The following is a 72,089-nucleotide window of genomic DNA, read 5'->3' as shown; positions in this document are numbered from 1 at the left end:
CCCAACTATCCAAACCACTCTACAAGAGTTAATATAGTGAAAAACACAACACAAGAACAACACCAAAGAGAGAGGGAACAAGATGTTTATATATTCATCAGATAATCAGCATACATGCCTAGTTGTAAGGCCTTCTAGGTTATGACCAATTACAAAAATACAACTTTCAAATTCATGATCTTACTTCAAGTTCGCACTTCTAGACACATATTGCTTCCTTCCCATCCTCCTTGTTCCTAGTTCTACCAATCTACCTAAAACTTAATCCTAGACTTCCTTAAATACTTGTGTGGCCATAGGTTGCCCCATCACAAAATTAAATCTTACATTAAATCTATGCGCAACCACAACTCGGCTTATATCAAATATTAACTACCTATAATGGAATTAAATGCATGCAAGGTCGGCCCAAATTGGAACTAGACACAACCAATTGGGCAAATGAAGGCTCCACAAAACACTAACACTCGAGATCCAAACCAACACTTGACAACCACACAAAATTAGCAACCAAAGGATTACTCAACAACCACATGAACTCGGCAACCAAAGGATCACTCGACAACCAAAGATCACTCAACAACCAAAGGACCACTCGACAACCACACGAACTCGGCAACCAAAGGATCACTCAGCAACCAAAGGCCACTCGGCAACCAAAGGATCACTCAGCAACCAAAGATCACTTGACAACTACTATGAACTCGACATCCACAAAATGTTCGACATCCACTGGGAAATTGACATGAGTAGAAAATTGGTGCTCATAAATAATCGAAACTCGGTAGCAATTGATAGAAAGGACAAAAGTGTAGGATTTTAAAGAAACCCAGGATTCTCCTGCATCAATAAAAGACCTGAAATTGCATTAGTAGTTGGTATTGTTGCAAGATTTTCTACTAATCCTAAGGTGAATCACTTGATGGATGTGAAAGGGATATTGAGATATATGAAAGGTACAAAAGACTATGGTTTATGGTATAAGAAGAATGACAAGTTTGTACTGAGAGTGTACACAGGTGTTGATTGGAATTGAAACATTGATGATGGAAAGAGTACAAGTGGAGGCACTTTCTTTCTAAGAAAGAAGATGATTTCATGGACAAGCAAAAAACCAAAATTATATATTTTCAATCTGCAATAGAGGTTGAATATGTTGCAGCAACAAATAATTTTTCAATCATCATGTCGATCAAGAAATTGTTGAAAGGTACAAAGTAAGAGATTTCTTAACTTGCAATGATATATTGTGATAACACAAGTGCTATAAACATATCTAAGAATCATGTGGTGCATACAAAGACCAAACATATTTCAAATAAGTATCACTACTTGAGGGAATCAATGCAAGAGAAAGAAGTGAGACTGGAATATGTAAATATAAAGGAGTAGATAGTAGATATATTAACCAAGGCATTGCCTTAGTATGCATTTTTGTATCTAAGAGGTAAGTCAGGGGTCATTCCCCTATCTGTGAAAAAATGAGAAGAGATGTAGCATTGCATCAATTATTATGATCAGAATATCTTATAGATTGATGGTCACACTTTAGGAGCTGCCTAAATATATGAAAAGACGGACAATTGTATGAGTAGATAGAGCTACAAGTTAAAGATGAAACATGGAGTCATGTTTTCAAGATCAGTTAGAATAGTGATCGCGAGGATGATGTGTATGAAGTGAATGATGTCTTTGGCACTATTGTCAAAGAGGGAGATGAAGTGTGAGAAATGTCAAAGCGGGAGTAAATATAATTGGTGTCAGAATGAAGAATCATAATTAGTATCATAGAGGGAGAAGTGTAAGGAGTACATGGATGAGAATCAAAATGAAACTAAGGATACTAATGAAGATTTGTTACACACTATAGAGGGAGATCCAAGTGAAGATCAAGTGAATTCTTTTACAATTGCATGGTAACTAAATATGTTGTTATCAATGCCAAAGAGGGAGATTGTTGGAAACTACAATTGGAACAATTATTATGTTGTCATTGATGTCAAACCTTACTAATAAGACATTTTCCAACAATGTAGAGTGTCATAACAGTTGATTGATGAAGAGGATTTGAAAAGAGAATATAATAAGGTGAACTAGTGAAGTTAATAAGTAAAGAAGAGTAAGTACAATGGAATTACAATGGACACTTGATCAATTAGTCTAATGTGTTGTTTGATCATTATATAAAGTGAAGAAGTTAGATGAGTTGAAGTATGAAAGATATGTTTGTTAGAAGATAAGAAGTTAAGTAAAATACTAAGATTGACCGAGTGGTAATTTACAAGGTCAATAAAGAAGTTGAAATAGAAGATTAAGGAACTTAAGAGATAGTATTAGTTGATTGATAGTTATGACTAAGCAAGTTGAAGAGAATAATGTAGTAGTGACTAAGTGCAGAGAAGGCCAAGTGAGAGATAACAGTAGAGACCAAGCTATTCAATGTTGATTGAGTTGAAGAACAAGGTTTGAGTGAGCTAAAGAATGCAATGATGACCGAGAGTTAGCAAATAACGGTTCATAGAAGAATCAAATTTTGAGGTCGACATAGTTAAATTTATGAATTGGTCAAAATGCGTAAATGATAAGAATTGATGATATGACATAGTTAATGCATGAATTGAGTTTGATAAGTGATCTAAGGTGAGGATTTAAGGAAAAGTTTCCAGAAATTTCAAAAAGGGAGAAGAAGGACAAAATGATGGATAGATATAATGAATTTGATCAAACCTTGAGATCTACAGTGATGTTTAAGCGACAAAAGATCAAACCTAGCTATTTAAGGAGGTACAAAAGAAGTTTTATGTTATTGGTTGATTGGAAAATTTGTGAAGATCAAAGTAGCAGAGGAAAAGTGAGAAGTTTGTGAAGTGTGATTTGCTTGAAGGGTCATTAAGTAGATCAGAGCTGGAGAATGTGATGAAGTCTAGTAAATGAACTAGGAATGAACCAAATTGAGATTTAAATTTGCAAAGTGAGTTGTATTGTATCAGATCAAAACTAGTTGTTACTCTCTAACCATTGTGGTAGTAAAATTCTTTGATCAGGGTTGACCTAATAGTCATATTATAAATCCTCTAATCAAGGTAACATTCTAATGGAATAAACTAAAGACCTCTAACCCAGCGAATCATAATAGGGTGATTAAATTCTTTTATAGGACCACACCTCATAGTGTGTTTTGTAACCTTTAACGAGGTTTACTCTTAACCAAGCTCACTTCAGAAGAGTGAAAAGTGGTAGCATGTTTGATGTAGAGCATCCTATAGATCAACCAATCGATGGGATACATACTCATCCCTTCAAAATATATTACATAAATTCCATAATTTGAGGCATCTCACGAGGTAAAACTAACTATATTTCAACCCAAGTTAATGAATACTTCACCATTCACATGGTCTGACTTCTATTCGAGAGTATATTATTCATAACTTTCAATCCTGAAATTTTATTGTAAAAAAATTTGGAGGATTTTATCCAAATTATCCCTTTTAAAACATATCCAAAGTTGAGACCAATCCAATGAAAAATTTTCAAATTATGTGCTTTGAACCAAGACCCATATTTTCTATCATAAATCAGGAGCAAAACTAGTAACCTTGCCAAGGGCATCAAATAATTTTTCCAAAATGAATCCAAATATCACAAAATGAATTTACATTAAACCTTATATGAATCTAGTTTATGAATCTATGAGCCATTAATTCTTACAATGCATAAATCATTCTACAAGCACCAATTGTGTCATGTACCTTCAATGGAGATCCATAAAAACTAGTGTTCATTAAAATGAACATAAATTACATAAATCTGAATGAAAATGACTCAAACCAATGAGAAATGAATTCTAGTTCACATATATTTCCAATGAATATAAATAGAGTTCCTGTTTCATCCACATGTGTCCATGCCAAACATTGCAATCTGACTGTACTTGGGTATCCTCAAATCTACAAATAACCACTTTTACCAAAACTTGCATAACTTATGCAAAACTTAATGAAATTGCTCCAAACCAAAAAGATAAATAATATTATTCATCCTCCTATTCAAATGTATAGGATATACATGGGTTCTAGGCTGTAAAAGGCCATAAAAGTCCTGGAACCAACACAAAAATAGTTAACACCGATCAAAATGGCAAGTTCTTAAGAAACCAATTGATTCAAAATGATCTCTTTTTCTTCTCATTAATTCATCTCTCTTTGTAATGACCAATACAATTATTTTATAGTGGTTGTGGTAGTTTACAACTTCCCAACCACCTTTGAAACCAACCCATTACATTCTTTTAACCCTTTTGCATTTTATGCACTTTATGTTTTCTTGCATTACAACTTTCATATAAACCCAACCTAGATCAAAATTATGACTCAAATGACTTTAGATGGATACAAATAGACCCATTCACCTATTAGATAAATATTTTGACATTATTGATCATATTAAGACCTCCTTTTACAAATTTGACAACTTATTACAAATGGCTTCTCTAGCCTTTACATCTTGACTTAAAATACTCAAATACATTATAAATGGGTAAAATGAATTTAAATATATCACATAAGATATATTGTCCTCATGTTCTTGTTTCTTGAGCGTTTTTGCACCAATGTGACTGGGTCATTTTTCCAAAATTGGATTTCCACAGTAAATCCCGGTGTTATACATGTGAATGTTATTTTGATGATGCATGCTATTTATTGTTGTTGTTTTTTTTTAAATTTGGCATATACCAAATAGAGAGCTAGTGATGTGATGAATAAGTTAACTTTTTGATAAGTTTCTATATTGACTGAGTGGTTTTATGAGCTTGCCAATGAACCTCATTTTAGGAATAAGGTGTCTCAAACTTGAATAATTCCTATTCTTATTATTTGTTTTGTAAAATGTATTTCTTGCAAATAATGTTGATGTATCGGCATCTTGAATTTTGTATAAGGAGATCATAGCTAAAACGGTTATGATGGATTCCTATGACACATAAGAGCTATGTTAGGAAGGTTCAATGACAGGTGAAGACATGTGGCAACTGATAAATTCGAGTACTATACACTCTACCCCAATAGTGGAGTTTGGGGCATCGCCTTGAAATTTTTTTTAAGGTTCCTATTTTCTCGGAGAATGGTAAAACCCTAATACGGTTATCTTTGGGAGTAGCCCTAAAGTGAAGTGCATGTTATAAGCATTTTTAGGGTTGGGAAGAGGATGTATGTGAGAAAGTGTATTGTTGGTACTGCAAGTTGCTACTGGAGTCTTCTGTTGTCGCTGTTGAACTTGCATTGCAAGTGTATTGTAACCTTGTGTTGAAGATAATACATTGTGCAGGTTTTGGAGGGGTGGGGTTGTTTTATCGAAAGGTTTTTCCCCACTGACAAATCTTTGTGTTATGTGTTTCTTTCTCTTTCTATTTTCTTTATGCTTACTTGGCCGAAATATTGTTGTTTACATGATATTGAATCTATAAGTGTAAAATATTTTAATAGGATTTGCACCATACTTCTCTTAAGAGATTAGTGTTGGAAGTTGTTTCTGCACCTGAGTTTCCTTACACCTCATAGCTATGAACATCAATGGGATATCACTTAGAACTCTATACCACTCGAGATTGTTTATGATTTCCTTGCCTAAAGTATGGTATATTGCTCTTAAGATAAGGAAATGAGTGTTCAAGAACACCACAAAGAGATGTTAGCTTGAGATTGGGTCATCAAAGGTTATTTGAGGAACTAATCCCCTTAGTTTTATTATAGTATTCATTAAAGAAGCCCTATAGTTAGACGAGCACTTGCTAAGAGGAAAACAAAGCGAAACAAAAACCTAAAGGTCTCCTGAGTCAATTTAGGGAGCCTTGAACATAATATTGATGCAAATCTCTTTAAATAAGTATCTCTTGATAAGAGGAATGCTTTACCAAAAGGAGGGAAGGTGAAAGGTTTTTTGAATGAATAATCAATCTATTGTTATAATTTGATTAGAAAGGGTTCAAATCCTCTTGATATGGGATGTAAAATGACCGTTTGGAATATATGTCACTCCGCTCTTGATATTCATTGTTCCTAAGTTTTCTTAGATTTTATGTGATTCTTTTACTTTTAGTATTATTATCTTGTTGTTCAAGACAGATGCTTTACAATAAGATATACATTATAAACTAATATAATAAAGGGGCCTACTTAGACGTAATCAATCAAACTCTTGCGAGATACATATAACAAATATCTAAAAATTATATTTTCCTAAATAAAATATAATAATCAAGAATTAACAAACAAAGTACTTCCCAAACACAATCACTATCCACATCCTCTAATTCTCTTATAATTCAATCCCAAAGCTCTAAATTTCCCAACTAAGACAACCCTTAATCATAATCTTTAACTCATATTCTTTATTCAACCACTCCCAAACTAAATTTATAAATATATGAAGCACCACTGGAAATACCTCCACACAAAATTCAAGAATTAAAAGACATACACAATTGCTTTCAAACCCTTTGTCCCATGGTTTATTACTCTATTAAGCTCTTTCTAACATGCATTCTTGAGCTTGGAATGATTGATAGCATGCAAATCTTTAGTAGGAGTGACGAAATCAACATGAAAGATATCACAAAATGTCACCTATATCAGATACATTCAAGGTAAATCCTCACATGAGAGAACAAAAAGAAAGGAGATGCATAGGAGGGAATGCCCATCTAGTCGCTAACAAAGATAGGGACAACCATATAGAACAAACTAGGAAAGGAATATGCAAATGTAAATAAGGGTTATATTGAATTTGTAAAACCAAGGTATGTCCCTTTTAATTTTTGTAATTTTTGCATAGGGCAATTGTCCTGGGCAAGACTGGAGGTTTTCTTCTCCATTCTTTCCTAACAGTGCCCGTTTGAATAGAGGCAATGTAATATTTTCTTTAATTCATAAAATTTATATGGCTCAGGCCTTTTACCGTTAAAAAAAATGAGCTTATCATCTAACTTTAATAAAACTTGTTAAAGTTTAATTCTCCCTCTAAATATTTTATGTAATCTTATTAACTCGATATAAGTAACACCCATTATTAAAAGATTTTTATCATAGCTAGGGGATTTTATTCTACAACTTTATTAAGATTTTAAACTTAAAACTAATTCTTAAGTAATTTTTTGTGCGTCAAATTTTCCTTGCTATCATTTTCCTTTAATTCTTACATGTTATATGTTTAAAATCATTGACTTTAACCCTCAACCGATACTTGACAACTTGCAATAATAATTAGTTAAGGCACCATCTCTTTCATGTTATTATTTTTTAACATTTCTTTGGATCTCTTTTAATTGTGTTTAATTTCCCAATGTAGTAATGTCATTATTTTTTAATAAAGGGAGAAATTTATTTCGACAATAAAGCTTTGTGGTCCTTATTTTCACCCACCTCGTCTGCTACATTTTAACATCCTAGTTGTGATTTTATTGTCATGGAGACCAATGTTTTTCTTTATCATGAAATAGAGAATATAACTATGGCTTTCTTCGGCAACATCAAGCCTAAACGATGGAATAACATACTGAACAAAATGGAAGATCTTGTCAGGTTTGTAATAGAATGTGTTCTTGGTGATTGGAACTTTAATTTGGTTAATACTTGGTGAACCAATAGTGATATTGTAGGCTATTTTGTTGCATGTTTACTTCGATCTGGTATCAATAAATGAGAAACTATTAAACTTACTCAGGCAATTTTTAACAAAACATGGCTCAAAGGTATGGAAAATGCATTTTTTAGCATGAACAAATGGAATGAAATTCCATATTCGGAGGAATATATGGATGCCCCTGTTGGTAGCCTCACTTTCTCCAAAATATTAAGGAATCCTAATTTGATTATTAGGGATAATGCAACCTTTGAGAAATATTGGCTAGAAATGAAAAAAAAAACACACACACATTTCCTCCCAAGGTGGTTCAGTTTCATCAAAGAGGACAACCCAGACTGGATTGTCTCTTACTTTCAATCCTATGGTTATGTTTTTCCCCTAGATCTTGACCTAAATAATTTGGAAAAGTTGAAATTTGTATTCATGAAGCTGATGAAGAATAATAGATGAAAGAATATTGCTCACCAGAACTCTACAAAAGACGAAGCCAAAGCTTCGGTGGGTTTTGATTCAGATGGCTCGAGTGAAGACATAATTGTGATTCAAAAATTGTAGTCCTCCTTTCTTTGAATTGGTTTTTTGGTAAACAATCTAGAATTAGGTCTTTAGGCTAGTGATATACATAGGAATAATATCTTAGCATCTAGAATATCGACCAATAATTTATGGATAAAAATGGAATCTCATACTTTGTATAGTGTAGCACATTAGTTTTGTTTGTTTTGTTATTCTCTATTTAAGAGAACTCTCAAGTTTTAAGAATTATTATATAAAAATGACTCTACTTAATCTCTTTGGTTCAATGCTTTCTGAAACTACTTGAATGATTATCTTTCAATAATTTCCCAAAATGTGTGATTCAATTTTTTTCTTTCAAAAGGTCATTTCTGAACTATATCAATCATTTCAGGGAAGATAAATGTGGCATTTAATTTCATGAATTGAATAATTGTTAATTTTCCTTAATATATAATGTTATTTCTTATTTAGACTATGCTTCAGTTAGTCTGTGATGTTGTAGCTTTCTATAAAGCTTTATCCCTTGATTCTTTTTAAGCCTCCGTCATTCTAATAATAAGTTCCTGATTACTAGCATATATTCATCTACCTTTGGACCACTAGATGGTCTTCTTTTATAACTGTGTCTTCTCTTCTCTTTTCCTTTTCTTTCATTGGCATTTAGTTTGTATTTTTATATTCAATAGTCACCCCTTCACTGGAAGGCTTTCTTTGGTATACATGGACGAGGATATTGTTTCATTGAAAAAAATGCAGAACACTTTTTTCAAACGTAACAACATCTCCATTTATGGATAACTGAAAAGGTTTTTTGGAGTGTAGTTTCAAAAGTATCCCTATTCTAAATATGATTTTCCCTACTTTTCATATGTTTTTCCTCATGTCCTATAATAATTTTGGTTTGTTCTCGTAACTTGCCCTTGTTTCGTAATGTATTTTTTTTGTTTCTTGTTTATCTCTTCCATCTTTCATTTTGTAGCCTAGACAATCTTAAGATACTCATTCACAAGATTATTAAGCTATAGAATCAAAGGTTTGTGAATTCCAACATGTAATTCTCTTGAATCTTTTATGTCAGTTTCTTTACACTCTCTCTATTTAGTTTTAATCTATTCTTCAATTTTTATCGGTACAATACATTGTTTTGTTCTTTTTCCATTTTTCTAATTGTCTTAACCACAATTTTTAATTCTTAGGTGGGTTTTTATAACATTCTTTTTTTTTTTTTAAAGAGAGGGGTAAACGCTTTGACCTGGAGCTATAAACTGGCGAGGCAACAAATGGGGGACCTCATCCCCATTAGATTTGAACCTTGATGCAAGGATAACAACTCAACATCTTAACCATCACAACACACCACTATTGGCACTTCTATAACATTCTTAGTGATCATTCATGCCTTCCATTATTTTTACCCTTAGCCTAAACAAATTTTGATATCATATTTTCTCTCTCCATTGTTCGTCCCTTTGATGTCCTAATCCTTTTTTATTCCTTTCCCCTCTACTTTACATCGTATACTTTTCTCCACTCATGAGTTATATGTTTCAATGTTAATCTTCAATTAGATACTATATTTCCTTATTATTTATTTTGGTTTGTCTTTTCCCTTCTTACTTGGGTTGTTTACCTTATGAAGTGAAGTTGTTCTTTTAACTTTACCCTTTTCTCTCATTTGAATTCCAATTGATTATGTTTTGTTTCACATCCCCATTTTATTGGCTATAAAACCAAGTAGTGGCTTACCTTCTATAAGAATTTGGTATAACTCTGATACCATGTAAGAATTTGCCTTAGGGAAAAATCACCCAAGATCAAGGAACTCAAGCACAAGCACAACAATATACCAAAAGAGTATGATTAGAATAATGATATGATATTCAATTCAATATGTGAAAGTACAATAGGAGTACATGTAAATAAAGGCCTTTGAAATGCTTCTAGAATGCCTAGAAGTTAGCAACGTGATAAGTCATACAACCAACCACATGTCCACCAGGTGTGGGTTATCCTCCATTGAGCACAGGAGTTAGTGCTATGTTGAGAGGATGAGCCTACAAAGATGTAGCACACAAAATTATATTGTAGACAACATGTGCTTAATTAAGAGTGCTAATAACTTTGTTGTCTACATGACAACTTAGTTAGTTATGCAAACTCTAGTGTTGTAGACACCATGTGCTGAATTAGAGTTGCTTACTCCAGTGTTATCAACATGACAACTCAAAAAGAGTACGCAAACTCCTAGGTGTCAAACTAAGAAATAATAAAAAAATGCACTGACCTAAGTAAACTTAAGTAAAGTGTAATAAGTAAATACTTATTTACACCAACACCTTCAATATGAGGTCCCAAATGGACACCCCAATCAAACCTAAGGGACCTTGCCTCCAAATTGCCTTTGACGATCCAATAATAGGTAAACATCTTAAATCGATCCTTTTATCCACTCATTTTCTGGTTATTAGGGTTGTCTATCAAATTTTAAGTAAATGATATGTCTTTAATATAGCCAAATATTGTGTTCTTAATGATATTCAATCAATGTTTTTGGCAATGGTCAATTTAGTAGAACTAGACAAGTATTATATCTCTACGTTATGTAAAGGACTATTCAAGCAAGATTATTTAAGGGACTTGGAAAAAGTTTTATCTAATATCAATGATGATCCATCCATTACTAGACCTTGTAATTATGATATTAAACTTAATAGAGAATAACCCGTTCCACGTTTCCCCATTTTCTCCACATCTAATCCTTGAAAGCTCAGGAAATGGTTACTTATAGTCAGAAGGAATTTGGATTTTCTTTCCCACTTTCTTTGTGTTCAACACCCACCCTCCATTACTTTGATCAACATATTCATATTAGTTGATAGAGTGGGGATTTGGGAAGATGAAGAAAACATCAGTTTAGAATTAATTGAGCCTTACCATCTATACAATGAGCTCTCAGATTCATATTAAACATTCTCTTCATAAATCCTACTCCCAAATTTGATTGGCATCCTTGAGCTTTGAGCTTTTTTTCTTTTCATCACTGGCTTATGTGCCTACTATTATTTATCAGTTATGTTATATGATTTATTATTATTATTAATGCAGAATCCTCTAAGTGCATAGGCTTCCAATGTTAGATCTTATTTCCAAGAAAATTATAGTTTGAATTTCTGATGTTACATATTGCATCTTATTATAATCTATTTTCTTAATGAGGGTGACCATTTCTCCTCTTTATGTTTCATATCAAATTGGTTTGGGAACTTCTACAATACAAGAGTAATTATCTCTTTTCTTATTGAGGGTGGCCATTTCTCCTCTTTATGTTTAATATCAAATTGGTTTAGGAAATTCTACAATATAAGAGTAATTATCCCTAATTTTAGCCATCAAAGTACAATATCAAGTTGAAATAATTCTCACTTTCAGTTGGTATTATAATACTTGTGTATATTCATCTTGCATCTAATTATTAAGATTTACTGGTTAACATTAGAAGTTAATTTAATCTTAAACTAGAATATGAAGAAATTTTCTTATCCAAACCAATTATGTAACATGTCAGTTCTAATTAAAATTCTTTCACAAGGTTACCCTTTTAAAAATTATTACATTTTAAATATATTTTGCCTATGTAAATCAAATCTCAACCTTTTATTAACCAAGACCTAATCTAAATGATCTTTAGCACAAAATCAAATGATTTTTGCAAGGAAAAGGTCTCAAATTTTAATTATGATTTTAAATTTATACACTAACACCCCTTCCAAGTGGTTTGTTTATGCTAAATTATGCAGATTTAGAAGCTAGAGATAAATCTACAATCTTGAAGCTATGAGAAAAAAATGTCTTACCATAATATAGATTTCTTTAAATTGATATATATATATATATATATTCCCCCTTTTACATTCAAAAAAATTCCTTATATAATACTAAGCGACAATTACAAAAGGAATTGCAAGGCTTTTGTTATCAAGAAACACAACGACTAGATTCCTCATTGGCATGTTTCCATGTTCTCTGCATCTCCTACTTCTATATATATATATATATATATATATATATATATATATATATATATATATATATATATATATATATATATATATATATATATATATATATATATATATATATATATATATATATATATATATATATATTCCCCCTTTTGCATTAAAAAAAACTTCCTTATATAATACTAAGCGACAATTACAAAAGGAATTGCAAGGCTTTTGTTATCAAGAAACACAACGACAAGATTCCTCATTGGCATGTTTCCATGTTCTCTGCATCTCCTACTTCTTCTAGGTTTACATGGAGCAAATTGAGGAGGTCCATCGTGAAGTCCAAAGCTTTGTTTTCTTCCACCTTGTCTAAGATGAAACTGAATTATGCATGTTCCCTTCCTTGCTCCAGCTCATAAACATCACTCTCGTAACGAACTACGTTAGTCTACAAGCCCTGGACAACAGTGAACAAGCTAGAGAGAATGTCAAATTACTTGTCCAATTCTATCTCAAGAAGATCTGGCTAAAGCATACGTTCGAGTTTTTTTTATTATCATACCCTTCTGGTAGAGGAATTTCCATCTCAATAGGGGAGAAGTTTAATGCAAGTAAGATTTGCAGGACAATCTTGATGGAATAAGGTGGCTAAGGATTAAAATTTGTAACAGACCTAATTAGCTCATTAATGCGGTTGACATATGGGAACTTAAGCTTGTGTATTTTGCCATCTCATGAAAATGCTTGATTTTGACATTTTCAATCAATATGCTTAATTTGAAATGGATCGCCTCATTTAATGCAAAGTAATGTCATAATGCCCTTTCCTTGAAACACCATTGATGGTAGGCACTTGCCAAAATTTCAAAGCCTTGGCCGGGGCCAACTTAGAAGAATGAGTGACTAGGTGACAACATCACTAGATCATAGGAACATGGAAAACTTTAAAGCATAGTTGTTGCTTACAGAGTTATCACGATGACCGACGAGGCAATATCACAAGTTGCAATTATGGAGGTGGGTGCGACCAAGTGACTTAAGGGACGAGCAAAGGGAATTTTCTAAATGGAGGGGTTTAAAAACCATAGTTAACACTAGCTTTGAATGGAGATGAGGACTAAAAGGATGAAGATAACCTAGAGTTTGAAAAGAGAAACAATTAATGGCTTATCCATTGGGTCACATAGTTAAAGTGAGGAAGGGCAACTAGAAAAGAGAGACGACTACACATAGAAACAAACTAAGGAAAACCAAAAAAAATATTGTACAATATTTGCAAGGAGGGGACAGAGGGCACCTTTAGGTGAACCCATTTACCAATTGTAGAAGAATGTCCCTTTTTCCTATACGACCTTGATGCATGTAACTTCAATTGCCAACATCCATTTCCTCACATGAAGAGATAGCATGCAAATGACTTGACAAATTGAAAACCCATAAATTATATTTGAATTAAGATATATATATATTTTAAATTGAGAAAAAATATCAAATGTAATTCACTAGAAAAGAAGAATAAAGAAGCAAGATGAGATAGAGTGGACAATGAACTTCACATCCAACAATATTTATGAATTTGACGGATATTTATTTCATGAATATATGTTGACTAAATATTATTCTGATATGCTCCAGAGCCTAGAATGCATATCCATTTAGAGAATTTGCATTCACTACAAAGACAACTTGTAATTCTATAGCCAATCATGGGACCCATCCTCTGGACACGTGGCAAACAGCCTTCCACTTCATCACCGAATTTTAAGATAAGACACATCCCTGTTGCACGTGTACAGACACGTCAGATTGTAATCTAATCTATCCGTCCATCTAGACATTTTTCCCTTCCCACAGGGTGAATTTAAAAAGTAGAATTGAAATTTTATCGCTGTATCGACAAAGACTACTTATTGGCAGCACACAGCATTTGCGCAATAAATTATCGGACAAGAAGAAATGGGATGCGTTTTAGCGTAAAAATGGCACAGAATTGCATGGAGTGCAGGATTAAATGTTGTTGTTCCGCAATAATATCCAGTGCAGGGCGCTTCCGAATCGCAACACCCAGACAAAAGCTGAAGTTCTCTGTATGTTTTTGGGTAGTTTTTGGTCGGTGGTTTTAACTTCAAATTTTTCATTTATTGGGTTATTGTCACGAAGGAATGGATTACTGAGGTTATTTATTTACTTTGTTATGGCAATTAGGGGCCAAGAAAGAAGTGGGGAAACAAATTAGTGGTGACCAGCAATGCCACTGATTCTGGGGAAAACGATTGCAATGATGGGTTTCCAGTTATACTCGAAAATCCTTTGATTGAAGAGGTGAGTTTCACTAACGTCCTATTTCAGTTTTTTCATTTTGTGATAAAGTTACTATACTTTTCTTGCCAATAATTTGTTTTGTGATTGCAATGACTCATGGGTTTCTGTAATGGGTAAATAAAAAAGAGAGTAAACAACGCACTGTGGTAGATTGAAAAAGGTAAAGAACGTTATTGTGTTGGCGGGGTTTTTATTTGTGATATATTGTTTTGGGGTTTTTATTTATATTGTTTTTATTTGTGATTATTTGTGATAAATCAGAATTTAGGAAACTACCTAAGTCACCCCAGGGTTCCCGAATTGGGGATGGGATTTGTGGAAACGGTTTCCGGGATAAATGTTTTTTTTTCCGTGCAGGGGATGGTAGCGGGGATAATTATATAAAGAATAGGAATATTTATTTATTCATATGAAAACGTGGATAAAACATGTTTATATATGTCATAGAATTTTAACTTATAACCTTTGTTTTAAATAATTTAAATCAAGAGGTCACATGAGAGTGGAAGTGGAATAATTTATCAAAATTCAAACATAATTAAATTAAATTTTATTTGACAGCCTGAGGTCAGGTTCCCGAGTTTCTGGGACTTTTCTGTTTTTGGGATAGGTACAATTATGTCGGAAATGGTACCCGGGTAACACTGAAAACTACTAATAATCTAAGAGAACAACTTTGCTGAATAGGTCGCATGATCCAAAGCTAATGAAACACAATGACAAATAAAAACACGCAGACAAAAAAATAATCTTTGTAAGAATCACATCACTTCTTAACAATTATTCAGAAGAGAAATTCACTTGTGCTGAACTCATTTCTTCAACTCATTAAAGTTTATGATATGCATATTCAGGAAACTTGTCCACAATGCAAGATGCACCCAAAGATAACCTCTTCACAATGGAAAATGTACACTTAGAGAATTTCTTAATGCATCCTAGCATGTAGTGCTCTTGTTCTCGTGATCAATCCAAGATTTCAACAACATGTGGAAACTTATCATTACACCATGTTACCATACACCTATTGTCATGCCTTTTTGAATCTATGACAATGATATATAATGTGCTTGTATTGACTGGTAACCTAAGCACGAGCAAACCATAATTGTAAACCAACAATGACTTTTTTAAACCATCAACCTAGGAGTTATAGGTCCATCTAAATGCCCTAAGTGACTATTCTCATCCTTGAAGAGTCTCTTCATGTTTTGCAAGAGCCTTTATCACATTTTGAGGATTCCTCATTTGGCCTTCCTTGTCCCAATCAATCCAAGTTTTCCAAATGCAAACTTTGATCTTTTAGTACCTTGCCCTTTGGTTGTCCATATGCGGCCCCCATAATATTTGCAATGTATTAAATGCTACGTTATGATAGGAGAAATAATTCTAATACCAAGTGTGTGGTTCCACCCTGAGTGGACCACAATTTGTGACAACATTTAATGGTATCACTTAAGGTGTACAACCCACCCTCCTAACAAAGAACAACATCATAGTATCATCATGCAAGGTCTACAACATAACTTCTTGAATATTCTACCACATAGTGTATATAGTGTATTAGTGTCATTATACAAAAACAAACTTTTTCTACTTCAACAAATAAAATATCCTTTAGGTTTAATTGAGAACTATCTGATTCTGAAACCAGCAAATTCACAATCACCCATTTTCTTGCATACAACTTTCTTTATAAAATAATCAAATAATGTATTGAAAGAATTACAAAGAGCTTACAAGCTCATATATACAAAACGAATATACAGAAAATAGAAACTATACAAAAAATAGAAACTATCTAAATAGATAGAGCATTAGTAAATATTAGATATATTCTAATACCCTCCCATAATGCTCAATCTATCAATAACACCAATAACTTCCCTGAATTTTACAAATTTATCAGAATCGAGAGACTTGGTGAAGATATCAGCAGATTGTTCTAAGGTGGGAACATACAACAACTGAATAGATTTGTCTTCAACCAGCTGACTAATGTACTGACAATGTGTTTCAACATGCTTGGTTCGTTCATGGAAGACCGGATTCTTTGCCAGTTTGAGTACTCCCTGATTATCACAGAATATAGGAGTCGGTCCTGATTGAGGAACATGCATATCTGCAAGCATCTGCCGAAGCCAAACTGCCTCACAAGCTGCCTTAACTACTCCTCGATACTCTGCTTCAGTCGAAGATAGGGCCACCGCCTGTTGCTTCTTACTAGTCCATGTCACAACAGCAGATCCTAAATTAAACACATATCTAGCGGTAGACTTACGATCATCAACAGAGCCAGCCCAATATGAATCTGTGTAGCCACATAGAATAGAATTAGACTTCTGAGCGTATAGAAGACCATAATTAAGAGTACCACTAACATAGCACAGGGCACATTTTGCATCTGTCCAATGATCAGTCTTGGGTGTTGTCATAAAGCAGGAGACATAGCTCACATCAAACTAATGTCAGGTCTGGTGGTAGTAAGAAAAGTGAGACTACCTACTAGTTGTCTAAACAAGGATTCATCTACAACAAGTGAATCAGACTGAGTTGATAACTTGAGCTCGAATTCCATAGGAGTGAGAGCAGGTTTGCAATCTTTCAATTTAAACCTGACCAAAAGACCTATAGCATGCTTGGACTGAGAAAGAAAGATACCGTGTTCAGTCTGCCAAACCTCAATTTCGAGACAATAGTGCAAGAGTCCCAAATCTGTCATATTAGAAGTGCTGCACAAATCCTATTTGATCTCAGTGATCAAATGTGCTCAACTTCTAGTGATGATCAAATCATACACATAAACAATGATAAACAAGACATCATCACCAACATGTTTGATATATAGGTTTGAATCCGATGGACTCCTCTGAAAACCATGATCGGTTAGGTATTTATCAATTTTCATGTACCAAGCCCTAGGAGCTTGTTTCAAACCATAGAGAGCTTTGACAAGTTTACAAACTTTGTGTTCTTGACCAGCAACCTAAATCTAGAAGATTGCGTCATGTAGACCTCTTCCTGTAAGTCACCATTCAAGAAAGCACTCTTAACATCCATTTGATGAACTTGCCAACCAAACTGAGCTGCTAATGCAAGAAAAAGCCGTATGGTACTCATTTTAGCTGTGGGAGCAAAAGTCTCCTCATAGTCAATACCTTCCTTTTGTGAGAACCCTCGAGCAACAAGACGAGCCTTATAATTGTCTAAGGTACCATCAACTTTGTATTTGACCTTGTAGACCCATTTGCAGCTAACAGGCTTCTTCCTTGTAGGAAGATTAGAATGAACCCAAGTTTGATTTTTCTAAATACTCTGAAATTCTGCTTCCATAGCTTGTTCCCATTTAGGGACACCTTGAGCCTCCGAATAAGTCTGGGGCTCATAAACACTATGAATGTTAGCCATGAGAGCAAAATTAATAGTTTGTTTGCTCTTATTGCGAGAAACTCTACCATCGATGAGCTCATCATCCCTAAGATCACTAATAGTTTTAACCCACCATTTGGGTCAGAGAGTAGAAGAGCCAATCTCTAGAGGAGTTGGAGGAGATTCAGGAGCAGCAACAGGAAGAGGGACATTCTTAGGAGCCTCAACAGTATCAGGGGGTCCAGTGTAAGTAGTAGCTGTAGCATCCCTCTCATCAGATGATGCTAAAGGAAGAGGAATGCTATGAGGCTGTTCTTTAGAAGACTACTCAGAAGAAGGCAAATAAGGTCTGCGAGTTTCATCAAAAACATCATGGCTAAAGATGAGATGATTATTCGACATCTATCAATCTATAGGTCTTATGGTTGTCACTGTACCCTATCATCATGAGTCTCTGAGTCTTGGAATCTAATTTGGAATGTTTAGCATTAGGAATCCAGACATAGGCAAGAGAGCCAAAAACTTTTAGATGGCTGATTTTGGGCTTACGACCAGACCACAATTCTTTGGGAGTTCTGCTCTTGACAGCCTGAGTAGGGGAACGATTAAAAAAATAAACAACAGTAAACACTGCTTCTGCCCAATACTTATTAGGAACACTCCTGTGTTGTAACATAGAACAAGCCATCTTAACAATCGTATGATTGCGACGCTCAACTAAACTGTTTTGCTGAGGAGTGTAAGGTGTGGTGAGTTGGTGCTTGATGCCATGTTCAACACAAAAACTAGAGAATGCATGAGAATAAAATTCCTCCCCATTATTTGTTCTAAGAGAAATGATACTGCAGCCAGACTCATTTTCAACCAACAACTTAAAATTCTGAAATGTACTAAGTGCATTTGATTTTTGTTTAAGAAAGTACGCCCACATTTTTCTACTAAAGTCATCAACAATAAGCAAAAAATATTTGCAACGAGTTACGAACGATGTATTCATAGGACCATAAATATCAGCATGAAGTAATTGAAGTACCTGAGATGCACGTCAAGAGTCGCCATCTTTGAAGGGAGTCCGATGTTGTTTGCTAGCTTGACAAGCGTCACATACTCCAAGATGCTGTGTTTGAATCAGAGGTAGAGCAGAGACAAGTTCCTCCTGGGACAGCTGAGATAGATACTAGATGTTAAGATGTCCATATCGCTGATACCACAAAGTATTGAGAGATAAATTATGAGTTGTCATAGCTATTTCAGGAGAATCACTAGAGTTAGTAAGTTGATATAGGCCATGATCCTCTAGACCAATAGCAACAGTACGACGAGTCTCTCGATCAATAATGGAGCATTTGTGGGCACTAAACATCACATCCAATTGAGGGGAATTGCTCATGATTTGACTTACATAGAGCAGATTAAATGCCATGCCAGGGACATAACATACATTGAGAAAGATGAGCCGATACCCATTAGACAGTATCTGAACATTTCCTCTGCCAAGAATTTTGAACTCCTCTCCACCACCAAACACAACTGAATCACTGTAGGGATAGAAGTCTATAAACCAATCACGTTGATGAGAAAAATGACGTGATGCACCAGAGTCGATATACCAAGCGGACGATCGGGCTAAATCGGAAGGGCTTTTAGCCATAAATGCATAGAAAGCAGATTCCTTTTGTTCAGAATGTTCAACTACATTTGCTTGTGGATTTGACCTTCCTAGCTTCTTTTGTTCGAAAGCGAGTTGCTGATGACAATGTTTCTTCATGTGACCATACTTGTGACAGTAATGACACTGAAATACTCTTTTGCTTGAGAAATGATGCGAATTGCCTTGTTCTGATGATTGAGAAGACTGAAGTTTTTCTGCATAGGCTTGTCCTGACGAGGATGAGGAAGTACGGTTACTAAATTGCTGCTTCCAGCGATCCTGCTGTAGGAGTTTGGTGCACAGCTCTTGAAATTTTAAATCAACATTAGTTGAGGTAATGTTGAGAGTCTCTATGAAATGCTCATAAGATGTAGGTAGACTTTTTAGTGTAATAACAACCATATCTTCCTCCATCTTCTGATTGATGGCTTCAAGCTGATCACAACTTGTACTTAATCTTCATGAGATGTTCCTGTAAGGACATTTGTTCATCCATCATAAGGGAAAACAATTGATTCTTCAGAAAGAATGCGCAACTCTTGTCAGATGTCTCATGCAACTCCTTCAAATATTTCCAGATGTCTGCTGCAGACTTGCTAGAGGGAATTTGAGGCAATTGATCATCTATGATAGAGAGCTTGAGAAGCATAACAGCTTCTCGATTTCGATCATCGAATTTATCCTGATCTGCTTGAACGGAGGTTGGACAGGTCTTTGTGCCTAGAACTAGCTCATCCAGACGATGGTACTCGAAGATGGTCACCATTCGCTGCTTCTAGGTGTTGTATTTTCTGCCATTAAATCGTTGATTGTTTTCTAGCATCAGGTTGGTCAAAGATGCCATTTGCACAAATTTCAAGGCAAATTTTAAATGGACCTAGAAAAAACTGACAAGTACCCAGAAGAGTAGGCAAAAAACCACGAGAAATCTGAAGTCGGATCACAAATTCGCTGACTCAATAAACGAGGCATGGAAAACGAGGTACCTAGAAAATTCTGATGGAAACCTAGATAAGGTTTCAAAAAACCCACCACAAATACGAAATCCAAAATAAATTTTGAGTTCAAAAATTAGGGTTTTCGAAGAAAAGCCTAGTCGGCAGCAAAGGAAGGACACAATTTTTGTTGCAAATGCAGTTAAAAAAATGGCGGTTAAGACCAATAAAATAATAGTCACGAAAGAGACAAAAGAAGAGGAGTGAATTTTTTTTGAAAGAAGCCCGTGAATATTCAGACGCCTAACCCATGAGTATTTAGATGCGAATCTCAACCAAAAAACGTGAATTTGGTTGTAGAAGAGGGAGCACAGGAACATAGGAGCACAGGTCGTGAACGCTGTGAAGACTGGAGCGACGTGAATGTCGTAAAGCTTGGATGCAACAGTTTCAATAGAATCTTGGACGTGGGCGGAAGACTAGGACCAAGGAAACAAGTCGCAGAGAGCCGATATTGATCGGATAACTTCAAAAAAGACAAAGTTACAATATCTTAGCTCTTAGAAAATTTTGAAAACGAAAAACAAACAGGCTCTGATAATATAAAATAATCAAATAATGTATTGAATAAATTACAAAGAGCTTACAAGCTCATATATACAAAACAAATATACAAAAAAGAGAAACTATCTAAATAGATAGAGCATTAGTAAATATTAGAAATATTCTAATACTTTACAAATGGTACAAGTCCTCAATAACACAAAAATCCTCAAGTTTGTTCTTTATTTGAGGCATTTGTATTCTTTTTAGCAAGGTTGATGTTTTCCTATGTACAAAAGAACTAGATACATCCACTCAAATCTCCCACTCAAACAAACTTTCCTAACAACAACATTACAATATATCATTTGACAAGGTGTACGATACATTGCATAAAAGGGTGAAATAAAAGCAAAACCAAACAACCATGCTCCTGTAGAAAAACTTATATTGTAGCATGTTTCATGTCTTTAATGCCATGAAGACGCTTAGATTTGTTCTTTATCTTAGACATACATCAACGACAAACAAATGTCTTTCCAATAGGTTTCTCGTTTTCCAATGCACAAAAAACTAAGCAAAGCTCCTAGTCAAACAATTTTTTTGAAGGCCAATATTTCCTCCTCCCAATCAACAAGATTCTGCAAAATATTAGGAAATTATTGAAAATCTTAAGAGAAGAATTGTGTAGAAAAGGTTTCTAGATCCAAAGCTAGTCAACATAAGAAAATCAAATTGTATTATTAACCACTTAACAATATTATAAAAGTTGTGTGTACTTCAACATAACAAATTTGAAAGCATGCACTTTTAGAGAACTTGCCCTAAACTTATCATGCACTCTTAAATGACCTCTTTTTTTAATGCACTCTATTCATTGCTCCCCTTGTGATTAATCCAACATCATATGGAAACAACACCATATAACCAAACATTTTTTGCCATACCTTCTCTGGATCCTCACGACATAATTATGCAACGTGTTTGCATTACTCACCAACAACAATAGTCTATCTCTTAGCAAGGAGCAAACAAGAATCCAATAATGATTTCCCAAGATCTAGAAAACTAAGTGTCATGTCCCATGTGACCCTTCACATCCCTAAGACTCTCTTCACATTCTTCAAGGGTCAATTCATGTTTTGCAAATTCCTCAAGTGGCCTTTTGTCCTATTCAACCCAACCACCACCCATTTACACGTTCTCCTTGTGATGAATTGTCCTTTTGCAAACCCCATAATATTTTCAATTCCAATGTTGCTTACAACATTATAGTAAAAGAAGTGAGATGCCACCCTAGGTGGACAACTTACACCATCTCATGTTATTACACAATGACTTTCTCTCCTTGTGATGAATTGTCCTTATGCTAACATTTGACAACTAACATATTTAAACCCACATTATACACAATTTTTAAACAAGAATTGCCAAAATAAAAATATACATGTATTAAGTGTGATTCTAGTTATTTACAACTACTTAGCAAGTATGTGATGGCTACATAGCAAGAATTATATGAGTTATGCTACTAATTCAATTCATTTAAGAAAATAATGAATAATTTTTGATACATTTGACAATTAACATATTTAAACCCACATTCTTACTTCTCTTCAAACTCATTCGTAAGGAGGATAAGGAGTACTTGTCGTAAGGGACTAAGAAACCAATCTACAATTGGATTCCCTCAAGGTTCCTAGAACACATATTCATAACTATCTTGGGACTATGCCCTTATTCTTTCAAGAATACTTGCCTTGGCCTATTTCGAGATTCACCTACCCTTGCGAGGAATTACTCTATCCATTCCCTACAACCTATCAGTCCTCAAAAAGAGCTATAGCAAGAGTCTAAGGAATAGGGTTTGAACATACTAACTTCAATAGGTTATAATAATCATGCAATCAACTATATAAACTAGAATCATAATCTAATGAAGTTAGTATATTCATAGTCGATTCCTTAGTCTCTTGCTATAACCCCTTGTCGTAAGGATGATAAGGAGTACTTGTCATAAGGGACTATGAAACTAATCTACAACTGGATTCCCTCAAGGTTTACAGAACACATATTCATAACTATCTTGGGACTATGCCCTTAGTCTTTCAAGAATACTTGCCTTGGCCTAATTCAAGATTCGCCTACCCTTGTGAGGAATTACTCTGTCCATTCCCTACAACCTATCAGTCCTCAAAAAGAGCTATTGCAAGAGTCTAAGGAATAGGGTTTGAATATACTAACTTCAATAGGTTATAATAATCATGCAATCAACTATATAAACTAGAATCATAATCTATTGAAGTTAGTATATTCATAACCTATTCCTTAGGCTCTTGCTATAACCGCTTTTGAGGATACATAAGTTATAGGTAACAATGGGAGTAATTCCGTACAAGGTGGGTGAATCCTGAGATAGGCTAAGGCATGTATTTTGGGAACCTCGAGAACATAGTCTTGAGTTGGGTACTAATATGTGTTCTAGAAACCTTGAAAGAATGCACTTGTAGATTGCTTTCTAGTGCCCTATGACAAGTACTCCTTGTCCTCCTTAGGGTTGAGTTTGGAGAGAAGTAAGAAAGTGGATTTAAACATAGCCTATTCCTTAATAAAGTAGAGTTCGAGGAAAGAAAAAGTTCAGTGGGCCATTTAGATGCTAGTTTTTTGTGTTCGCGACTACGAGGGCCCCCTTGAGGTGATGATAGAGACTTTCAATAGGTTTTCACGGTTGAGAATTAGGGGCAGGATTTGAAGGTTTCCTTTACGACCACATAATTTATTGGGGTCTTTGGCATTCTTGGCAGACATGGTAAAAAGATTCATTTGAAGGTGAAGAAGATGATGAGGGATGAGAAAGAATACTAGATCAAAATGGTGCCACAAACTCTTACACCTGTAGAGATGGACTTGGTGGAAAAAGCTTCAAAAGGACGAGGGATGAAGCCGTCTTTCATTGCAGAAGGGTCTTGGAGATGTATTACTGATGTGGTGACATAGGCTTACCACAAATTCTTTTGATGATTGGCCTTAGGAACGACTGCACATATGAGTGGGTGTCACTTTTGGTAGAATGCATGTACGAGTTTATGACCTTGCAACACGACGTTTTACAACCCTCACTACGCCATTGGTTTGTTCCTGGAGGGCCCATGAGTACAGATTCCATCCGATAAGTTGGAGGTGAAGCTCGAGGGTACCTTAGTACTTGGTGAGCCTTCTATATTGTATTGGAGACACTTGGATGTAGGGATCACACTAGCAAGGCAAAAGAGGAGACGTCAGGTAGTTTTGGAGTCTGAGACTGAGGATGTCGACAGTAGCAGAGAGGATACCTTGAAGATTTCAGGTGCTTTTGGAGATGGTGGTAGCCAAATGGCGGAAGATGAGGTTGTAGATTTTGTAGTCGTTAGCACAACATCAACTACTACACCACTATAGTTCTATTTGCTCAATATCTTCTATGGGAGACAACTCATTTGACTTCATTGACGACTGAGGGCTTGGTGACCATGATGACCATTCATGGGTTCAACCAAATAAGGACACCCATGAGTATGACACTAGTTGTAGTGCAATGAGTTGTACCAACTTCAGTGAAGTTGGTCGTATTGCAAGGAGTTGCACCACCATTAGTAGAGTTGGCTGTAGTGCAAGAGTTGCACCACCTTTAGTGAGCTGGTTGAGGGGCCTCCAACAATAGAGGCAATAGTCGAGACTAGAATGAACTCCATGATTGAGGTGTTGCCTAGGAGAGAATTGCCTGGCAGGGAGTTGCAAAGTGTAGAGATGCCTACGGGGAAGGAACCCGAGCCATAGATGGAGATGATAGTAGCAGGGACAGAGGTGAATACAATAGAGCCCATGGGTGAGGTACAAGGAAAGTTACAAATATTAGGGAATGGTACTATGCAAGAGCTCGAGATATCTGCAGTAAATTCTTGGCTCAATGACAATGAGTATAATATGACACTGGTGGGGCCAGTTGAGACCACCCTTACATCTCCACAACAACCATTGCCTCCTCATGAGTTAGTAGATCTTGATGGGGAGAACTCATCGGCCAGGTCAATGGAGTTGGAGCAGATAGACTTAGAGCATTTCTGAGAACCAAACACTTAAGTAGAGCTAGTGTAGGAGCATTCTAGAGAGAGATACTATGCCTATAGGACAAATGCTTGAGATTCTAGAGCTTGGCCCTATGCAAGAGTCTCCAAGGGAGTTTGGGGATGGTGGCTTGTAGTAGTACCTGCTAGTGGTCATATGAGCTAGGAGAGTGGTGGCCTCTGCTTAGTTACAGGCCCAAGAAGGTGTAGCCCAAGAGTTAGAGAGTTTGTTGGCTTTTGTACGTGGTGTATGTGTTTAGGCATTCACAACACGTTATGAGTCTTGGGATGGCCGACTACAGAGTCCCTGACCATTCTAGAAGATTGGGCTCTCTGAGAAAGAGGAGGCGAGTGTCGAGAAGATGCCTTGATCTGGGAGATCGAGCAGGCCTTTTGACAGGGTTATTATACACTCAAGCAGATATACCGCATCTCCTCCATACATGAGGCGCCATAGGTTGAGTTGGCTACCCAAATAGAGACAGTTCAGGGAGAGTTGTCTCAGTTTAGAATAGATGTGGCTAGGGAGCAGGAAACATGGGTTGTTTAGAGGACAACCATGGGGACTCAGTTGGAGGCATGACAGGCTAAGAGGGATGGATTATCAGACCAGTTTGAGGAGGCCCTTGCAGATAGAGCTATGTTGGAGCTCCGACTAGCTAGCTCCATGGAGATTGTGGATGCTAAGGAGAAGAAATTCTTAGATGCAGTGATGATGGTGGAGCACACAATGGAATAGAAGATGGTAGCTGATCAAGACTTGCAACTGAAGATACAACAGGTGTACGAGTTGCAAGCTTGTCTAGCACCTGTCACACCACCACGTGGGCCTACATCCTTAGGGATGCATTTTATGGATTATTAGACCAGTTAGAGGAGGCCCTTGCAAATAGAGCTATGTTGGAGCCCCAACTAGCCAACTTCATGGAGACTGTGGATGCTAAGGAGAAGAAATTCTTAGATGCAACGATGATGGTGGAGCACACAATGGAATAGAAGATGGTAGCTAATCAAGACTTGCAACTGAGGATACAACAAGTGTATGAGTTGCAAGCTTGTCTAGCACCTGTCACACCACCACCTGGGCCTACATCCTTAGGGATGCATTCTCTGCCTCCTCAATCTTGATTCCCTTTTGTCTTGTATAGTTGTTGGGTTGGTATCATTCCATTGAGGGGAATGTTGTTGTCAGGAAATAATGATAATGTTGTTAAGTGTCATTTTGTTTGTCAGTGTAAGCAAGGGGTAGGTAGTTATGGGTTGCAACAATTCACCTCACACCCCCTCGGGTCTATATTTGTATTATCTCGGATGGAACAGATCATCATGATCATTATTTGTATTATCTCGGATGGAACAAATCATCATGATCATTGTGTATGGAGTCATAGTGCCTTGTGGAGTTTGAACACTTGGATGTAAACTTATCTAGCATTAATGAAGAAGTTGGTAGTTCTCTGATATTGCATTTTTTCCGTTGTATTACATTCCTTGCTATCTTTACATTGTGTTTATTCATTTGTAGCGTTAAACATAGCCTATTCTCAGTCTCTTGCTATAGTGCCTTATGAGGGCATGTAGGTTGTAGGTAACGATTGGAGTGGTTCCTCAAAAGATGGGTGAATTCTGCAATATGCTAAGGCATGTATCTCTGAAATTTTAAGGGCATAGTCCCAAGATGGGTATAAATATGTGCTCTGAAAACCTTTAGGTTACCCACTTGTAGGTTGGTTTTTGAGCGACCTATGACAATTACTACTATCCTCCTCAGGGTTGAGTTTGGAGAGAAGTAAGAAAGTGGGTTTAAATATGTTAACTGTGAAATAAATTATGAATTATACATTGTTTTCTTAAATTAATTTCATTTAGATGCACAATCCAAAATGCTTAAGTCCTAGTTGGGGATATCACACTTCTGATCTCCATGAATGCTAGGGTGCAAGTGAAACTTCTAGAGTTGCTGACAAATACAGAAAAGTGTAGTAAGCATGTAAGTTTGCATTCCTAGTAACATATTTGACGCAGAGCAAGTGTGAAGGACATATTAAGAGTGTGTTATGACCTCACAGTGGTCAGTGATTATGTAGTTTTCTAGAATATTTTTAATGAATGCTGAAAAGAAAGTCTCACCTATACTATGCAACTTAAATTTTCACTAAAATGATTGTGGAACTCATTTGAATTAGAGTTAGATTATGTATTTGAAGTGAAAGGATGATTATACTTCATAAACAAGCATGAACAGAAGCAAATCAAAGCAAAAGCAGATTTATCTTGGATACCTTAAGGCAAAGAAAATGAGTTGGAAGTGGCAAATGCTCAGATTCGACCATCCTTTGAATACAGAAACAAGTAAAATGTGAAAAGCTCACTGCATGCTTTTTCTTTCCTCCTAGTTCTCTTTGATGTCAAGTACTTCTGAACTCTCGAGTTGTTCAGTTTGCCTAGAAATTCCTCCTTTGTGCTTCAGTTTTAGTCTTTTGTATATTGTACTTCTCAACCAGAAGATTGGATCTTCTCCCTGCCTCTCTTTGTATCGTTCACTATGGGAATGTCTTACTCTTGAGTTGTTCAGTTTGCCTAGAACTTCCTCCTTTGTGCTTCGGTTTTAGTCTTTTGTATATTGTACTTCTCAACCAGAAGATTGGATTTTCGCCCTGCCTCTCTTTGTATCGTTCACTATGGGAATGTCTTTAATTGTCCAATCTAACCTTATTTTCTTAGTTGTTGGAGAATCTATCTCATGCATTGGAATTTGAAGGCTCACAAATGGGAATTTGAAGAGGAATCATCAAATTGTTTGTTTTATGTCCCCATAGTTGAATCGGGATGAGAGGCATCACTTCCATTTGATTGACGGTTTCATAATTGCCCTTAGGAAGCCAATAGTTTTGCAACTTCCCTTAGAGAATTTATGGTTTTGAAACCACATTGTTTGAGAACTTATGATTTTGACAGAGTCTCTTAGAGAAGCAAGAGTTTTTAAACTACCTCTTAGAAGAACTAATGCTTTTGAAACCTAGACCTACTTGAGCGCTACTTGAGGAAACAATATTCCATTGTTACTTCCTTTGGCTTTTTTTTTTCCAAGTTTGCAACTTCATAGCACTAGCTGTTGTATTATCTTTTTCCCAATCTTCGTGGAGCAAACCTCTCTACGGAAAGAGGATTTCAGTCCATAAAAGCTTACTCTTGAAATGTAGAAGAATATCTTCCTTCATCTTTGAAACTTCTATGTCCATATGCTTAAAATAGGAGTCCCTTACATCCCTCTCTTTATTTTTCATGTTGATGCTCGACAATAAGGTGCTTTGCAATAGGAGGTAGGAATGCCCTGTCATACTTATAACCTGCAACTGCAATGCAATAATTGATGGTTCCTTGGTGCCCTTCCCATGATCATCTCCACGTCGGTCCCTGACAACTCTAAATAATATGGATCCTCATACTGCAACCACAATGAGATTTTCTACAAAATACAATAATGGTGGCTGTGTGATCTTCCATTGTGATGTTCTTTTTTTCTTTTATTGCAGTGAATTCCCAGTTGCATGTTATTTGAAGCTTTTTTTTTTGGAGTGTTTTTCTTCTTTCACCCTATGAGATACACACAATTAGTGATTTGTGGTTGTCAAATTTTGTTCCCATGCTCATCAATGATAAATATATTGCCTCCCTTATGTGCCCATACAAATGGTATCAGTTTCCTTTTGTTGCCATACCATACAATAAGTGGATCTAATTACATGTGTATGGCACTGAAAATTGCCCATACTGCTGTCCATACTACTTATTATGCTTCTTTTATGAGAAGCCATATAGCCTTGTGCAACCAAGCAACCCCCTTTCGCCCTTCCTTTCTATACCATTCAATAATTAGACATAAGTACCAATTTTCAATGAAAGAACTGCACAAGCTGAATTAGACATAAGTACCCCCTAGAAACTGGTAGTTTTGAAACTGCCTCATAGGAAATCAGCAGTTTTGAAACTGCAGCTTGATGGAACTGGCAGTGAGTTCCTCTCAAGATTTTCTATGGCCACAACTTCAAAAGTAATCCCTCCCGTTCTATCATTTCTCTTAACTTTATGGATCACACAACCACACCTTCAGCGGAGTTATTACTCCCAGTAGGTTTATATGGGGTGAACATGTCTCCACGGTAATGCTTATACCATACTTTTCTTTCCATGTCCCATCATTGCTTTATTTTGTTTTCAGCAGTATGAGATAATACAGTTTTTATGTTAATGCTGATTTCACACAATTAGGATCCATTTTGAGGAGGTGTTCATTGGTTTTTATACTGATGCAGGAGCATCCAGAGGTATAAGGGCAATCCTGTGTCACCCAAAAAATGTACTTAGACTTAGTTTCTGTTTCATGTCTTTTCATTTTTGGATACCCATTTGGGTCAAATAAAGATTCCAACTCTCACAGTTCCACTATCAGTGTGTTTGAAAATCCCGAAAAAATAGGAGCATGCAATTTGGCCATCATTTTGGTGAACTAGAAGGTGTGAATTTGCCAGATGAATGTAATTTTGATTTAGAGCATTCCAGAAAAAGAATCAGGTCAAAAGGCCCCACAGTTTGAAAGTTATTGCAGTTTTTCGGGTTTTGGAGACCTCCTAAGAATGCTTCAATGTCAGGTTAGGGGCATTAAATGACCTCGAAAAGGGTCAAAAAATGGGGGACGAGCGAAGTTTGTCCATAGGGCTATAGAGCGCTTCGAGAGCTTTCCGAAAATGTAAACGGTTCGTCAATCGGAGCTACGGTTCAAAAGTTATGCCTCCTGAAAGTTCGGTTACCGTTTCTGGATTCTTCTAGATTTGTGCCGACTTCTACCGCAGCTTCCAGAACCTTCTATTTGGTCGGTGGGTGCCTACTAGCACTTTCTAGAATGTACTCCTAGTCCTTAACCCTCCGGGGTCTATTTAAGGAGATTTTTTGCATTGTAAAAGGTAGTTCGGAGTGGAGTTTGAGAGGAGGTACTGAAAGGAGAAATTATCTCCAGATTTATGCTATTGTAAGCCCTTAGGGCAAGTCTTGAAGTTTATTTTCTCTGTACTATTTGTACTAGCTTATTTTCTCAGTTAATACAATTTCCCTTTTCTGTTGTGTCCATTCTGTTCTTGGCTTGTGTCCCCATCAAGTGGTATCAGAGCGGGTTTTCCTGAGTGTGTAGACAGAGCGCCGACTGTGAGGCAGTTTGCACCAGGACTGTGTGGTTGTGGGTTTGAGTTAAGAAGATGCCTCCACGAAGAGAGCGTGGTGGAAGGGCCAGAGCTATTAATCCTGAGGAGGTTAGAGCCCTCCAAAGGCAGGTGCAGGCATTGCAAGAGGAGCTTCGTAGAGGAGCAAATGTTGCCGCAGGTGACAACAGTGAGGATGACAATGAAGAAGAAGTAATGGGACCAGAAGAGGAATTTGACGGGGAAGTTCTGAATCATGCAGAGGAAAGGCTTTTTAGGGCCATTACTAAGTTTGGGAAAAGACCCACAATTGAAGTGGGTGTATTTTCAGGAAATCTGAAACTAGATGAGTTGATCGATTGGATCAATGAACTGGAAGAATACTTTGAGTATGAGGATATCAGGGACCCAGATAGGGTTAAGTTTGCAAAGGCCAAAATGAAAGGCCATGCCAAAATCTGGTGGCAAGAGGTCCAGTTGGAAAGAAATAGAAGAGGAAAGGAGAAGATCACAAGATGGGACCACATGGTGGACAAATTAAAGAAGTAGTTCATTCTTGTGGACTACGAGCTTGATTTGTTTAAGAAGATGCATGGGTTAAAGCAAGTAGGAAGATCAGTCCAAGAATATACAGAGGAATTTTATCGACTCTTGATTAGAGCGGGGCATGCAGAAGCAAATAAGGAGAAGGTTGCTCGTTATATCAGTGGGTTGCGACCTAGCATCCAGGAGGAATTAAGTCTGGTAAGAATGACCAGCGTTGAAGAGGCATACCAGTTTGCCCTACGAGTTGAAGAGAAGCTGAATAAAAGGTTTGAAGGAAGACAAAGAGGGCGTGGTCAAGGAGGAAGGGGAAGCGGTAGGTCATTTGGAGGCCGCAATGAAACCCAAAAGAAAAATGAAGATGAGGGTACTAGCAGGAACCAGAGAAATGAGGGTTTCAACCGCTCCCGTGACTAAGACTTTAGAAATCAAAGAGGAAGAGGTAGAGGACGTGGACAAGGAAGAGGAGGCTTCCATGGTACCTGTTTCCATTGCAATGAAGAAGGTCATCGTGCCTTTGAATGCCCTCAACGACAAGGAAGGACAGATAGGAGAGCTGAGGGCCAAGCTAGGGTTGCTCATGTGGATGAGGATGCACAATCATCACATTCAGAGGATGCAGAAAGAGGAGAGACCTTGGTAAATGAAAGAGTCCTACTAAGTGGTGAGATTGAACCAGGACAACGGAGGAGTTTGTTCCGTACCAGATGCAAGTGTGAGGATAAATGTTGTGACGTGATCATTGATGGTGGTAGCACTGATAACTTGGTATCAGAAGAGATGGTCTCTAAGCTGAAGCTCAAGAGGGAGAAACATCCCCAGCCTTATCGGATTGCTTGGGTAAAAGATGATCATAAGGTCCTGGTAAGTGAACAATGTTTGGTAAAATTCAAAATAGGGAGTTACCATGATGAAGTTCTTTGTGATGTTATTTCGATGGATGTTTGCCATCTATTGTTGGGTAGACCATGGCAGTTTGATAGACATGCAGTGCATGATGGACATGCAAACACATACTCTGTCACAAAGGATGGAGTTCGCCACAAATTGAAGCCCATGAAAAAGGAAGGTGAAAAGGTATGTAGCAGTGCTAGGATTTGTTTTGTTGATGGAAGGAAGTTTATAGATGACATGAAACATCAGCATATGTGCTATGCTTTGATTCCTAGGAAAGATAAAGAAGGTAGTAGTGAAATACCACTTGAAGTTTCAGATTTACTAGGGGAGTTTGGAGATATTATCTTTGATAATGTTCCAGATGGATTGCCTAACAAGGCTGCTCATAGGATGACTCCTACTGAAACAGAGGAGCTAAATAGATAGGTTCAGGAGTTGTTGAGGAAGGGCTTGATTCGAGAGAGCTTGAGTCCATGTGCAGTACCTGCAGTACTTGCACCAAAGAAGGATGGAGAGTGGAGGATGTGTATAGATTCTCGAGCTATAAATAGGATAACCATCAAGTACCGGTTTCCTTTGCCAAGGATGGATGACCTTATGGACTGCTTGAGTGGAGCTCAGTACTTCACAAAGATAGATCTGAAGAGCGGTTATCATCAGATACGGATTCGAGAAGGAGATGAGTGGAAAACAACCTTCAAGACCAAGGAGGGTCTTTATGAGTGGTTTGTCATGCCCTTTGGATTGACAAACGCCCCAAGCACCTTCATGCGGCTCATGAATGAGGTACTTAAGAAGTTCTTAGGAAAATTTGTTATTGTCTATTTGGATGATATTTTAATTTTCAGCAAGATTTTGGAAGAACATTTACTGCATATTCATAGTGTCCTTGAAAGGCTAAGGGAAGAGAAACTGTTAATTAATCTGAAGAAGTGTATCTTTGCAAAAAGGGAGTTAGTCTATTTGGGGTTTGTTATATCACCAGAAGGTCTCAAAATGGATCTAGAGAAGGTAAAAGCCATCTTGGAATGGCCTACTCCAAGGTCTGCTACTGAGGTAAGATCATTTCATGGTCGGGTTAGTTTTTACAGGAAGTTTATTAAGAATTTCAGTGGCATATGTGCACCCCTAACCGATACAATAAGAGGGGATAGAAAAGAGTTCAAATGGACTGCAGCAGCTGCGAGAAGTTTTGAATTGCTGAAGAAGAAGGTAACAGAACAACCTGTGTTGGCACTTTCAGATTTTAGAAAAGTGTTCTAGGTGGATTGTGATGCTAGTGGTAGTGCTATTGGGGCTGTATTAAGCCAAGAAGGTAAGCCTATTGCATATTTTAGTGAAAAATTGAATGATGTAAAGAAGTATTTTGTTTATGATCAAGAGTTCTATGCAATAGTTCAGGCCTTAAAGAAATGGAGGCATTATTTATTGCCAAAGGAATTTGTTTTGTATACTGATCATCAGGCATTACAGTACCTAAATAGCCAAGGTAAATTGAATCAGAGGCATATGAAGTGGGTAGAGTTCTTGCAGAGTTATACATTTGTGTTGAAGCATAGAAATGGAAAATCTAACAGGGTTGCAGATGCACTAAGTAGGAGACAGTCATTGCTTACAGTAATGCAGGTTGAAGTAGTTGGGTTTGATGAACTCAAGAATTTGTACCTCGAGGATCCTGATTTTGTTGAAGCATGGAAAGCTTGTAAAGAACCTGTTGCTATAGATAGAACCAAGTGGTTAGACTATTTGATTCAAGATGGCATGTTGTTCAAAGGTAGTCAATTGTGCATTCCATGGAGTTCCATGAGGGAAAATCTGATTAAGGAGAAACACAGTGGAGGGATGGCAGGACATTTTGGTTGAGATAAGACCATTGCCATTCTTAGAGAACATTATTTTTGGCCTCAAATTTTACAGGATGTGAAGAAGTTTGTACAGAGTTGCCAGGTTTGTCAAGTTGCCAAGGGGTTTAGTCACAATACTGGCCTATAACAGCCATTGCCTGTTCCATCAAGGCCATGGGAGGACATAAGTATGGATTTTGTTCTTGGATTGCCAAGGACACAAAGGGGTAATGACTCAGTATTTGTGGTGGTTGATAGGTTCTCCAAAATGGCACATTTCATTCCATGCCACAAAACTCATGATGCTGTCCATATTGCAGACTTGTTTTTCAAAGAGGTGGTGAGAGTACATGGTCTCCCAAGGAGTATAGTTTCTGACAGAGATACTAAATTTGTGGGGTATTTCTGGAGGACATTGTGGAAGAAGTTGAGAACAGACCTAAAATTCAGTTCCATGCATCACCCACAGACTGACGGCCAAACAGAAGTGGTAAACAGAAGTCTGGGCAATTTGCTGAGATGTTTAGTTGGGGATAAGCCCAAGGGATGGGATTTGATTCTACCACAGGCAGAGTTTGCTTATAATAACTCTATAAATAGGAGTACTGGAAAATCACCATTCCAAATTGTATATGGGAATAGCCCAAGGACTGCACCAGAATTGAGGAAGATAGAGCAAGGGGAGAGGACAAGTGCTGAAGCGGAAGAATTTGCTGAACATATCAAGCGTCTACATGAGGAGGTTCAAGCACACATTACCAAGATGAATCAAGAGTATAAAGCTAGGGCTGATCAAAGGAAAAGACATAAGGAATTCCAAGTAGGAGATTTGGTCATGGTGCACTTATGAAAAGAAAGATTTCCAGCCAGTACTTACAACAAGCTGAAAATGAAGAAATTTGGCCCCTGCAAAATTTTGAAGAAACATGACTTAGGAAATGCATATGAAGTGGAGCTGCCAGATGGTATTCAGATTTCTCCCATTTTCAACATTGCAGATTTAACAGAGTATCATGATGATGGTGCAGATGAGGAGCTAGTGTTAGAGCCATGTCCGATTCCTGCTTCTAAGAAGGAGGAGATAGAAGACATTCTAGATCATCGTGTGGGTAGGAGTACCAGAAATAGGCAGTATGAAGAGTATTTGGTGAAGTGGAAAGGACGGCCGATCGAGGACTCAACTTGGATTTCAGCAGTTGAGGTTTCCCATTTGGGATTTCCTCTACCATTCATAAAGTGACAGGGTCACTTTTCAATCTACCCTGGGTGTCTGATGCAGGAGCATCCAGAGGTATAAGGGCAATCCTGTGTCACCCAGAAAATGTACTTAGACTTAGTTTCTGTTTCATGTCTTTTCATTTTTGGATACCCATTTGGGTCAAATAAGGTTCCAACTCTCACAGTTCCACTATCAGTGTGTTTGAAAATCCCGAAAAAATAGGAGCATGCAATTTGGCCATCATTTTGGTGAACTAGAAGGTGTGAATTTGCCAGATGAATGTAATTTTGATTTAGAGCATTCCAAAAAAAGAATCAGGTCAAAAGGCCCCATAGTTTGAAAGTTATTGCAGTTTTTCGGGTTTTGGAGACCTCCTAAGAATGCTTCAATGTCAGGTTAGGGGCATTAAATGACCTCGAAAAGGGTCAAAAAATGGGGGACGAGCGAAGCTTGTCCATAGGGCTATAGAGCGCTTCGAGAGCTTTTCGGAAATGTAAACGGTTCGTCAATCGGAGCTACGGTTCAAAAGATATGCCTTCCGGAAGTTCGGTTACCGTTTTTGGATTCTTCTAGATTTGTGCCGACATCTACCGTAGCTTCCGGAACCTTCTATTTGGTCGGTGGGTGCCTACTAGCACTTTCTAGAATGTACTCCTAGTCCTTAACCCTCCGGGGTCTATTTAAGGAGATTTTTGGCATTGTAAAAGGCAGTTCGGAGTGGAGTTTGAGAGGAGGTACTGAAAGGAGAAATTATCTCCAGATTTATGCTATTGTAAGCCCTTAGGGCAAGTCTTGAAGTTTATTTTCTCTGTACTATTTGTACTAGCTTATTTTCTCAGTTAATACAATTTCCCTTTTCTGTTGTGTCCATTCTGTTCTTGGCTTGTGTCCCCATCATATACATGGGCCTCCACTATGAAAGCCCAATAATTTCTACCTTGAGTTCACCCCATAAATAAAACAACTCATGTTTACCTACTCACAAATTTGCATTTTAAACCGGTTGAACTAATATAAAGAACATTGAACTTCCTTTCAATAGGGATACTTTCACAAATACAGATGAACAATGCTTGGCTTCTTATCACCTTGAATAACTTAAATTTTATGATCTTTAAATGCTCCATATTAAAGTGAAAAAGATGCATTAGATTGTTATAGATTCTGCATGACCTTTCACTGCTATTAATAAATTTATTTTTAGAGATAAGATTACCAAATGTTCACAGAGCGATAAAAATTAATGGATACAAATGTCTGGTTGTATTAGCTAAGTTTATGATTAAATTGGTAGCGTGATTAAAATTGGGTCTGCAGTCCTTCGATCATTTCATTGCAAAGCACACAGGGACATAAAATTAGTCTCCGAAAGCAAGATATGAATGTTTACTTTATGATATCAAAAATTAAAAGAACTTTGAAGTGTTGTGAGCATTCAGACACTTTTGCAGCTAATATCTTGCAAGACTATCACTCAGGGGTAAGGTCTGGCAGTCATTCCCACTTAGGATCTTGGAACCCTGTTTACAAATGTGTCATTTTGCAAGTTATTAGTACAAGCATATAAGGGGTGGTACTATGTAAAGTAGTCCACTGTTGATAATTGAAAGTTGAAACTATTAATCCTAAATATTGTCTCTTCAGATATAGAATCTTTCATAATATTGTGTAAGGCTTTGTGTTAAGGTGTTATTTGACTTCAAAACTTGGCATGCACCTTGCATAGCTTTAGGTGGTTCATTAAAATAAAGAAGGTATTATGCATGGAGTACATGAAACAATTTTCACAACTGCTATAGTTTTTGCTTTGTGAAAAGGTTATCAGTTCAATATGAATTTTGTTGTCAGGCTATTGGAGCTGAATATGGCAAGGCTTTTGAAGCTTACAAACCAAATGGCCCAGTAGAAGTTGATGTAGTAAGTTCTGTTTAGGCACTTGGCCCAATGGTATACTGCAGCATGCTTTGCTATTCTATATGCAACAAAATACTGTTTTCTGAATTGGAAATTGGGGAATTTTTGCTTTTCAATTTTCCTAATTTAAAGTGCTTTTTTTGTTTTTTTTTTAATTCATTGAAGGATTTCTTAAATGATCAACTGCGTGAAAGTGGTCTTCAAAGAATACGATATGCAATGAAACCTGATGAAGCTTTTGGTATCATTTTTTCATGGGACAATGTTGTGGTAAGTCAGATCTATGATAATTGTTGTTTTACTTTTAACTTAGTTTGGATTGTCCACATCTTTCTCAAGTTTTATGGTAATACATTGTCTGTTTGACCTTAAAATTCAACTCCTGAGAGACTCTTGAATATCCGAAGCCTAAAGTTTATGTCAATTTGTCATAAACAGGGAAATTCATTTGTGCCTTAGAGATAGGGTTCAATGAGCAGAATATTATACATATATTATCAAATGACAGATCTCTTCATTATGTAGATATTTGACTTAATGAAGTGGAAAGAAAAAAATTAATCCTGTAAATGAGAACAGGAAACCTTTATAAGCAGTTTTAATTAGTCACTAGTGTAGAGAAAAACAGCATAACCTAGTTTATCACCATACGGTCATATTATTCTTCATAAAAAAAGAAAATAATAAATTGTATCAATCTCCATAGATGATCAAAGAAGGCCCGGAGGACTAAAAAAGTGCATTCAGTTATATTATAGAAGTACTTTGGTAGAAATATCCCCATAGCTTATGTTGCTACCTATATAACAGAACTGTGTTTGAAAAAATTCACTATCAATGTATATACACAAAAACTAAAAAATCAAACAGGTTTAAATGCTTAACATAAAAATTTTAATAACTCTTAGTATTTACTCAGTATCTATCCAAAGACACAGTGCTGGGCTGGCTTTTATTAAATGTGTGTTTGTATGTATCTTCTGTGAACTTTGTACGAGCTTTGTTACATGCCATTTGGAAGTTTGTCTTTCTTGCACTCATTTTGTATAGCCTTTTGATGCATATCAGGTGGGTCATACATTGTCTATGGTAAAGATTAGATAATCAAAACAAGCATTTACTAATGTCTTTTTCTACTATTTCAATAGGTAAACCATATATCTATGTGTGTATATTTTGAGATCATCCTGCACCTGTCCTCATACTTAATTTCTTGGGTGGTAGCTTATATATGTGCATGCTGTTTGAATCTCCAAATTTGAGTTAATTAGAAACAACATAATGATAATTGTGTCACAGATCTTATAAAATGTACCACCCTGAGGTATATCATGGAGTCTCCGATGATTACCAATTTATATACCACTCACTGATATACATAATAGTTTATATGTGAAGTTTTGTTTTGATATGAAGGGCATAATCATCACGTGAATCAAAAAACAGTATAGCATATTTTCTATATAGGAGCCCAATAATATAGCTGAAGCCTGAAACTGACATAATTGCTATGATCATGGCTAGTTTAACGCTTTGATTTTTGCATCAGTCCATTTATTAATAAAGGAAAAGATAACGAATCCTATATTTGGGGCAGTTTAATAACGGGGATCTATTATGATTACCAATGGGAATACCTTCTTAATGTTTGACTTCGGGAAGCTATCAATTTCAGCATATTGTAATCATAATCATTTTTAAATTATAGTCTGCAGCAATCTGAGTAGGTTCAGCTTTTTGCAACCAGCATTAAATCCTAATTTATTTTGTAAGTGCAGCCTCTGATATAAATCTGGTTAGTGTTAATTTTTAAGTGTTAAAATCTCTTTGAAAAATTCTTATGGTGATTTCAGATTTACTTTAGAATGTTTTTTTTCGAATTGATAGGCAAGGATACACATATATATTATATATGTATATTTGCACACGCACACACACAAGATTGCAGGCACACCCAAAACCTGCCCCACACCTGTTTTGGATGTGTCTTGTACCCAAAGGCGCCGCGTGCCAAAAAAACAAAGCAAAACAAAAAATGAGTTCTTAAAACCTTTTTTGTCTTCCTAAAACTTGACAATGGCCCTAGAGGCATTATCTCGCCCAATACCAAGATCATTGCTCTTTCTTCACTCTATCTTTTCTCATTTTTGGCATTTTGATTGAATAAGAGTGAAAGATATTAATAACGTCCGCAAGGCCAAAGCAGCCTATGGGACCCCCCAAAACAGAAAATACACCAGAACTTTAGGCCCTTTGAAACTTCTTTTAGTCTGGTCTTTGACAATGAATTTTGATCACTAAGTTGACTGTCCTGTCTAGCTGCGTTTCTTCAAAAAGAGTACTTAAATTTCCTATTCATAGCTAGAGCGGATGTTGTTGTATGCCGGGCACTACATTGTAAAATTCCGCTGTCTCTACCACTCCCTTGTTGCAAAATAAATATATTCTCTCCTCCCATTCTTCCTTAGGCATCATCTATCTACCCATTTCACACTTTAAACGATAACAACTTGTCCTAAGCTGCGCTATAAGCATTTTAACTCTGTATTTGATATTTGCAATTTTGCACCTACGTATGCTTTCTCCTCATGATCTCCCGTGGGGTAAAAATTCTTTGATATAGTAGTCTTTTTTGCACCAATTTTGTTTTGGCCATATGAGAGTCCTGAATTTTTCCTTGAACTTTTTTATTCCATCATTGTTATCCGGACATTCATGCATATTAACATTCCATTTTTCCATCCATTTGACATTTTGCTTCATCTAAGTGTTCTTTCTTCTGTCAAGTTTTTCCTCCATGATCATTGTAGGCCAATGCAATTTTTCCATACCATATGACATAATATGCTATTATATATATTATACGACATAATGGCAACTGATACATATTATATGGCATATGACATAATATTGAATTTCTGAACTATTAATTGGTATTTAATATTTATCTTTATCACTAATTTTGGCATTTGGCATTGATCAATGATGAAGTATCATACTATTCAATGCACTTTACTATTCTGTATATTTCTTTAATTTTCAATTTTTGGTATACATGCATAGATACATTCTCTATGTTTCTTTAATTTTTAATTTTTGTTATACATGCACAGAGAGAGAGAGAGAGAGAGAGAGAGAGAGAGAGAGAATTTTACAATTCTGTACATTTCTTTAATTTTTTATTTTTTGTATACATACATAGTTATATATATATAGGCGCGCACACACACACACATATAGACAGAGAGAGAGAGAGAGAGAGAGAGAGAGAGAGAGAGAGAGAGATGGCAGTGGAGAAAAAAGAGCACTAAAAACCTTCCTCCAAAAAGCCTGGCTACAAACATACAAAATGTTGATGTTTTAGTGTCTGGAATTATCTTTTCGTGTGTGTGTCTTCATTTCATTTCATTTCTAATCTGAAAGTTCATTCTTTGTTGTAACTGCCTGGCCCTTCATTTCCAAGACAATGAAGGGTCAAGACAAGCACAAGTCTTGATGGATTCACCCAGGAGAGGGATTTATTGCTTTAGCGCAGTCCAACATTTGGCAATATTGTAAATCAGATTTTCTGTGCTTTCATTAATATGAAGTAATATTTTTTCATGTGGCTGGGTTTTTCCCTTGAGGAGGTTTTTCACAGGATAATCTGTGTGTCTTTTGTTCATCTTGTTTATGCTATTCTGGTTTAAAAATTAACACGGTATCAGAGCAAAGTTTACATGTAAAGATCCAGATTCAGAACTGTTCAAGCAGTGCAGCTATTTTTGTTGTCGTTGTTAATATTTGCTATTCTCTCATAATATTTCAAGCAATCAGAGGTGCTATTTTCGAATTTTTAGGAGTCTCAATTCTCTCACACTAAATTAAGGACTGTGATTGTATACGTAAAGGGGCTTTCCCACTGATCCACAGGATTTCTGTCAATCTCCTTAAAGCCCTAGCTGGAGCTATTAGAGGCTTACAGAGCGAAGCACAATTCAAATCAGAGTACTCTATCGATTTTACGCGAGCTTGTAGTATTGAGTGAGCCATGTGTAGTACAGTAAATTTGAAGAAAACCTATCAAGGCATCCATGCTCTATAACTTTTTTACGCGGGGGTACCTTGCCGGCTTTCTTCAGATGCTTCTTTTCTAGTCTGCGCTTGTGACAACCAAGTTAAAATTGTAGAGTTATCGAATGGCTCCGTCAGAAGCACATTGGAGGAAGATTCTGAGCCTATCATTGCATTGACACTCACCCCGGAAAATAAACTACTCTGCTGCCAGTTGAAGTACACAAGTTAGGTTCTGGGATTTATCATGTTTCACCTGCATCAGATTGTTGAAGCTGCATGATGATCCCGTGGAAGACATGACTTGTGATGCTTCTGGAGGGTTGCTTGTAACTACTGGTGCTGATAGAAATATTCTTGTGTGAGATGTGGATGGATTCCACTCACATTCTTTTCGAGCCCACCAAATGGGTGTTACAACAGTTCTATTTCATTTGAATCCTGGTGGATGTCCTTTACTGATCTCTGGAACTGCAGATCCACAGTACGAGTATGGGATCTCAAAGCTAGGAACTGCATTACTGTTCTTGAAAAACTTTTTTCCCTTGTGATTAGCTTGGCAATCTTTGAAAATTGGAGGATGTTCTCTTAGCACTGGTAGAGACAAGACATGGTTAAATTTGTTTTATATTCCATGCGATGGAATCTTTGGATAGACACAGTGGATTCATTGAAAAGTCATGAGAAACAAAACTGGAAGGCACCGTCTTGTGTATGACGTGGTCATTATGGTTGCTGTTACAGTGGATTTTTGTTGCAAGTTACGAACAGGTCTTCTAGTTTCAGTTATTATTGTTCAGATTGAGGATCGTTCACATTCCTTTTTTGATTTTCAGGGGATCTTCTTTTGAGGAATGTTCTATTGGTGTTCATTGGGGGGGAGAAGGGGGTTGATTATCATATGCAGTCCATGATTGTTGTATACGTGTTGAGTAGTGATCATTGTATAGTGTTGATATAGTGAAAGAGACCATGGTACTGATAGTTGGGAAAGATATGAAGATTTGTGTTGATGCAAGTTATTGGAGCTTCAGAGGGAGTCACTTCATCATGAAGATTTCTTGAGTGCATCTTTCTTTGAGAGAGAAATTTGAGGTGAAAGCCCTTATAATGCATTTTTCTCAGAGGGAGAAATTTGAAGTAAAAGCCCTCTGTAATGCTTTTTTCTCTGAGAAAAAATTGAGTTGAAAGCCCTTGTAATGCATTTTTCTCTAAGAGGGAGAAATTTGAGGTGAAAGCCCTTGTAATACACCTTTCTCTAAGAGAGAGAAATATGAGTTGAAAGCCCTTGAGACATGTTGCTCTTTCCACTCACGGGGGTCACCATAGTGGATGTCATGTTGAGAGACTCCATGATGACATCACATTGAATGACTTTGTGATGAAAGCTTGTGACTCCATGACAACGGTATGTTGGTGATTTTTTGATGAGAACTTGCAACTCCATGACAGCATCACGTTGAGTGGCTCTATGATGAGAGCTTGTGACTCCAGGACAACATTATTTTTGAGTGACTACATGATGCTATTACGTTGAGAAACTTTGTGACAAATTTCATTTTCATCACAAATGGGTGTAGCCATTGTGGGTGTCATGTTGAGGTATTCCATGACATGGATATCTGAAAAAGATACCCCCCTAGCTAAGAGGGAGTTTTGATGTTTTAGTGTCTGGAGTTATCTTTTCGTGGGTGTCTCTTCATTTCATTTGTAATCTGAAAGGTCATTTTCTGTTGTAACTGCCTGATCCTTCATTATCAAGACTATGAAGAGTCAAGACAAGCACAAATAAGTCTTGATGGAATCACATGGGAGAGGGATTTATTGCTTCAGTGAAGTTCAGTGTTTAGCAATGTTGTAAATCAGATTTTCTGTTCTTTTATTAATATTAAGTAATAATTCTTGGTGTGGCTGGGATTTCCCCTTGAGAAGGAGAGTTTTCCTAGGATAATCTTTGTGTCTTTTGTTCATCTTGTTTATGCTATTCTGGTAAAAAAATCAACAGAAAACTATTACAATTCAGTCAACCGCACCCCCAAGCCAGACCAGCAATAGGGACCTGAAGCTTCATTATTTTTGGGAACCACTGCTCTACTTAGATCCAAAGACAAAAACAGCTTTGGTTACCTCAGCTTTCAAAATGGTGGGAAGGTGGGAGGAACAACAAACATCAAGACTACCCTAATGCATCACCACTTACAAATTGTCTAGGCACAGAGCCAAATCTTACCTATAGAGAAACAAGCTGGCCTGTTTTCAACAAGGATAGCATATCTTGCTGAAGGTCATGCAGAACAATAGAGTCAACCAAGGTGGCACCCTCAAGGTTATCACCCAGAACAAAAACATGAAGAATTTTGCTGAGAGTCTCCACTCCCATTCCCTAGAATCAGACATCTTTGCTCCTATTTTATGAATAAAAGCTTTGGACATTGCCCTAGCATGAACTGCTCCAGAATTTGCAATCCTATCTTCCTTAGCCCCTCCTTCAGAAACTGCAAAACAGTGAGATCAGTTATGCAGAAATTCTTTCTCAAATGTAGGGCAGAGACTGCTCCAGAATAAGGGGAATCTCCATTCAAAAAGCTTCTCTTCATGATTTCACAAATGGCAGTCAGTCAAACCTTGAATCTGCACTGAAAAAACACAAGACTGCAGAGAAACACTGTTACAAGTGAACAGACTGCCATACAGGAAATTGCAAATGGGGCTGGAAAATATAAAATGAAGGTACATGAGCAGAGAGAAATGTGTTGCTGTGAGCTGCAAAGATTGCACAGTAATTGTCTTGATCAAATTAGGGAAAATAATCCGAATGGCTGTATTAACCACAACCAAAAAAAGTAAACCCGCCATGTCAAAAATTGAGAAGTGATCAGAAATTATTAGGAACAATTACCTTCCCATGAGTGGAATCATTCTCCAAGTCTTTCCTTAACTTTGGTTGAAAAGGGAAATTGGTGTTCCCTAACATTTTTCAATAACCTGTAACCATATTGTATTCCCAAAAGCAATGACAAAAACAATTGAATCAAAACATTTAAACAATAGCCAGACTTCATCTAAGATGCGGATCAAAGGCGATCCTGAATACGACTCTTCAAAAAACTATTGATTACAAAGATGGAGTTCTCTTCAATTTCCAAGTTTTTACACTCCAAAGTGATTACCAATAAAATCTCTTCCAGAGCTGCCAAAGGGTCTGCATCATTATTAGCTTTGGAACTTAAGAAGTAAGAAGCCCATATAACAATATATTAAAGTATCCAAAACTTAATTGGAAAACAACTTCCATACTAAAGCCCAAAACACTTATGATTGTTAAGTAACATGGATCGTTTCTGCAAATGTAATTATACTGCCATTGTTATAGATATGTTCCAAATGCAGATTTGGATCTCACATAAGTATGAGAGGAGGAGACATATCTCTTGAAGATACATGTCTCCAAGGTTTAAACATCATTAGTTAGTATAAAATAATATAACTAATCACATGTATAATATATACATAATTATATATATATATATAAATAATATAATATAATATATTTAATGTATGTAATATATGTAATATATATATAATGGAATATTTATATTATCATCAATAATGAAACTCATGATCATATCAATCTGACTGTAACTACAAACTTAACAATAATTACTGCTTATTCCCCCATTATCAAGGTTTAAAAATGCAAGAAAATTTTCATTAAATTACGAGTCTTGATAGAAAACTTATTAATTGAGAAGGGGTACAAATCAAGGTTTGAATTGTTATTCTGAAAGTAATGTTTTGCATTCGATAGATAACGATTGTAGTTGGCGAACCCACGTATAGTCAAAATCAATGGTATAATATGCCTATTATTCAAACAAGTCAACTTGATGGTTCTTTTTCTGTTAACTAGTGTTAGTGGTATCCATTGATTTTAACTAAATTTTGGATGTCTTAAAGCCAATTTTTTGATTTTTTTGGCTTTATTTTTTTCTGTTTGACTTTCATTTTTATCATAATAATAATAACCACGATTTCGTTATAGATAATATATGTGTTTGGAATTAATCATTTCTTGAAGGTTTTTTTGCCTAGTTGATCTTTCTTTCCATTTTCTAGCATGTCTCCCATATCTTCTCACACTGTTGCTCTCAGTACCACAAGGACCAAAGTAATGATTTTTTAGAGGACAGATCTCCAATCTATGATGTGATACATTACTTGTTTTTGGATGTTATGTACAAGGTTGCAACTTGGGGTACTTATGGAGGCCTCAGTTTAATAACAATGCCTCTAGAGGTTACGATAATAGCAGCGATAATAGCAGTATAAAATATTTTAAGAAAATTCACATATGGTTTGAATGTTCTCTCTGATTTTCACAATAAATGTTAGAAGCACAGAGATTATGAAATCAAGGAAATGCCATCACTTCTGGAAAACTATATTCCTTTCTGGTTGACTTTTGCCACTTCTTATCTGATTTACATTATATTTGTTGTGAACTTTTTCAATTAATATTTCCTTTGATGTGATTCATTGTTTGTTTTCAAAAATGATGAGAGGTCCATGGTTGCAACTTTAGATACTTACGGAGATCACATTTAATTGACTATAATGAAGGTCACTATAATGTTATATTAATATTTTAAGGAACTACATTCATGTATGGTCTAGATGTTATTTTAATGTCACAGTTAATGTCCAAAGGAAGCACAGAGCTTAGCAAAATCAAGGAAATGCCATAAGATCTGGAAGACAACTTTACTTTTTGACTAAGTATTGCCATTTCTTATCCACATCTCTTATAATTTTTGTTGGAACTTTTGCAATTAGCATTTCCTTTGTTTTCCCTAACTACAGATTTAAAGGTGCTCTAGCTAAGCATAAATTTGCAGCCTATTGATGTCCGTGCAGCTTTATTTTCAATGTTCTAAGATTCAGTATGATAAATTGTAGATTGTCATGCATTTGCTTGTGCATTGCTTTTGTGTTTCCACTCAAACAAAATTGACTGACCGCACTGTTTTGCAAGCTTCTTCCTACAAGGTTAAGAAGATAAAGATGTTTTTGTTTCAGAAGTCTTTATTTTGGACCAAAGCATGCCTGATATTTCAAGATTCAACTATTCCTTTCTCGCAGCTTGCATCTTAAATCAAGTTAGGATGATATGCTCTATGAGTACATTATTCTGTGAATGCAATACTAATGTTGAGAAGTGGTTTTTATTTCGGTATTCAATCAGGCAGATACCTGGGCCCTCAGGATTGATGCTTGGAACCGACTAGCTTCTGAAGAGGGTAAGCAAAATTGTTTGGATCGTATTTTTTGATGCATACTGTTTATATGTATTCAAATTTTTTGATGGGTTGCACATGGTGATAATGCAGTGTAAATGCAACCCTAGCAAACGAGTAAAATTAATGTGGTGTATCTGTTTAGACAAAATATGCGTTCATTACAGTAGGCATTGACCCTGCCTTAGATAGAATATCACATCGAATCAGCACTAAATGTGCATCCCAAGCTGGTATGAATTTATGAGTGTCTACTTCCACATAAATGGGCAGCAGTATATTCTGCTCTGGCCTGATCTTTTGCAGACTCTAGGTGCAATAGTTTTGGATTGGAATTACTTCAGTTGATAATATCTGCAAATTCAAAATAATATAATTTGCATGTGACAAAATATGAGCTTTATAGCAGAACAGTTTATCTACATCATATAAAAAATAGTCTGTTCTCCTAAATACAATAGATAATTTATAGGGTCTTCCGATTTTAACATATATATATAATAATTCAATGTTGAACTGTGACCTTGTTTTCAACTGTGCTTTCTACATTAAAATTTGTTCTTCTGCGGTTTATATTATTAACAATTTTATCAAGATTTTGACCTTTGATCTAAGGCACTCCTAAATTTTTTTAATATTAAAGTTTCTGCAGATGCTCATATTATAATAATTATATTAGTGGACTTAGAAGTTCTGAATGTGGGTTTGCAAGATGTGCTTAAGCATTATGAGGATTGACTTTATTGCTGTCCTTTTGGTATGTTGAAGGTTCCAAATTGCTATCACCACCACTGCAGCTAGGTTTCTGTTTTCAGTTTTAAGTTTTCAATATTTGTACTGCATCATTATATGACATGTATCCTTTACTTCAATCCTAAAAGTGGCATCTTTGTTTTTCTACAAATCTCATAAAGCTATATTGGTATCTCTGCAATTATATGAATTGAATTATTGTACTGGCTTTAGTAACAATGTTTGTAGCCTTATCATTCTTTGTGCTTGCAGAATATCCAATTCTTTCCAAATAACGCTCATTAAAACGTGGGCATGGCAGCAGTGTATTGATTCAATATTTGTGTTGAGAAGTTCTCCTTTGCTGGCCTCAAATTTTCACTGTCAATTCGTGTCACACCATTCCAGCTTTTTCCAACTACCTGGGGCCATGCTTTTGGGCAGCTTCTAGCATTTGTCATCTCCTGGGTTTGGCTTCTAATTCCAGTGCAGGCAGTTCTTTTTTGTCCAACTCCAAATCCTTTTTAGGAATAAAGTGCCAGATATGCCTATATTACCCTAATCAGTGGCTTAATTTAATCAAGTCTCATGAACACTTAATGTGAATTGGATATTTGCCCTCAGCTACCTGTAAGATCCAAACCGATAAACTTCTTTTCTGTTTTCAATTTCTTTTGTATCTATTCTTAATTTCTCCAGGTCTATTGATCTCCACAACCTACCATCATGAACTACTTGATCAGACACACAACATATTTTTTTGCAAAGCCTGTCATGTCCCCCACTGTAGAGAATGATCAGTAAAAAATAATAATGAATCATATAGGAGCAAGGGTATAAACCCTTTTAATCCATGATTCACATGGAGTGGAGGTATCAATAATCATTAATGTAAGGTGATGCTTAATAGCTATGGAGCAAGCAAACATCTGGAAGGGAAGGGCAGCAATTGTCAACAGGTGTGTCCTTTCAAAACAAAAGGATGTGATCCTCTCTATTATGGAGGGTATAAAAAGGAGGGAGAGCTCATATGTAAGGCGTGGAATAAGAATTTTAGTTTTGGTTTAATTCAGAAAAGAGCAACTATCTACAAATTTTGAAAGTGATTGGTATGCAATAGATTTGTTTATAAATCTGTTAAGAAACTTTAATTAATTTATTAAATTGAATTGCTGGTGTATCAAGTAATATTAGTAATTACTTATTTGATTTCCAACAAGCAATTGTATTTGGAATCAATGTGAAACGTGTGATAGGGAGATGCAGCAGTTCTGTTCCCTAATCAAGTATGCCAATGCCAAGATGGACGCGCCTTGCTTATGGGTGAAGGGGCTGAATGACTTGGAGATTCATTCCGTGCCCTTAGGCTTGATTGAGGACTGACTTCTAATGTCCTATCATGCTTTCCTATTGAATTCCTAATAAGGTTGGCTGTTGGAAATTGTTAGTGTAAATAATTAATTATTATTACATTTTACTTAAGTTTACTTAGGTTAATGCATTAATTTATTATTTATTAGTTAGACATCTGGGAGTATGCGTACTCATATGAGTTGTCTTGTTGACAACACATGAGTTAGCATCTCTAATTTAGCACATAGTGTCTACAACACAAGAGTTTGTATATTTATCTGAGTTGTCATGTAGACAACACAGTTGTTCGTACTCCAATTAAGCACATGGTGCCTACATCTTTTTATGTGACACACCTATGTAAGCTTATCCTCTCATCATCGCACTAATTTCTATGCTCAATGGAGGATAATCCACTCTTGGTGGACATGTGCTTAGTTGTGAGGCTTATCATTTTGCTAACTCCTAGGCATTTTAGAGGCCTTTATATACAGGCACTTCTAGTGTACTTGTACATCAATTCATTCTCATATTGTTATTATGATTATACATCATTTAGTTCATATTGTGCTTTGTTCTTGAGTTTCTTGATCTTGGCATCATTTTTCCCTAAGGAAAATTCTTACAGAAATAAGCTTATGCAATGGATCCAAATGTATTTGACATATTATTTTTTTAATAGGGATTATCTATGATCAATACTTGATGTTAATTAATTAATTACAATTTTCTCTAAATTAATTGTAGTTATGTAATCTATTTATACAATACTCTTTGTAGATAAATTGTGCTGTTGGAATTGTTATCTAGGCAAAAATCAGGTATATCCTCAAAAGGGGACATCACAATTGGTATCAAAGCCTTGATCCTACCAAATCGAGGATCATGAAAGTAGTTGATGTAATCAAGCCAAAGAGCTCAAAGGGCTTTAGAAGAGAGAAAGGCAACCTGCAGCAAATAATAACTTTATTCAAAATAATAAAATAGGTGTGAACAATTAGGGGATGAGTTGAGAGTCTTCAAGGAGCACAATGAAAGGACAACCCAAGCAATCATGGAACAAAATGAGAGGACAACTAAAATACTCCAAACCTTACAAAACATAAATAATACAATCAATTCCCTTAGCCAATCTAAACAAATGAGAGGGATGTAAACTCTTATCACTTGGAAATAACAACATATCACAACTAGGATCAACCCCTAGTTTTCAAGATCCTCAATCCTACCTAGGGAAGAACCAAAGATGGAAGAAGAAGAAAACAATCCACCAATTAATAACATTGATGAAAATGCTAAATCTGGCTCAAGTTTGATTATTGAGATTAGGAGAAATATTCCATTTAGGAAATATTGTGATGCTTGAAAACAAAATGTCACCCGAAAAGTAAAAAAACAACAGAACAAAGATTTAGGTCAGTTTGAGTAAAATAACTTTCCCTAACTTTGACGGATCAGGCTAAACCATGGTACACTCATGGTTCCAAAACTTGGGCACCTATTTCCTCCCTTAGCCCCATGACTAAAGAGGATGCTATTAAATTTGCCATCATACATTTGGAAGGAGTTGCATGTGATGAAAATTTTAAAATTGGAATATAATGTATTAACAATACACTTAAATGAAGTTTACAGATGCTATAAAAAGCGTTAAATAAAAAGCAAAGTTGTCTAAATAAAGACAATGTCTAGAAATATAAATAATTAAGAGAATTCAAAAGAAAGCCTAAATGATCATTAACTAAGGTTTTAGAAGAATGAGCTAAGTTTAGCAAGAACCTAGGATACTAAAAATAATCTAATATATGATTGGTGGCATTATTATTCAAGGGCACCAAAACATAGCAACTTATTATGAATTCACACAGAGGCTTAAACCGATTTGATAAAAAACATCTTGACAAGAACTAACACAATTAAAACAATAGGAATCGTAGATTATTTAAAAAAATAAAAAAATATAGTACTACAACTTATAAGCAATATCAAATGAAGAAGAAGAATGTGAAACACAAAGGAAGAAAAAGAAACAAGAAGATCAAGTAAATGAAATTAGTACATTTGTCACCCTTTAAGTAGAATCTAAACACCCTTTTAAAATCCATAGTGTTTTAAAGGAACAAAAAAGTAACAATACTTGTAGATAGCAGTGTCACTCATAAGTTCATCCTTGAAGGTCGAGGGACAAGAATGAAATGAGAACTAGAAAACTTTGAAGGTTTCAAGGTGGTCATGGAGGATGGATTTGCTACTCTATGCACACAAAAATTGTCACACTAATCTTGCAAAGATGTCTAATCGAAGAGGACATCTATGTGATGAACATGGGTGATATTGAAGTGGTACTCAACATCCAATGGGTGCATTTCTTAGGGAGAGATTACCAAACTTTTAAAGAGTGGAGTTATGTTTCAACACGATCGCAAAGAGGTCTTAGAAGGTCTATGAGATGGGACACCAAGGTAGTTTCATCTAGAAGAATGGATTGAGCTTTTAGACATTGTCAAATGTATGAAACCTGAAAAGTCTTCAAGGGAAGAAAAAACTATACATGTAGACGTCCAACCTATCTTGAACAAACAAATAAACGATTTTGGTGACATTCCTCCTGAACTTCCACCAAAAGGGGTTTTTTAATACAATAACTTGAAGAAGGGGCAAAATTAAATATCACCACACCCTATTGATATCCAAGAATTTATAAAGAAGAAAGTGAGAACACTATTAATGAATTTTTGTAAATAGGACATAATATGTCTAGCTTTAGACCCTGTGCTTCCTTAGTTGATTATAGGACCCCTAATAAAAATACCATTAAGAATCGTTACCCCATTCGCAATGCGGATGAGCTAATTGGTGAGCTTCATGGGACAATCTACTTCTCAAAAATAGATCTACATTCAAAATACCACGTATTACGTCAAGGAAGGAGATGTCCACAAAATAACTTTTAGATAACTTTTAGGTGTCATTTTGGGCACTTTTAGTTGCTTGTCTTGCCATTCCTCTACTACCTTCCAATCTTGCATGAATCAAATTTAGAAAACAACTAAGGAAATTTCTTTTGGTATTCTTTTTTTGACATTCTAATTTATAGCAAAATCTACGAAGAACACTTAAGGCATATATATGAAATGTTGGGTCTAATTGAACAACAATTGCTATTTGTGAAAATGTTCAAATGTGAATTTGGATTGGAGGAAATTTTATATCTAGGACACCAAATTAGTGCCCAAGGTTAGCATTGATGAAGAAATGATTAAAGCCATAAGAGATTGGCCAAGACTAAGGAATTTTGGGACTTTGCTTGGCTAGTGTAGAAGATTAGTTAAAGGCTTTTCGTAACTAAGTACCTTTCTAACAAACTTACAAAACAATTAGAAGATTTCTCTTGACATTCTTCAACAACATTCTAATCTATGGCAAAACTTGGAAGAACACATGAGGCATAGATGAAATTTTAGGGATACTTGAACAACAATCACTCTTTGTCAAAATGTTCAAATGTGAGTTTGGATTTGAGAATATTTTATATCTAGGACACAAAATCATTGCCCAAGTTTAGCGTTGATGAAGAAAAGATTAAAGCCTTTTGAGACTGGCCAAGGCTAGGGACTTTTGGGACTTTGAGGCTACTATAGAAAATTAGTTAAAAGCTTTTCTTAGCTAATTGCCCCTCTAACAAAGTTAACCGAGATAATTAGTTAAAGGCTTTTAATTGCTAATTGCCCCTCTAACAACGTTAACCAAGAGAAGTGCATTCTCATAGAATATAGAGGCCCAACAAGCCTTTGCGAAGCCAAAAGAAATAACAATTTCCCACCCTTTCCCAACACTTCATTACCATTTGAGTTGGAATGTGACTCTTTTCGAGATGGTTTGGATTAGCATTCATGCAAAATGAGCATCCTATAGCCTTTGAAAGTAGAAAACTAAAAGAATATGGAAAGAACTATTCCATATATGATAAGGAAATGCTTACAATCATGCACGCCTTAGCATAATTTGGAGAAAACCTAGTTTGTGAGAGATTCATTGTAAAAATTAACCATTAGAGCTTGAGATTCTTCGTAAACCAAAAGGGTTGCAATGATAAACAACAAAAATGGGTGAACAAATTTCAAGCCTATGAATTTCCCATCAAGTACATGAAAGGGAAACGTATTGTTGTAGCCAATGCCTTATCATGAAGATCCCACCTAGGCTCTTTGATTGATATCTCCACCAAATGGAGACATTCCATAATCTAGTCCATATTAGAAGGAAAACTACAAGATGAAAGGTACCAAATAGTTGATGAACTCATCATTTATATATCACTCCAAGATCAAAGATGAAGGTAAGAATAATGAAAGCTAACCTTGATACACCTTTGGCAAGGCATCAAGAGTACTACAAAACTTACAAACAAATAAGAGAGATTTCTCATGGAAAGATTACGAAGGGAGATGTCCTAAAACATATCAAAGAGTGCATGGTGTGTCAAAGGAATAAAGAACATATATTTCTTGAGAGAGTACTACTTCAATCCCTATCTATAGAAAATTAGAAATGGGACTTTTTTTGATGGATTTCATTACAAGGCTCCGAAGGATACAAGGCAAGGATTGTACATACATGATGGTGGACGGTTTGACTAAAAATGCACATTTCCATACAATATAAACTGATCTATTGAGCACCTCAAGTGGCGGATGTCTTTTTCATAGAAATTTTCAAATTGCATGTTTTATCCAAGAACATTGCCAGTGATAGGGACAATCGATTCCTTAGTTTGTTTTGGCAAGAGCTATTCAAATTAGCAAGAATTGAACTCATCGCAAGTACAAGTAGCATCCTTGAACTGATGGATAGACGAAGATGGTCAATAAGTGGCTTGAGGGATATATAAGTTGTCATTGGACAACAAATCACATGGGTAAAATGGTTACACCACTACTCATCATAAGTTAATAGGAGCGAGTTCTTTCAAAGCGTTGAATGGGTACAAGGCAACCTCATTTAGAGATTTAGTTCTCATTGAAACTTGAGTACCAAGAGATAGTGATTTAGTACAACAATGTGTAGGCCGTAGTTGAAAACTTACCCGTAACTCGCTGAAGTCACGAGTACTCGTGGTTAAAAAAATCCTAGTCACTTGCAAGTTTTCTTGTGGACAATTTTCAATAAAAATTGCTGCAATTCATTGCTTGAATAAAAAATAGTTATTTTCTCCTCTTTTACCCTTTGGATTAGTTATAAATGAAACTCTTCTATATAAAATTACCACAACATTTGTTTCCAAAGACTTTCTCAAGAAAAACTCGCGATTTAGCAACAACAAAGCTTAGGGTTTTAGGGCATGCATTGACAGAGCTGTCGATTTTCCTATGAGACTTTGTTCACTCACTATGCCTTAGTTATGTTTGGAAAATAAAGAATATGAATTCAGTAATGTATTGATATTTGGTAAAGAATAAAAAGAATTCAGTAATACTTTAAATTAATAGCATTTTAATTCTATTCATTCCTTTTATTCTTTGTATGTTTAAATAAATATTTGGTAATTTATTTTATTTTAATTTATATATATATATATATATATATATATAACTACATATATTAATATATATTGTATTTTAAAAAAATAATAAAATCTCTATATATTTGGAAATCAATATGTTAATAAGATACGAATTTTAAGAAATTATATATTTTCCAATGTTCAATAAGTTTGCTAAGTTATTGTTGATCTTTTTCCAAGTTCAAAAAATATTTGGGTCAGCCAAGTAATTGCCAAGTCCAAGTTTTTAAACTATGTCGTAGACTTTATGAATACACTTGAAGATTTGATGCACAAAACCATACATAGTGCTGTGTACCATGTAAGTCAACCATTGACTATCAAATTATCAAATGACAAAGATGAAAGATTCAAAATTCATTGTTCAAATATGAAGCAAAAAAGTTAAAAAAAAAAAAAAAAAAAACTTTTCATGCAACATGCCGCTGCACCTCTCATGCACCCTGGGCACACCCCGTGTGCACCCAAGCTTGCACTTGGGATGCACCTGCGTTCCCACGTCCCACCTGGGTGCTCCGACCGGTGCGGCCGTAGTGCATCAGCGTTTTGGCTGCAGTGGGGGTGCTCTGGTGCATGCACCTGGGTTACTGCTTTTTTGGCCTTTCTAGTGACCTATTTTGGGGTTAGAAGGTTGGATTGACTATATAAACCAAAAAAAATTAGAAAAGGAAAAAAAACTACTTTTCTGGCCATATTTGGCCTCGGTTGTGCTGCCGCTGCAGATTTGCAAATTCGCCTAAAAAACGGCAAAGTTCATGCCAGGTTCATCTGACAGAATTTGGGCAGACTTTTGCAAGAATATGACAAGGACCAGACTTTGTGGTTGCCAAGGAAGAATTTGGTAACATGGGATATAATGCATAAATTTTTTGTGAAGCATTGACTACCAGATGCAGTTTCTAGTTGCCTAGAGGTTGTTCCCTTATTAATATATTACAATATTTAACAATATAAGTTCTGATGATATCAACAATATAACTTTTGTGGATCCAGCAGCATTTTGATATTACTTATTCAGTGCATCTTCTTGGATATAGTTGCAATATTATTACAATTCAACTTTCCATTCAGAGTTTATATGACTTTATTCCTTTTCCCTCTCGTTGTTCTTGAATTCAAATTTAAATATTATCACGGGTAAAGTTCATTATTTCATTGTTGCTTATGAGAAAATTCATTTTGTGCATATGCTTTGATTCTGGGCTAAGCTCCTGGGATATGAATATGGATATAGATAGGATGCAACTCTTTTCTTCAGGTTGCAGGAATCAATTATTACATGATGGTTTGGCCAGTGATTTCAATTCGTAGAAGTCCATAAAGACTCCATCTTTCAAGATCTCTTGAAGATATCTATATCTTTGGAATTTATTTTTCACTGATTAAAATGTTGAGGAGGATCTATTGTGCCAATATTTGTTCCCCTTTTCTTGGAGGCATATTACACTTGACTTCCTTAAATTTAAAAACAAAGAATATGATAGCTAGAAAAATTGCTATTTTCTCATCTCAGTTTTTAAAAAGCAAGTTGGAAGAGAATTTCCAGAGTGTGATTCAAGTGACTAATTCAGTTCATCATGCTTTCTGAAACCTCAAAAAGCAAGTGTTGTCCGAAATTGATCTATGGATGCTTACTAATTTTAGATGCAGTTAAAAGTTATTTGTGCTAAACCTTCCTAAATTAATTAATCTATCTGCATACCTAGATGCTTTAGTTCCCTGTGCTTATTTTTTCCCATTTTCAAGAAGCATTTTCTACAATTCTTATCAAGAGGGGTATACAAGATCTTTCTTTGATATATGCTGTGTTTGGCATTGATTCATGTTGTTGAATTGAGTATTTGACAGGAAAAGTGATTCCAGATGACATTGAGACACAGCGTCGGATGCTTTCTGCTGGTGCTGAGTATGTATTGTGTAAGGTGAGAAAATATTGTGCTTTTACTTCAAATATTGTACAAACTTGTGCTTTTAAAATATCAATCATCATTGATAGCAAGAATACACAGCTTGTAGCCAAACCAATCTTTCCTGAAAGTAAGAATAGACAGCTTCAATCCAAATCTGTCTGATTTTTATTCTATTCTCAGGGAGATACTGCATTCAAGGAAAATATTAAAAACATGGAACGCAGAATATTCAAACATTTCTGCCCTTATATCAATAAAGAAGATTTTGGGTTTGTTAAATCAATTCTTTCATATGAGTACATCTGTAGATTTATAGGCAGCATGCAAAAGTGATTTGCTTGTGTATTTGTATAATACTGTTGCTTGCTATATTACAATAATTCTAAAATGAAAACTGTACGAGGTGTTTCCCAAAAGAAGTTAGAACTTTTGGTTTGTACTTTGTTTAAAATCAAACTTGAATATGATTTACTATGGCACATTTTAGTTTTAGCTTACAAAGGTATACTACAGCTTATTCATTAAACTTTTATAAACGAAACATTATGGTTTTTATTCTCCTCGTTCCTTCAGTCATAGTGAAGGTATACGACAGCTTATTCAGATATATTTTACACAATGATGTGCCTTAGCTAAACTGTGTATCCTAAAGGTGGCTTGCAATTTCACTCATCGTAGAACAAGGTCAAGTTGTCATCAACAATATTTGAAGAGAGTACATAGCCTAAACAAAACTACACAAAGGGGAAACAGTATTCCAAATAGTTATGCTTCTTGGCAGAAGAGTTTGAGATAGAGAAATAACATTTTTAGAAGCAATATACCTCTTGTATACTATATCTTATTCAGCCATATTTTACACAATGACGTGCCTTAGCTAAACCAGCTGTGTATCCTAAAGGCGGCTTGCGATTGCACTCATCCTAGAACAAAGTCAAGTTGTCATTAAGGATATTTGAAGAGAGTGAATAGCCAAAACAAGACTACACAGAGGCAATGATATTCCAAATAGGTATGCATCTAAGAAGAAGAGTTTGAGATAGAGATATAGCATCTCTAGAAGCAATGTACCTCCTGTGATGAAGGCCAACCAAAGCTGGTTTTGATCCAAATGCATCCTCCAGCCTGGCTGAGTACCCAAAGCCCTATTGTGCAGCGATATATCCTTGAAAACGGTGCCACCTTGGTGAAACAAGTTGCAAATTCTGTCTCACTTGAGAAGAAGTAATGTTCTTTCCTTCAAATGTCGTTTCCCTAGAAAATCTCAACAATGGACATCTATTTTATCAAGAATAGATGTTGGGATCCACATGACAAAAAACATATATAACTTAATTGCTTGCGTGATTGCCTTTGTCAAGGTGATACCACTGTCTAATCTAAGCAATTTTTCTCCCAAAACCAACAAGTTATTATACAGTTTACAAAACAATCTACTGATAAGAAAGCTTTGGAAATCCGTAAGAAAAGAGAGATCCCCAAATACATACTTAGGCAGTTGGTCCACTGGGAAGCTGAAATGCTTTTAGTCCTATTTTGAATTCTCAGATGAGAGCTAACAGAAAATTATTGATTTGTTTGGGTTAATGAATTGGCATGAGAACTTTCCATAATCAACTAGGTTACTATGAAAAATCTGAGGTTGCCTAATATCTGCTTTACCTCGCAGAAGTGTCACCCGCAATGTGGAGGTGGAAGAATTCATGACTTGAGCTTATAATACCCTTGAGATAAGTGCAATCTTATAACTTCCTTATGCAGCATCCGGGAACTGGATAAGGAGATAATGGGTTACCCTACTGAATACCTTGAGAATTAGAGATAAAGTCAGTAGGGGCACCATCGAATGATATTGAGAACCAAAAATGAGATGCAAAATTCATGACCTAATCAATTTGGGGGAGAAACCAAAGGTTGCCAACATCACTGAAAATAGTAATCCACACAATCATAAGCTTTTGTTATATATAACTTAATTGTGGTCCTAGGGATCTTCTCTATTAAAGCAAAAATAAAAAAAACTGTTTCATGAATGAAAATAATGCTGTCCAATATTTGCCTCCCTTGCACAAAACCTCCCTGCTAAGAAGAAACAAGGGAAGGTAGAAGTGGAAGATTCTGTTGGCTACGGTTTTAGAAATAATTTTATGCATCACATTAAAAAGAGCATAGGCCTGAAATCGGCAATGACAATCAGATAGTCTTTTCTAGGAATGAGAACAAAAAAATAACATTTGAAATTCTCCTGTACTTCTTGGAGGATCTAGATTCATCAACCATCACAACCAGATCTTTGCCTAGGATGTCTTAGAAATATTGAAGTAACTCTGCCTGAAAACATCTTCTTGGTTCTTTATCCGTTTTTATCATGAAGATTACTTCCCTAATTTTTCCTCGGCAGGTTCTAAAATCCTCTTATTTATATCTTTGTTAATCTAGCAAGGATAATTTGTGAAAAGAGAAATATCTCTTACCTCAATTAACTTGGGCACATTCAAAAGATTTGAGGAGAACCAATTTGCTTCCATCCTAACATTAAGGGATTATTGAGGAGAGAATCAAAGGAAGCCAAAATAGAGCTGATTGTATTGATTGATCTTTTAATAAACCCCATTTGATATTGTTTTTGGAAATTTTACCTACTTCCGAAAGCCATTCATCTTTTGAAGGTTCCGTCTTTCAAATATTAACATTGAAATTAATGGAGAATCTCAGATTCTTGGGCCAACAAAGCATCCAAAAAACAAACATGTTGAACAAGATCATTGATCTCAACCAAACCCTTTGTTTTCCTTAAAGGATATCTTTGAATATCTCCTTTTTCTTAATTTGCACTAGAATTCTCAAATAAGGTATAGATTATGTTAAAGAGAGTAAATTGCCAACTTTGTATCTTGAATTAGGGCCTGTAGCTAGGTTAGTTATCAATAGACAAATAAGCATAGACTTCGATAATATTTGAAAAAGAATTCTAATCATTATTATATAATAGATGAGCAAATACATGTAATTCCACAATGTTACCAACAGAATCATAAACACCACTATAATTAATATAATATACAAGCATTATTCTGTTAAGATCTTCACCAATAACCCACCATATCATCAAGTTCCTTTGGGCATCACACAAGGCACCTTGAGCCTGTACATCAGGCCCAGGAGCTTGGAATGACACTTGTCATTTGGCCTCTCAATCCCTCTTGGGTCACCACTGTTTGAATGCCCCTCTTGGGTCACCGCTACTTGAATGGACCTTATTCTACTTGCTTCCTTGCATCCACCCTAATCGCTCCCTCTATAATGGGACAGTTCAATGGGTGTAGGTCTTAAAGGAGTCTTTTACATCATTATACATGCCTCCACATCAAGAAGTACCATGGGGGATCACACAGGGCTCCTCAAGCATGCCAACTGTAATTTTATTTAAACATTGAATAATAAATTGCATTAACAATGCACAAATAAATAAATTTTCACAGACACTAAAAATAGCTTAACTGAAAGGCAAGTTGTTTAAATTAAGACACTGTCTAAAAGTAGACCAGATAATGAAAACTAATAATAAATCTCAAATGACCATTAACCAAGGTTTTAGAATAATGAGCATAATAATCTAATACAATCAAGCCCAAGAGCATGGAATGACACCCGCCACTCAGCCTCCCAGTCCCTCACCAGTACTCAAATGGACTTAATGCTACTCGCATTCCTTTGTGATCGTCATTTTACAAGTAAATTCAGTCCAGAGGCTTTCATATTTTCTGTTGAATCCTAATATTGACATATCAAGGTATATAATCAGTCATGGACAGCAGCTATATTTGATGTATTTTGGTATATATAATTCAGATCTGCTATTTACAGTTCTATTAATGTTAAATTTCAGGGATTTAAGGGTTTGTTGTATTGCTCCGAGCCAATCTTTATTCTGATCAGCACATTATTTTCGGTTTAGTTTGTAGATACATTTTCATTTTGGTTTCCAAAAAGAAAACAAAAAAATGGAGAAGTAAGAAAAATCTAGATTGTTGATACTGCACTATAGATGTATGTATTGTTTAAAATAAATGTTAATTGAGTAGATCATTCTTGAATGAGTATGTCATTTTCAAAATTTCAGGTCCTTTTCTGGGAAAAAGCAAGAGACGAATTGGAGAGGTTGAAGCTGCGGCTGTCAGAAATATTCAATGAAGAATTATCCAGAGTCATGCTCTTACTTTTTGTTTTTTTCCAAACTCTAGTGTCTTATAATTAATAAGTGGCTGGGTTGCTTGGTATATGACAAATTGAAGATTTATTTAGTATTTGATTGGTTAATCAGTTGCAAGCACCAATGGAGGGATTAAAAGACTGGTTGGAAGCTCTCTATACAGCTGGTGTGCCTTGTGCAATTACATCCTCCTTGGATCGTCGGAGCATACTTGCAGCTCTTGAAAGAATGGGACTCTGTAACTATTTTCAGGTTACTAGTTTTAAGATCCAGAAAGTGTAGAAGTTTTCTTTCATGAATTTATTCTTGAAGCCACATCCAGTAAGTGTTTCTATGGGAATAAGTCTACAGACATTCTTGCATTGGCACATACATATATAAATCTGCATCCCAAAAGGATGTTGTGTTTCTAGCTTTGCATGTTAAAATATACTCATTGAATCTCTCTCAAAAAACTTGTTAAACGCCACATCCTTTGCTGCTTACTCAGTAAAGGTAGTCTAGGAAATTGAGACTTGACAAACACTGCAATTACGAAATGCTTTTCATTTAGTTTGACTTCTGGAAGAAAGTAAATATTTTAAAAGTAATACATAATATACAGTACTAGTATGCTACATATAGTAGCACCCTGACTAATTCATTTTCGAATCTCAACGATGTTCTGCTCACCCTCAACTTGATCCTTTTTTCCAGGTCCCCTTGAGTCATGTCCATACATTTCTCATTGAGTCCAATCGCATGCATGTTGCATTTCCATGCATTACACCCAATTATCATAGAAAGTGTTACCACAAGTTTATAATAGGTAAATTAAAAGTGAAGGTAATTTTTAATGTTGCCACCAGGCAAGATACCAACTTGGTATTGAGATCCCTCCTAATGTGAGCATTCCACTTGGGGATTGTCTTTCTACCTACCTTTCATATTATTCAGATGAGTTATATGATCCTAGCCCCCCTGTGATTTGAACCTTTACCACCCGTTTAGAGTATATTAGCTTCACCATTTGGCCAACTCAAAATAGACTGAGCCAACAAAACTTATATTGTAGAGGTGTGTCACATATCAAGCTACATGAGTTTGCAGACATAGCATTTGTTGATTCCATGGCATTACTATATTAGATGGATCTTTCTATGTACTTGAAAAGTTAATATCTTTTAAGGCAAAAATATTTAACAACTGCTTTTCATTTTATTTATCATTGTACAGGCTATTGTGGCAGATGAAGATGGAATGGAGTCCATTGCACAAAGATTTCTTTCTGCTGCTGTAAAGGTCAGATGAGAATAAATTGCTGAGATATTACCTGAACTATATAGATTGGTGAATCCTCTTTGTCTGGTGACTTGATCCTTTTCCAAGATCTGTACAAATAGTTGCATTATAATTTCTGGGACTAAAGACAAAAAGTATATTTGAACATTCCTTTGACATTTTGGTAATATTTAGAAAAACTACGGTCATTGAAATCTTGTTTAGGAAAATTTTAAATGCTGGTTCTTGATGTATTTTATTTCGTAATGTTTTGCAGTTGGAACGACCACCTTCCAAATGTGTTGTTTTTGAAGATGATCCTAGAGGCATTGCAGCTGCACACAACTGCACAATGGTGGCAGTGGCTTTGATTGGTTCTCATCCAGCGTAAGTAAAATGTTTCTTGTTTTAACCATTCATCAATTTTGTCCAGAATCAGAATTCTTGTGTATGTGCACACATACGTATATGTGTGCTTTTCTTTAAGAATAAATGAAGGACACTGTAATTCTGAAGTAATAGGTAGTGCATGTTATGCAACATAATATGGATCTTCATTGAAGAATGATTACATCCACCTTAAGTTGGGGGGGGGGGGAAGATTAGAAGGATAACTGTGATTAAAATCCTTTTATTTTTGCCCTTATGTGCACAGATATGAATTAGTGCAAGCAGATCTTGCTGTAGCCAGCTTTACTGAGCTTTCTGTTTTCAACTTGCGACGACTGTTTTCAAATAAGGGCTTCAAATTTATGGATTTACAAAAACAAATTGTCGAAAAACGCCCATCCAGAAGAAAGCTTACTGTTGACACTATCTTTTAGTTTATAAGAGAGAGGACATTCTAATTTCTTCCTTGGGGCCTGACCTTTGGATCATCTACGTTATTTTCTGCTGTATTGAGTTCAGCTGTAGCAACTACACATTTTTTTGTAGTTTGTTTACACCCTTTGCATCCCTGTTCAGAACTTGTGAGTAGCTGATGTTGGGCACTTTCTTTGCTTGGCCAGAAGGTAAGGGAAAGAAATTATAGGTCTTCGTTGGCACTGTTCCATATGGTATGCTGATCTTTAGAAGCTAAGGGAAGACCAAGTGGTATTATTTACATTGATAATCTAATGTTTTCTTGGATAGGGAATCATTTGTCTGCTTGCTATTATTTATACAGCTCATCCCTAGTATTTATAGCACGTTCATCTGTTTTATACAAGCATTTTCTGCACCTGAATATTGTACATTTTGGTCAGGAATAGTGTGAATTTGTAATAAAGAGTACAATAAAGTTGTAAGAGCTTCAATCTTCGGTTTCCATACTAAGTTCATTTACTACTCTCGTCATTGGTTCAGATGCTTTTCTATGAGAATTTCTTTATCACCTTATGGAAGTAATTGTTATTAAAGACTGAAAGAGATCATACCATTTGAATTTATAGGAAGGATTGACAAAGATTGTTATTGCTATCTAATGGTTGAGTTGATGAGCAGCCATGGTCACCAGGTGTCTTTGGTCTTCATGCTTTGAATTTGTGTTGTTCCAAAAACTTGACCATGTGTCTGGCTTTAAGGGCTGTTTATCTCTTCCCATGCTGGTGCTGGGGACGAGGATCATCCAACATATGATTTTATAAATGCTGCACAAGATGCTAATGGACAATGACTTTTTTTGCTAGTAAAATAACTCTTGGTAATTTTTTAATTAAGGTATATTCTTTGATGTTCATGCCATTAGGCCAAAAAAGATATCCGCGTACTTAAACTAGGCTGGAATATAGTTTATAGTTTCATTTTTTTTGGGTTTTTATGCATAATTTGCGTCATTCAAGATTATGAATTGAAATTTTTTTGGGTTTTTATGCATAATGTGTCATTCAAGATTATGAATTGAAAAGTGCTTGCAATTTGTAAGATTTTATAATCATCGTGGTTTTCCAATGCATACAAAATATTCATTACCACGGGGATATATTGTGGCCAAATTACCAGATTTGTGATGAGTTTATTTATTTATTCTGTTCTGTTACTTTATAACCAATGAATAACTACATTTTTGTATTTATCTAGTATCCTAGGGGCACTAGCCCCTCATTCTAGCACAGTAGTTCTACGACCTTTTGAACATGTATGTGCGTTGCTTGTTTTATAAAATCCCACAAGGGGGCAGGATATATACACCTCATTTGTGGCAAAGTTATGTGTCTCCTGCAAGGAGTACAGGGTAGTCTTACATTAATGTCACCTTATGTTGATCCTAAAACAAATGGCTGGTGTCGTGGACCCTAAAAGGACTTTTCCTTCCCTTTCTTATCTTGGAGGCCATGAAGTTCACATCATGTTTACAAGTCCCCATAAATCTAGGTAGGCTCACATTTGGGTTACTAGTGTGCCCTTTCATAAGTGATAAAATGTTAAATCATTACAAACATTCTCTTTCTATTAACAGTCTATGACATCATATTAAGAATTTCAGTCAAAAAAACAAATTCCAAGATGCATATGTTTTAAATGTATTTGATTTGAGAGGAATTACTTTTTTGTATAAGTTTGTAGGAAGATTTTGTTGGTTGAATTTTTTTTTAGTCATAGATTAATCTCAATAAATCAGTATGATAGTAAGAATGAAGGTATACTCAAATGATCGTCTTTAAACATCTTTGACCCAAAAATGTGTGCCTGGAGTATAAACTAATCAATTCACTATTCCCAATCATATGAAACTTGTTGGGACCATATCTTGAAGGTGATGAATAAGAGTTAAAATGTTTTTTGAAATAATGCATTTGTGATTCTTGGTTTCTGTTCCTGTTCAATTGCTTTTTGTGCGGTGGTCCTCTATATATTGCATGGAGGTGATGAATAAGAATTGGTTTTCTTTGAAATAATGCATTTATGATTCTTGGTTCCTGTCTCATTCAATTGCTGTTTGTGCGGTGGTCTATATATTTCATGGCTCTCATGTTACTCTTGATAATAGAAATTGTTCAAAGACGAATGGAAACTTAACCAGTTCTTGCCAAATAAACAACATTTTCTCTGGTGAGTAATTCACTAAAAACTTCTGCATAGAATCTTGTAGAGAGCGAGTTTTCCTTTGGCTGCCAAAAATATTTGCAGGACTCTCGAAAGTGTTTTTGTGTTTTATTGCATTTCATCTTTGGCAGTTAGTATTTCAGTGGCATTATTTTGTTGTTGAATGACTGAAAGGATTTATCAACAGTTGGCTAAATGCAATAACATTATGATTGACATGTTCACATATTATCTTCACTTTAATACTCCTTCGATAAATCCTTTGAGTCAGTGGACGATCGATTTACCCCATGAGTTCATCGTTGAAAGCAAACATGATTTGAAAACACACAAAATTGTGGTTTTTAAAGCTAAGAAATTTTTTTTCAGAGGGGAAGTTCACAAAGAAAAATCACAATTTTCAGGTCTGTTCTAAATAGATTTGTCACCATGAGTGCTTCTTCAAAACTGTCCCCATTTTCCTTGTGAGCAGTGACAATCATTTGAACAGTTGGATAGATTGCAATAAAGCACAATCTTACTCTACGTTTGAGAGGGGCAGCTCCCTCATTTGATAGGGTATTTGCAATTTTTGTGTATTTTTCATTTGAAACTACAAAAAGGAAACAAGACCAAACTAAGAAAATAGATAATAGAATCCCAAACAAGAAACATATAAATATCATTTGAGATATTGATGATGGATATAAAGTGGAGTTAAGCACACGATGCAATAATGATGAAAGAACGATATCAAAGCTTTGACTTACACATACATTCAATTTAAGATGCTTAGGAGAGACCAATTGCATAGATTGGAAAACGTTAGATTCTGCCATTACATAACGAGATTACCAACTTAACATACAAAAGGTTAATGATAGTGCCTCTTTTTTTCTAATGTGTTTGGACATTATTATGACATTGTTATTATTGATGGAATCTAATTTTGTGCTTTTCTTTGATAGCTTTAGACGATGATTATGAACTTACATGTTTATGGCGGGATTTATATTGTCATGATAATTGTTCATCTATGCTTACTACATGCATGATGATTGTTGCTTTAGTTATTGATATTGAGTATGAGACTAAGTCTAATGATCTAATGGATAATGTTATTGATTTTGATTGTATCAGATTCATGATGTTTATAAATAGGTGATGCATACATGCATGTTTGTATCTATGATTTGTTTGTCACTCACTTGGTGAGATCTATACAATGTCTCGACCCCTATCATTGTATAGGCTATCTTCTATATATGTGTGTGCGCACGTGCACATATGTACACTCACTTTGTGACGCAAGCTTGCAAATACTAGACATTAACTTCACTTGGTTTCATAGATTAGAGAGTGCCCTCAAATTCCTTGATAGTTCTTTTTGTTGTTGGATATAGCATCAAGATCCATGCTCTTCCTTTACCATAATCTTTTTTGGGAATGTTGGGGTTTCTACATAGTTGTCACTTTTTGTAAGTCGCAAACCCTAGTTCACCTCACTCGGTTGAATCTAGTTGTGATTTGTTGATCCTAGAAATAGGATCCCATCTAAATGATGGTAGTCCAAAAGCTTTATAGGAGTGGGAAATAAAGTGTGTTTTGTAAGTAACCTTGAACATTTTATAGAATTTAGTTATTCTCTTAATGGGTTTGGGAAGGGAGAAGGAATTCAAGAAAAACCAAGGTGTTGCGCCAAAGATTTTTGAAACCCTTTGAGCCTATTAGCAATAAGAAGAGTATCATACCATAGAAATGATCACAAATTGTCATAGACTTTTCATTGTTGGGAAGAGAACATGATGGAAACATCCTAGACATAGGCCAAAGCTATCATATCTCATGAGAAACACTTGTTAACGCTTGTAGGGAAAACACCCTCATTATCTAATAGTTAACGCTTGCAGGGAAAACACCCTCATTATCTAACTAAGACAACCATTGGTAAAGAGTTTTATTTACCACAATGAAATCCTATATTATTAAATTATAAGTATTGAAAGATTGATTAGACATGATCCAATTAAAGATTGCAAATCAATAGTGGATTATAAGAGCTTGAAAGTAACAAATAATAGCTGTATTTGTTTAGAAATGACATGAAACATTAAACCATCTACAAAATAGAAACATATAATAAAAGCAACAATGGGCATAGTCTAGAACATCTCTTCTATTGATCATGTAGAAAATAGAAGGCTAGAATTGGAAGAAAGTAAATACAACAATATCATAGTGTTATATACAATGAACAAAATAAATTTTAAAATAAAATTCTAGCCTAACTGAACTCTTCAAAAGTCTCCCCAAATTATAAAGCACATACATGCTTTTATAGAAAGAAATATCTCAATAGAATCTAAAAAACACAACCAAGAAGTGTTTTCGTTAGTGCCACATGGAATAGTTATTATGGCAATTGTTATGACAATTTACACATGCTTGTCTTTGAATCATTACTTTCTTTTTACCAAATGTGGTATGGATGCCACCCATGCATTTTTTTGATGCTCTCACTAGCGTGATTGAGATGACATCATTTGCACTTTGAAACTGCCTTGGGATTCACCATTTGATGACTAAGTCATGCCCTACATTGAAAGAGTTGGGCCCACCAATCCTTTAGATGCTCTGAACACAGAATGAGCCATGTTGTGTTGGCAAGGTTTTCCTTTGACCCCATCGTCCCTCTTGTTAGCATGAATGTTGATGATACTACGTTGGGGGAGTATCGTAAGCATTGTAGAGTATTGATATGTTGCATTCATGACTGTATTTGTCATTGATGTCAACATAGCAGTAATTTTGTTAAGATTGGAAGAATAGCAGTCAATAACATTAAATGTGCAGAAGTTGAGAAAGTTTTAGATGATGTGCAGTGGAGGATATGTTCCCAAGGTTGTCCCGATGTCGTGGTTTAAATGACTAAGTCTGATTCGATGTTATACGAAAGTTACACTTGTTTTATTGGAAGCAGTGCAGAAATAGACCCTCTGTTTGGCAGTTTCTGATGTTTGCATTATATCTTTTAAACAAGATGTAATGAAGGTTATGCGCAAATAATAGTGAGAGAGGACAGTCGTGTGTTGATGCCAACGTGTGTGCAAGTTGTGATTTCACACGTGTGAAGTTTTGTATATATTGCGAGTCGACAATGTCGTAATTGTGAATTAATTAATTATCTTATTTTAATTAATTGTGAAAGCCTCAAGGCCGACTCAAAGAATTATTATGAAGATATAGTATAAAGGAAAGTTGTTTTCCTTATTTGTAAGTGAGACTTGGTTTTAGAGGATCAAGTGGAATGTGAAGTATTAGTACGCAATTTGAGAAGGAACATAATGCTTACTGAATGCATGTAAGCGATCCAAGGGATCATTGGATGCACAATATGAGATCTAGTTACAAGATCTGAAGAAGCAGAAGTCCAATTGATAGGATAGAGACATAGGAAGGAAGTATATTTCAGTTATATTATTTTGCAAGGAATAATACAAAGATCATTTGAACAGTGGGTTCTTTGATCTTAACCTTGAAGTTGTTTGGGCAATGGGTCTAACTGTCTTCCACAACTTTTAACAGGGTTGGAATCTCCTAACAGGGATTCAAAGTCTCTAAACATGGACTCATATGTACTTAATGTTGTAACAGACTCCTAACAAGGTCTATCCTTTAACAAAGAATATTTATATTAGTACATCATCTTGTGGGTATGATCCCCACCAGGGTTTTCCCTCTTATCAAGGTTTCCCTAGTTAACATTTATGGTGTTAATTGTGTATGAGTATCTTGTTGTGGTTTTAGTTTATATTTCTAACATGGTTAAGTTTTTTTAAGGTTAATATTTGTGATGGTAGTTGTATAATTGCTTATATGCTAATGAGGATGAAGAATCTAATGAAAAAGATCAGACTGAAAGTGATAATGAATTAGGATTTGTGACTATTAAGGAAGATAATTTTGATAGAGAAATTAGAGACAAGAGAGCTCTAGTTACTCAAGTTGAGAAGAAATCAGATTGGATAATTGGTAGTGGATGTTTATATCACACGACTGGTGATATGAACAAATTTGTTAAATTCGAAAATCATGATGGAGGTATTGTTAGAGTTGGTAACAATGCAGCTTGTCATATTACAGGGATTGGATCTATTACTCTTGATTGTAAAACTAACATTGATGATGTTTACTTTGTTGGTTGTTTGAAACATAATTTGTTAAGTGTTGGACAATTGGTAGACAAGGGATATCTATTGTAGTTCACTAGAAAAGACTTGCATTCTCTAAGACAAAGTTGTTAAGCTGATTGGTACTAGAACTAGATCTAGAGGTAATGTATTTCAGTTGAATCCTTATGAAATACCATGTTTTGTTGCAAAGGTTGATAACCGTTGGTTATGGCATAGAAGGTGTCATATAAACTTTGATAATATTGTGAAGGTTAGCAGTACATTTGCAATGAGAGATTTGCCTAAGATTATTAAGCTTACTAATGTTGTCTGCAAGGAATGTATTTTGGCTAAACAGAGGAAAGTGTCTTTTCCTAGCAAAAAGTTCTCTATTACAGAGAAATTGGAGATTGTTCTCATGGATCTGAGTGGTCCTGCAAGAACCAAAAGACTCTATGGTAAAAGGTACTTTATGATTTTTGTTAATGATTTCATTAGGATGAAGTGGGTAGCATTTCTTAAAGAAAAGTCTAAAGCTTTTGAGAAATTCAAGATATTTAAGAATAGAGTTGAAAATGAATCTGACATCAAGATTAAGTGTTTGCGATCAGATAGAGGAGGAGAGTTCACCTCTAGAGTTCAACATGTTCTGTGAAGATAATGATATCAAAAGATAGTTATCGGACACCTGAACAGAATGAGATTGCTAAAAGAAGAAACAAGTCAGTAGTAGAAGCAACAAGAGCGGTGTTATTTGAGAATGATGTCTCAAAGACATTTTGGAGAGAAGCAGTTAACATTGTAGTATATACTTTGAATTCAGATCAAAAAAAGGTATGGGCAAGACACCTTATGAGTTATGGTCTGGTCACTCACCATGAGTCAAGTATTTTAGAATTTCTGAAAGTAAGTGTTACATAAAGAGAGATGATGGTATTGGTAAGTTTGATCCTAGAAGTGATGAAGGTATGTTTCTTGGTTACTCATTGCAAAGTAAAGCTTATAGATGTTTCAACTATAGAACTAAGATAGTAGTTGAGTGCACAAATGTAAGGATTGATGAAAAGTTTGGTACTAAAGAAGATTGTAGATTATAATCTTGATGAAGAAGAGGATAATTCTGAAATTGTTAGACAGAACGTTGAAGTTCTTTTTGAGACTAACAATGATTTTCAGAATGAAGTATCTATTGAGCATAGAGAAGAACAAAGATCTGAACCTAGGGAAGATATTAGAGTTGAGATGTCAACTCCTACTTCCAGCAGAAACATGACAAAGAGCCACCTTCTAGAGCAGATAATTGGGAGCAAGGATAAAGGTGTAATGACAAGGAACAAAGTGAATGAGGAATTGTGTCTGATTTCTCAAGTGGAACCTAAGAGCATTGATGAGGCATGTAAGGATGATCACTAGATGCAAGCTATGAAAGATGAACTAGATCAGATTGAGAAGAATGAGACATGGGAATTAGTTCCTAGACCTAAAGACAAAAATGTTATAGGAACCAAGTGGGTATTCCTAAATAAAATGAATGAGCAAGGAGAGGTTGTGAGAAACAAGGCCAAACTTGTTTACAAAGGTTATTCACAACAAGAAGGCATAGATTATGAAGAGGCATATGCACTTGTGGCAAGAATGGAAGCAACAAGGATGTTCTTAGCTTATGCAGCAAGCAAAAATTTCAAGGTTTATCAGATGAATGTGAAGTCAACTTTTGTGAATGAAGAACTTGAAGAAGAAGTCTATATTGAGCAACCTAATGGATTCCCTCTGATAGAAGATAAAGATTTTGTATGTAGACTGAAAAGAGCACTGTATGGTCTGAAGCAAGCACTTAGAACCTGGTATGCAAGGTTGGATAAGTATTTATCTAAGCTTGGATTTATCAAAGATACAACAGATGGTAATTTGTATTTGAGGAAAATTGATGATGATTTATTTATCATTGTAATATTTGTGGATGACATAATATTTGGAGGAAATGATGAAGAAAGTAACAAGTTTGGTGAAGAGATGAAAAATGAATTTGAAATGAGCGTGATAGGAGAAATGAAGTTTTTCCTAGGATTGTAGATTGCGTTGAACAAAGATGGGATATTTATTGCACAAACTAAATATCTAAAAGATTTGGTTTGGAGAGTTGCAAACGTATTGGTACACCCATGATAACTAGTCACAAGTTATCTAGTAAAGATGAAACACTTACAATTAAGCAGAAGAAGTATAGATTTATGATTGGAGGATTGCAATATCTGACTTACACTAGACCATATCTAGCAAACACAGTTGGAATTGTGGCAAGATTCTAGGCTAATCCAAAAGAGTATCATTATGCAATAGTAAAGAGGATATTCAGATATCTGATTGTGGAATATGGTATGATAGATCAAGTGGTTTCACCTTGTGTGCATATACTGATGCAGATTGGGCAGGTAGTATAGATGACAAAAAAAACATTAGTGGTGGAGCATTCTTTCTTGGAGGAAGATTGGTTTCTTGGTTGAGCAAAAAAAATGACTGTATATCTCAGAGTACAACTGAGGTAGAGTATGTTGCATTAGCAAATAACTATAATCAAATTATGTGGATGAAACAAATGTTGAAAGATATTGGGATTGAGTTTATAGAACCTGTTATCATTTACCATGATAACACAAGTACAATAAGTATGTCTAAGAATCTGGTATTGCATTCTAAGACAAAGCATATATCCATAAAGTATCATGTTTTGAGAGAAAAGACAATAGAGAAAGAGATAAGGCTGGAGTATTAAGTACTAAAGATCAAATTGCACAAATGTTTACGAAGCCTTTGCCTAAAGATGCTTTTGAGTACCTAAGAGGTATGCTAGGGGTTATGCCCCTACCTACTTCAGAATAGTTGATGCAAGGAGTGCATCAATCCAGTGGTAAGAGCATTATGGTTAGATTGGACTGAATGTTGATGCTTCCTGAATAGGGGAGTATCTGATATGTACTGAGTCATGAAGGACTCTTGGTAATTGGTAATTGGTATTGAACAATGTCTTTGGACACTCAAGTTGGTTGATAATTTGTGCAACTGATTAACAATTGGTATTATGATTGAGAACTTTGACATTGATGTCAATGTGGGAGAGAATGTACATGAAAAACATATTGAGAGGATGTGCATAAGTAGTGAAGAATAGAAGCATGTGTTGAGTTGGCAATAAGGGAGAGTAATCTCTTAGGGAGATATAAAAAGATTCATGTAAGTGAACAGAAGAATGTGTAAGTGCGTAGAGGTAGCTAGGAAGTATTGTAACTTGTTTACTATGAACAATTGTTGCCGATCCTAAAAGAAGAAGGAAGGATAGTACAGTGTTCCAGAAGATTTTAGATTCATGAAGAGGATTTGAGAAGATAACAACAACAGAGTATAGTTTGGTATTCTTAGAACTTAGATGTTTTTCATCTTTGTTGCCATTAATGCCAAAGGGGGAGATTGTTAGCATGAATGCTAATGATACTACATGGGGAGAGTATCCTAAGCATTGTAGGGTATTGATATATTGCATTCATGACTATATTTGTCATTGATGTCAACATAATAGTAATTTTGTTAAGATTGGAAGAATATCAGTTAGTAATCTTAAGATGCGCAAAAGCTGAGGAAGTTTTAGATGATGCACAGTGGAGGATATGTTTTTGAGGTTCTCTTGATATCGTGGTTTAAAGGATTAAGTCTGATTCGATTGTAATGTCCCCATCTTTTTCGCATCTTGGTGGAGTTCTTAGCCTTGACATTCTAATTAATTGATTAAATTAATTTCTCATAAAGTCATTAAATAAATTAAAATTAAAA

General features: G+C 35.6%; 1 protein-coding gene across 2 annotated transcripts; it reads left to right on the top strand.

The window, feature by feature from the left end:
- Positions 1-14,109: 14,109 nt before the first annotated feature.
- Positions 14,110-62,397, top strand: LOC149566075 (Haloacid dehalogenase-like hydrolase (HAD) superfamily protein). Of its 2 annotated transcripts, XM_089819509.1 has the most exons (11): positions 14,110-14,260; positions 14,379-14,495; positions 36,643-36,711; positions 36,874-36,978; positions 46,004-46,058; positions 55,552-55,625; positions 59,737-59,820; positions 59,938-60,078; positions 61,042-61,107; positions 61,364-61,473; positions 61,742-62,397. In XM_089819509.1, the coding sequence occupies exons 1-11, from the start codon at positions 14,135-14,137 to the stop codon at positions 61,908-61,910; spliced, it is 1,116 nt and encodes a 371-aa protein (XP_089675635.1). In that variant the 5' UTR covers positions 14,110-14,134; the 3' UTR covers positions 61,911-62,397. The 2 variants fall into 2 exon arrangements, with proteins under 2 accessions (XP_089675635.1, XP_089675636.1); XM_089819510.1 differs by lacking the exons at positions 36,643-36,711; positions 36,874-36,978.
- The last annotated feature ends 9,692 nt before the right edge of the window (positions 62,398-72,089 follow it).

This window comes from Cupressus sempervirens, chromosome 3, assembly GCF_028749045.1.
Source record: "Cupressus sempervirens isolate cs-2001-9-10 chromosome 3, ASM2874904v1, whole genome shotgun sequence".
Lineage (NCBI taxonomy): Eukaryota > Viridiplantae > Streptophyta > Pinopsida > Cupressales > Cupressaceae > Cupressus > Cupressus sempervirens.
This window is presented reverse-complemented; position numbering and strand designations above follow the sequence as displayed.

Coding starts and splice junctions, on each gene's coding strand:
- LOC149566075 (XM_089819509.1), top strand. CDS start 14,135: ATGCGTTTTAGCGTAAAAATGGCACAGAATTGCATGGAGTGCAGGATT. Junction 14,261..14,378: donor GACAAAAGCTGAAGTTCTCT/GTATGTTTTTGG, acceptor TATGGCAATTAG/GGGCCAAGAAAGAAGTGGGG. Junction 60,079..61,041: donor GACTCTGTAACTATTTTCAG/GTTACTAGTTTT, acceptor ATCATTGTACAG/GCTATTGTGGCAGATGAAGA.